At 48.0% G+C, this 71,023-nt stretch overlaps 1 protein-coding gene and 2 long non-coding RNA genes across 4 annotated transcripts; 1 reads left to right on the top strand and 2 right to left on the bottom strand.

The window, feature by feature from the left end:
* The first annotated feature begins 28,075 nt into the window (after window positions 1-28,075).
* On the top strand, window positions 28,076-29,976 carry OLIG2 (oligodendrocyte transcription factor 2). Its single transcript, XM_057410137.1, has 2 exons — window positions 28,076-28,158; window positions 28,461-29,976. The coding sequence occupies exon 2, from the start codon at window positions 28,498-28,500 to the stop codon at window positions 29,374-29,376; it is 879 nt and encodes a 292-aa protein (XP_057266120.1). The 5' UTR covers window positions 28,076-28,158; window positions 28,461-28,497; the 3' UTR covers window positions 29,377-29,976.
* An 11,654-nt stretch (window positions 29,977-41,630) lies between these two features.
* Window positions 41,631-60,527, bottom strand: LOC130599578 (uncharacterized). Of its 2 annotated transcripts, XR_008972264.1 has the most exons (4): window positions 60,078-60,527; window positions 56,842-56,932; window positions 42,408-42,540; window positions 41,631-41,909 (listed from the first exon to the last, which is right to left on the bottom strand). It is a non-coding gene; the product is annotated as an uncharacterized LOC130599578 (long non-coding RNA). The 2 variants fall into 2 exon arrangements; XR_008972265.1 differs by lacking the exons at window positions 41,631-41,909; window positions 42,408-42,540 and adding an exon at window positions 48,754-49,002.
* A 1,962-nt stretch (window positions 60,528-62,489) lies between these two features.
* Window positions 62,490-68,027, bottom strand: LOC130599580 (uncharacterized). The gene is made up of 3 exons (XR_008972267.1): window positions 67,529-68,027; window positions 67,261-67,407; window positions 62,490-66,247 (listed from the first exon to the last, which is right to left on the bottom strand). It is a non-coding gene; the product is annotated as an uncharacterized LOC130599580 (long non-coding RNA).
* Window positions 68,028-71,023: the final 2,996 nt, after the last annotated feature.

The following is a 71,023-nucleotide window of genomic DNA, read 5'->3' as shown; positions in this document are numbered from 1 at the left end:
GATGTGGTTGTATGAGCCCCTTTCATCCCGGGAGCTCTCAAAAGCCATTTGCAAATGTTTATAAGGGCAGGTTTTCAAAAGGGGTTCTGCATGTACCAGCCCTCCAAGTGGGTGAGCGAACCTGCACCGGGCACATCCAGCAGGAATGACCCCATCCTCTGGGACACTGGCTCCCACTCCTGTAAAGAAAGACATGCTTTCATTTGCCTTTTCACCCATCCTGGCGTCCTTGTGGCCTTATGCCACAGCACCATTTTGGCCGTGCTCCTGGGAAAGAGTTGCTTTCCATGTTTCCCCATTCTGTGAAAAACTGCATCCCAGACGGGGGGATTTTCAGCCACCTGCTGCAGTGCATCTCCCCTGCCATGCAGGCCAGTAAGCTCACAGTAAACAGGCTCTTGCAGTTTATGCTGGCTTCATATAAAACAGTGAGTTGGGGTCAAGGGCCTGGCCCCATTTCCGAGGGCACAGCAGCAGGGTTTGGGAGGGTAAGGATGTCGGGGCAGCCCCTCCTGCAGGCAGGAGATGTGACCTCCCTCCACGGCTCCTGCCCTCACCAAAAGCTGCCTTCACCCTGTGTAATATAGATGCAGAATTAAAAAAAAATAATAATTAAAAATATAAAAATACTTTTTAACAAGTAAAACAATCATCAATAAATAAATACATGACAACCAAGGCAACCACCACCTCTCTGGCAGGGCTCTCCTCCTTGGAGGAGAAGTGAATGGCCTTCATGTAACAGATGTTTCCCATGTCCCTGAAAGCTGTACTCGAAAGTGCTTAGTTACTATGGTGCTAGAGGTGGTATTACAATTTACACAGGCTAAAAACAGCGATCTGTGAAAGTGGGCGACTTCATTTGTCTTTGAAAGCCCCTGAGTAGCTCAGTATCTGAACGTTCCTCCTTTCAAGCAGAAATGCTTTTGCTGTGGAGATTTTGGGTTCATGCAATTTCACATTGTTTCACTTACATACTGTAAAATAAACTGGCTTACTCAATGTCCACTGTGAAAATTGACATGAAATCAAGATCAAGAGAAAAAAACAAGGATGACAGAAATGTCCCAGGAGAGCTAAATGACCAAATAGGGGAAAACAGTCATATTTAGAAGACCTTTACCGGAGAAAAATTATACAGAATTATTATAGAATGATAATAATTATCATTATATTTATTGTATAATTATAAGACATATATTACAATATATAGTTAAATAATCAGTGTCCAGGTACAAAACCCTCAAAACAGATATTTTGCATGGGGAGTATTTTTCTGGCATGTGAACTATTTACTGATGTGGAAATCTTTGGTGTTCTGCTGCAGGGGCCAAGCTGAACAGGCTTTGGCCTTGATGCACATCACTCACCTACCATCCTGTTGTTTATAAGATGGGAAGTGGAGAGAGCAAGTCAGATACCAAAGCACCCCCCTGCATCACCTCTTCTTCTGAGGAGGGAAAAAGGCCAATCTCAGATCTATTCTCTAAAGACAGACACAGAGATTGGATGTGACTTTTCAAAATGAGGACAAAGAGATGCAATAGTTTTTCCTGTTTGTCCTGTGATGGGATTTGGTGCTACCAGTATTTTAGGAACAGATGAAAAAAAGCAGCAAGGTTGGTTTGTTTATACTGTCACTCTGTACTACAGTGTACCACCATCTACATCCAATTTTACAGTCTACCTGCAGGGATTTTGTTATGCCAGCAAAGGTTCAGTGCTAAGATTTCTGGATATAACCCCCCACAAGTTTACTATGTTTCTTCTGTGTGGTTCAGTTGTTTGCTCTTCAGCTAACTGCAATTCAGCTAATTGCAACAGGTGAGTGCACCTTCGTAATGCCTTCCTGCATACGAAAAAAAAATTGTGTAATAAAATCATGTGAGTGCTGGTGGAAGCATAATCAGAAACACTACCACCAAGGTTTACATCAAAGTCCCCCATGGCATTTAGACACCAGTATTTATTTGAGAGTTGCCTGCTGCTGGCTTACAGGTTGTGTGTGAGGCTGGACTCAGAGAGTTCATGGGGGGGGGAGGCACAAATCCTACCATCTGTTTTTTCCAGGTTGGGTAGAGAGAGACTTGCAATCCTGCTATCAGTAAAGTCTGCTTTACCCCACACCTTGGCTTACAAGATATTTTAATACTCAATCTGTGACACGCAGCATCAAAGCTGTGCATAACCACAAGGCAGAGACAGAGGAAGTGATGGGAACCAGTGTTACTCCTCAGATCAGGGACTAGTCATGACATTTCTCCAAAGCAGATGCCTGACCCCTCTGCTGCTGGCATCACTGACTCTCTCAGATGGTGGTTGGGATTTCATCCTCCCAGATATCTCTGGCCACCCTAGAACCCGTGGCATCAACAAGGGTCAAGGGGCCAGGTGGCTGTATGTGCTGCTGGCACTGGAGATCAGCAGTTTTAAGCACTTGGGGCCAATTTTGGAAAACCACCCTCAAGGCGGCAGCACAAACAGTGGCTTGCAGTGCGCTGTGATGCCAAGTAAGGACTCAGCTTGTGACATACAGGTTTTAGGCTGTGCTGTTTGCTCTAAAACACCAGGTCAAATGTTTGAATTGTTATTTTATATTATTATAAAATTTAACCTGGCTCAGTGTTTTCTCTTTCTGCATACTTATTTTAACCTGGCTCAATGTTTCATCTTTCTGAATCACTAACCACAGCTGGCCATTTTTCTAGCTGTGCTAATTATCAGTTGTATTCTCCTTTCTAATCACCAAGGCCATGTCTGTTCAATTTCACCCACTCTGACTTCTGCAGCTACCTTGTGGAGTTGTGTGTGCCGGGCTGTGGAAAGTCCTAGGTATGCCTGGTGGAGATGCTCATGGGCTGGAGTTACTCAAGTGAGACACACTAGAGTAAAAGCAGGATATTAGCAAAATTTCTCTCTATTTAAGAGGGAATGATTACAACAGAAATTATGCAATTAGTTATGCATCTACATAAAATGCCATCTATCTGTTATATATGTCTACCACCATTTTTTATATAGTGTCCAAGTAAAGTAGAGAGCAAAATCCTGGCTGTGTGGGCATCTGTGGTAAAATTCCCACTGACTCGCATAAAAATATTTCTCCCCTTGTTTCCACTGGGAATCACACTGCCTATTCAAAGCATAGCTGGAGAAAACAACAGCATTTAGACCATCTGGGGACAGCAAATCAGGCCTGCTACCTAGCTGGGTGGTTCTTCTGAGTGTCTCGCAGAAGCAGAAGGAAAGAGGGGCCAGCAGCCTGAGTGGTGGCTGGGACCCTGCATGCAGAGGAGGAAAGTAGCCCTTATAAAGACATTTTCTGATTATTATTTTGGGAAACCTTCTGGTAATCCCCAGTCAATCTGCATGCTAATGGAGGTCATTTACCAAAGCAGAACACTGGGGAAAGCTTTGCATAATAAGGACATTAGTTTGATTTGATACTAAAACTTTTCAACTGTTCAATCTAAGCCAAAGCTGAATTTCTGGGGGGAAAAAAATGGTATTGAATGCAGAAGTGAATCTGGACACAGTTTAGGCAAACTCTTTTTGATCAATTAGACCTTTCTGTGATGTCATCTTTATTACTTATTCTAATGAGATGGGTGTTGTAAAAAGGATTGGGGAGTGAAATCCATTGATAATCTCCTTAGCACTGTGGATAATATACAAGGTTTCTCTCCCACATTGAGAGCTCTAAGCTGTTCTAATATACTTTAAGGCTTCTCAGTATCTCCCTATTCTTAAAGGAAGATGATTTTCCTTTTTATGACAGGGTGTAGATTTGTTCACTCTCTGAATAACTCGGTTAGAGATTTACAGCTGCACTTAGTCATTTTTATTCACTGCTGTACTTTTTGTGCACAAAAGCCATGGTTTAACCCCAGATAAATGCTATCTGCTGCGGGGTTTTTGAGTGTACTAAAGATGTAGGAGCTAGTGCAGCTGCAAACTTCCTTCTCAAGCCTCAGAGCTATATTAAACTAATTTAAGTACCTAGGCAAATATGCTGAATCTCTTCCTCAGAGGAGCATTTAGAAAGAGAATGGAAATTCTGGTGAAGTATTTGCACAGCACTTCCTCGGTTTAAAACAAGTCTTCAAGATTATAATCAGGTTGTGCTAGCTACCACTCAGGTCTCTCTCTTGCTTAAAAGATGCATAATGAAGTGATAAAAACATTAAAAGAAGCAAATTCATGACACTTGGATTGGGATGTCTTTATCCTTTGGGGTGACATCAGACCCTCCTGTGTGTCAACAGAAAAGAGAAACCTAGCAAGTTTTCCAAATACTAGAGAAAACATCAAGCAAAATAATAGACACTTCTATGAAATACTTTCCAAACTACTGAAGTAGTTAATTTGACTGTTTGGGTCGAGAAAGAGAAAAAGAGAAAAATAAAGAGAAAGAGAGAAAGAGAAAGAAAAAGAGAAAGAGAAAGAGAAAGAAAAAGAGAAAGAGAAAGAGAAAGAGAAAGAGAAAGAGAAAGAAAGGGAAAGAAAGAGAAAGAGAAAGAAAAAGAGAAAGAGAAAGAGAAAGAAAAAAACACTGGAAAGGGACTTTCATTCTCTTTTTCTTTTTCTTTTTTTTTTTTTTCTTCTTTCGCTTTTTCCTTTTTCCTTTTCCTTTTTCTTTTTCTTTTTCTTTTTCTTTTTTTTTCTTTTTTTTGTCTTCCTTTTTTATTTTTCCTCTCATTTATTTTAGCCTGGGGACAGTAGTGGGATTTTTGGGTGTGAATACCAGGTTTACCCCCAGTTATTATTTTGATAGTCCCCATTTCCCCCCACCCAAAAAGTTCACCCCGCGCCTCGCTTGCCATCTCCATTGAAAATGGAATACGTAGGTGGGGAAGGAGAAATATCCTATATCCTATCTCCACTCTATAAAGAGTACTTAAAAGATAAACCTGTCAAACCACATAGGGGAGAAAACACTGCAAATTACTTCGGAAAAGAGGATGAGATAGGATGTAATTAGAAGCATTTTTAGAAGCTGTTTGCACAACTTAAATCAGTGAGGAAAGCTACTGAGGGAGGGTACAGAGCTGGGAAAGTTCAGCAAGGTAAAAGCACTGGTCTTTCCAGATACTTGGTATTTTCTCCGAATTTCACTCCATTATTAGGTTTAGCCATGGATCAAGCCTAGGTAGCTGTGGTCCACCCCTTCAGTATGGAGATCTTTGGGGATTCCAAGGAGGCTCTTCTGCATGGAAACCACTCAACACATCAAGGTACCATCACAAATAGTGAAACAGTAATGAGCAAAGAATAGTCTGCAACAGAGCAGAGGGATTTTGTGAGAAAAGAGAGCAAAGGAAACTCAAATGTTATGTCTGACGGACAAACGTACTTTCAGTTGTTAAAGAGGGTAAATGAAGCCAAACCTACAAGAAGGCACTTGTCAGAAGGTGACACCAGTCAGATGGGGGAATTACATATCATTTCATCATGAGAGGTCTTTTAAAGTTGAATTAGGGAAACAAAAACCTCACATTTCCACGGTGGTGTCATTAAGCCATTCTTATTCACAACTAACCCAACACTATGCAAACCAGCCAGCTGGGGAGATATTGATCACATCCCCATAGTAGATGGCTGCTGACACAACTCAGCCGGGAAGGTGACTCTGCCTGCTCCCTCCCGGCGGGTACCCCCACAACCTGGAGACAGATGAGAAGACCGAGCTCTTCAGGCTCATCACTGAGAGGAAACTATCACAACATGACAGGACTCTTATCTTCTTCTAGACATCGCCTCGGTCCCCGCCTTGGGGAGCCGAGTCCTACACCTCTGGTGGAAGAGCGGGGACAGCCCGGCCCGACGGGGGTTCTCCCCCTGCCGCTGCTGCTCCGGCTCCCTCCGGAGAGCGCAGACGCCAAGCCAGGTGGGCTCTCCCGAGGGCCACCATCGCCGTCTCATTTGCATCCAGCACTTGGCAGGGAGGCCGGGCAGCGCACGGCGCACAGGGATGACATGATGTCCTGACCCTGTCTTACACAAATGTCAAGCTGTCCCAGTTTGTACCCCCTGCAGCTTGACGGGACTTGCTTTCCCCCCTCCAACGCGGAACACGACAGTACTCATGCCTGAAGATCCACCTGATAGAAATGCAGTTCCTCGGGCAGCCAGACCTGGCCATAACCAGGCTGATTGCTTTCCTATTCAGGTCCCTGGGGGGCAGCTTTCCTCTGCACTCTCTCTCCAGTCACTGGGGTTGATAGGAAGTGAATACCATGGAGATATCAGTCCTGGGGTAGACATAGCAATATTATCATGGAGTGCGCATCCTGATTCCAGCCCCATCACACGGCCTGGGTACTTGAGCAAGGGTGTGTGGCACTGGAGGGATCTCCAGTCCCACCATGAGCCCCCTTTCCCTTTGTTTTGTGTGGGGCCATGTGCTTCAGCTTCCTACTCAGTCACATAAGGAGTTTTTATACTGTAGCAGGGAGGTGCACACAAAATCACAGAACACCAGAACTGCACACAGTACTGCAAGTGGGGTCTTAGAGCAGAGTAGAGGGGCAGGATCACCTCCTTCGACCTGCTGGTCACGCTTCTTTTGATGCAGCCCAGGATACGGTTGGCTTTCTGGGCTGCGATCGCACACTGGCGGTTCACATTCAGTTTCTTGTCAAACAAAATGCTCCAACACATGGGCTAGCCCTATGTTTCATTCCTCAAATATCTTCAAAATCATGTCCCAGGAGTTTTCCATGATCAGGCTGGAGCCAAAGGCCACCTTTCTTATGACAAGGATGCTCACTGGTTCCAGCTATGGTCATCTCCAGCAGCACTGAGGCAGGGCATGTCTTTGCTGGTCCCCATTGCCACATCCAGCCCCACAGCAGAAGTCCCCGTGTCCACACACATGGACTGCCTCACTTCTGCCTGGCCATGCTTCCAGCCCCAGACAATGCTCCCGCAGTCACCCATCACTGTATGGACAACTCATGCAAGGGCAACAGAACTACTGATTATTAAGAGCTGTCAGATGCTGGCCAAGCTCACAGGCCCAGTCGGCAACCCAACTGTCACCATGGTGGACAGTAAGAAGAGGCAAGAGCTCTCAATCAGTTTAGGGGCTTAAAAGCAGTGACTCACCAACAGACAACCATTTATTTTCATTGCTGACCAATAATTATAGTACTGTCCACTGGATATAAATGCCACACTGTTTCATGACAGTGACTTTGCCTTGTCCTCTTTCCAAATGATTTCTATCAAATGAAGAAAATAAATCTGATTTATCCACTTTTTGCAGACTTTGCAAAGTGTGTGAGGCAGCCCCAGAAGTAAAATCTGCCTTGTGGAGAATGAGCCAAATCTTGGGATCTTCCCCAGCCAAAGTACCCAGGAAACCAACTTGGGAAACATGTGGCTTTTTATAAAGAGGCTATAGTCTGTGTCAAGAGTAAAAAATCTGACATTCTCTATACGTATGTAGTGGGAGTGATCTCCCATATCTGTAAAACAAGATGAGAGGAGCTGTGCCCATATGCCAGGCAAGGAGCCCCAGCCAGACTTTCACAGGTGCTCAAATACCCCTGCCCTCCAGCAAGGGCTTTGCCTTAGCAGGAGCATGGAGGATCTGGCTGATCCCAGCAATCTTTGGTAGGTGTTTTGGAGGTGCCTACATAGCAAGTTGTCAGTACTGCTCTTTAAGAAGTTGGCTGACACCTCTGCAAGGAGTCCCACTACATGTAGAATAAAATATTGAAGGGATAGGGCAAAAAAGTTTGGTAAGTCAGGCTTGATTTTCTCTCATTTTGTATTAAACATGCATTTTAGTTTCAGCATGTTTTATTTACTTGTTTTTCCATAAGACATTATAACTAATGTCAGTCCACCCGACAATGGGTAGCCATGTGCCAGGTCAGAGAGCCACAGCAAGTGGCCAGAGGGAGTGAGCATAAGAGCTGGTATGATCCCTGCAGCGCCTCCAACAGCAGCAGGTGGGAAGGACACTGCCTGGGATCATTCAGGGATCTCAGTCCAGGGATGCAACCCTGCTAAAATGTCGGAGCAGCCCTCCCAGGGAGGATGGGAGAGCAGATGGGGACGCTGTAGGCTTTGTGCTGCCAGGAGCTGCCTCTGTCCCTCTGACCCCACTACTTGCAGCCCCTGGGCCAATCCATGCCGGGCATTGCCGATAGCTTCCCAAGACCAACATACCAGTGGATCCCGGGAAGTGCTGTTTCTTTTGGGAATGACCAGATATGAAGGCTCCATTATATGAAAAACACTGATGTCCTGCATCTGCCAAACCCAACACATTTCCTCCACCTCTCCCCAGCACCCTTCCCCACTGTTAGGGATCCTTGTGGCTTTTTCAATAGTTGTTTTCTTTCTGCTTAAAACAGGGCTACTTCTCTGCAGGGAGAAAGGCCCTGTTTGTGGGGTGCAGCTGCATTTCAAAGGTACATTGTTGGTGAGTTATGAATTTGCATGCCTTTACTAATGTGTGGAAACAGGAGAATTCTTTTGCTTTTTAATCGAAATTGATGTTATTCCTCTGCCAGTGGTACCCAAGGGACTGTTTTGTTCCATTTCCTCTCCTTTCATGCAGCCCTATTTATGTTTAGATCTGGTTTGCTGCCACCAAGAATCATTGTCATTACCACCAGTGTCTAAGGGCTGGCCAAGTCCAGCAGCTGTGTGTTTAATGCCTACCATCGCTAAGGTTTATTTCCTTGACAACACGGTCTTGTTTGAAGCAACTTTCCTCCCCAAAGAAAGAAAGTCCCTTTCCAGTGTTTCTTTTCCTTTTTTTTTTTTTTTCTTTCTTTTTTTTTGATTTTTTCTTTGATTTTTTTTTAGCCTGGGGACAGTAGTGGAAGTTTTGGGTGTGAACACCAGGGCTACCCACAATTATTATTTTGCTGGTCCCCATTTCCCCCCACCCAGAAAGTTCTACCCTCTGCATTTAAAATGGAATACCTAGGTGGCCAACCGGGACCCACTGACCTCTATATCCTGTTCCTTTCTCCGCGCTTTGCTGCCTGTTTCCTCGATAAAAGGCGAGAGTGAGAGATAATTAACAAAAAACATGGCCCCCGGACAATGAAACAACTGGCCTTGGCCAGCCAGAAATTTATCCTGGTTTTCTAGGTGAACTTTCTCCCATCAATCTTTCCTTTAACCTCCGTGTTAGTGGAAGCAATAGGAACACCCCCTCCCCTCCCCCGAGCAAATGCTTTCTTTTGAGGGGGAACAAAACCCTGGATTGGAGAGGGCCGAGGTAAAATCTGGGTGGTATCGTGCCGCCGCACAATGCCCCCACTGTTCCTCGGGCCGGTCCTGGTGTTTTACAACAGGGGAGGGGAGAGGATGAATGGCCCGATGATGTGAAACAATCCTCCCGATTCAGGGCGACAAACCCATCTTCTGTTCCGCTCGGAGGGGAACTAAAAAAAAAGGGGAGAGCAGGCAGGGAAGGAATTAAACCCAAACCAATTCATCTGAGAAAAATCTCTCCAATCCTGGAAATACTTCTGGGAGATGCTGAGGCAAAGCCCGGGATATTATTCCTCCAGGTTTTGGTTATCGATGCCGTTCCAGGGGCTGGTGGAGGAGGGCCTGGGGACGTTTGGTCCAAGGCAGAAAGTACAATAGCCCCTAAGTGCCATCATCTCTCGAGCTGCCCCATGCTCGCTCCCTCGTGGGCTCTGAAAACCCCAGCAGTTGCAAGAAAAAATGATTGGCGGTGGGGTTGGGAACACATGGGACAATGCGGGTCCACTTCAGGTCCCCTCAAGAGGGTATTATGGTGAGGGAAAATATTTGTGCTCTGAAGATGACACTCTCCATTTTGTTAATGGCTCTCATCCGGCACTGATAATCACACCCACAGCACTCCTGTCAGTTGTCTGCTGGTTCCCAATTAATGGGGCATGCTCAGAGAAAGCATCCCTTTTTCTGCAACCGAGACAATTCCATTGTGTTCACCTACTTGAGAAGAGGGAAAGGTGAATATGAGGGCATTCAGCATTGTAAATTACCAATAAAACACAAACTGAAAGAGCACCCCTCCAATAAATTAGAAGTCTTTACTCCTATTGGGTCACATGTTGGAAAAGGCACATTAAGGCTTGAAGCAGGAGAAGTTTGCACAGAAACTAATGCAGCTTGGTCAGTTTTTAGCCTGGCCTTGGTATCACTTGCATAACACCCAAACTGTTTCCTTAAAAAAAATGTACCAAGTTTATGTTTCATGCACTGACAATATGGTGCAAGAGTCCCAATACGTGCATTAACACAGGCTCCTGACAACAGCAAAATGGTGATTACATGATGTATTAAATATTAAGAGCTGATAGAAATGTCTCTTTTAAAAGGTTCCTTGTTTTGCTATGAGAGACTGGTAACAAGCTCTGTAAGGAGTTCAGCACCTCCAGAGAAGGCATCAGACCACTGATTTTCACTCTTCCCCAAGGACAAAACAGAATAAAGTAAAACAAAATACAGCACTCTCTGCAGAGGCATATCATTATCTGGATTTAAAGTTGAACATCTTTGGTACAAAGCCCTCTTGACTAATACACACGCAGTATTAAATACAAGGATGTCCCCTTCCCAACAGCTGACCTCTTTATTTTTTGCCATTGCTCATATAAAGCCTATCATGTTTACCTTGCATTGGGCATTATAAAAACCATGAAAGTGTAACCCATGCCTTTTGTTTCATCTCAAATATAAGCTGCATGAGACAACGAGGGCAGTAGGTGAGCAGAGATCAGCCAGAATGGGGAGAGCTCTGTGAAGCCAAGCAAAGAAAAATTCAGTCTGCTCAAGATGAGGGAGTTACAGCCCCAGTCAGCAAGTCAGATCTGTAGCTGGGATAAATTAGATTACATTCTTCACACCTAAATAATTTAATTTCATTTATGTGCTTCCTGATGACATTCTCACTTCTGTGATACACTGGTTCATTGGTGCAGTTTTACAGGGAGTACAGAGTGTTTAATACACACAGAAGAGCCAAGGAAGAAATCTTGCATCAATGTATAAAGCTTAGAAAATTAAACTGCTTTTCAGTACTTCACTTGAAAAATTAAAGAAGCTATTTTAGATCACAGGGTATCATCTTCTGCTGGCAACTGACAAGTATCAGGTAAATACATCCCTGAATGCTTTTCTGAAAGGTGCTCGCATGTCATCACCGTTACATAAAATTCCTCTGGTGCCTTCACTGGACTCAGTCCAACTTCCAGCTCCAGAGCAGTAATGACAGCATCATTGCAATTACATATTTTGGCTGCAGTAGGCTCATAACAATTGTGTTTCATTAGAAATACCAAAAGTTCCCCCAGTGCACTAAGTGCTGGCATTTCTGGTACGGCCATCATGAATTCCTTTGGCTTCCCTTTCTGCTCCATGCTTGCCAACCCTAACAAATAAAAACAAAAAAAGAAGATGGACTGCTTTTCTAGTGATACTCCAAGCAGGAAAAAAAAATGTTCTCCCGGGTCCCCTGAAGCCATGGCTCTTCCCTGGAGGAAGCTCTGCTTCATTCCCATTTTAGCAGGACAGGCTGCACCACATTAATAGAACAGGTGATAGTACTGTAGACATATTAGAGCCTGCAGCTCGAGCTGTCGCTAGAGGAGACTAACTTTGTTGATTCAAAGGAGGACATACAACTCCCTGATTATTGGTCTACATTGTGTGCCCAACTGCAGCCTGTCTTTGCCCACTACGTGTAGCTGTTACAAGCACCCTTGCTAATCAGCTGTACTTCACTCACAGAGTTCCTTAAGGTCTTCTGCTAGTGAAAATAAAGTTTCCTCCCAGCTCCTGGACACACACACAAAGCCCACGGGAGGTTTTCTCAGGGAAAGCACCCTCCATGTGTCTCTACAGCACAACAGTGGACAAAAGTCCAGCCTTTCTTGCCTGCATCTGGGGAGCTGCCATGGGGCTAGTATCTTAAACTATTAGCCTGCAGGGAGAAGCCCGAAGAAGACAGCAAGGCTGTGGCAGCATTGCCTGGAGATGCAGAGTCCTGAGAGACAGTGTTCAGATGATTACACTGGCTGCTCACTTTAAACCCATGGCTACTTGGTATTTATGCCCTATGGCAAACATCTCACCAACTTGGGAGATGTTTGGCTCTTTGCCATCTTAACAGATGGGCCTGAGCAATTTCAGCTAAGAGACTATGTATGTCCATCAAATATGTTTGTTTAGGGAACCGTTGCCAGCCTGGAAACACAGGACTTATAATGTGGTGTCCAGAAAGATAACACTATCAGCTTTGGATCTCATCTCACCAGAGGTAAGCACAGACCTCAAGTCTTTCCTCTTTTATTCCCGCTGCCCCACGGAAGTGCATGCCATCACTGCACCCTGCAGCGACCCAGCCCAGGCTGTCATGGCCCCTCATCTAGAGGCGTGCAGCTATATTGCACATTGTCTGTGGGACAAGGCAAATAGCAATGTCCAAAAGCCTTCAGCCCTATCTATACTTCAACACATCTCTCCCTGCACAGCACCTGGAACCAACCACCACCCAGCTGGAGACCAAACCAAAGAATGTAAGCAGAGAACAGGGCAAGGACCTCATTCCCCCAGAAGAGGACAACAGGGCTGAGACACTGCCCACAGGAGAGGAGACAGAGGGGTAGGGGATATAAAAACCCTTGGATCACAGCTAAGGCACAAGCCTCTGACTTGCACATGGCATACTAATGTGGGCATCACCAGTGTGAAGGCAAGGCAGTGAGCTGTCCCATAGCAGCAGGACCTGGAGCTGCCAGGCATGGAACAGCAAGGTGAGCTCCACCTGACACTTGCAGATTTGCTCCTCAAGCTGCTGTAAACAAATATTACTACTTTCTTTAATTTTCCTTTCTTTTTTTTTTTTTGGTCAAGTTTCTCACAGTAGATGCAGATGTTTTAATAAGCACCTAGGTTTACAGCCTCAAATCACCACTACTGGCAAGAGGCCATGGAGCAGAATAGTCCCTCCTTCATGCACCTTCCAGGGACAAACATCAATACAAAGAGGGACATTTGCTATCTCTCAGGTGCCTGTAATGGCCATGTGAGTGATGCTCTGTGCTTCCATGGTCTGTCTTGCCTTGAACAATCTGCCCAGGCCATCCTCTGTGGAGGGGCTCTTGGTGCTTCAGACCTAGCTGGGTCTGAGGGACTGTGTGCCACCCCTGTGAGCCCAGGCTGTCTGCAGCCTCCTGCTAGTCTTGTCAATGCTCTTCAGCACCATAGTTTTGGCCATTCTGTGCTCTATCCTCAAACCCTCTGGATGGGATACCCCTGACTATGCAGGAGCATCCTGAATCCCACCTTGTGAAGAGATCTGGGGGATGCACATCAGCCAAGGAAATGGAACCTGCCTACATACTAGAAGAATGACAGTGGGGAAGGAAATGGGAAGAAGCATATGGATTTACAAGACTGCCAGTGTGCAGTATGCCATGGGCTAAGCAGAGCCGCACATCCCCTCCTCCTCTCTTGAGGCAAGAGCTACCAGGGTGGGAATTAGGAGACAGCTAGGCAAGCTCTCAGTGCAGGGACAGAAACTGGTGAGGAGCTATGTTCCCAGCCAAGCACTCACCCCACAGAGGTGCAGGACGCTACAGCCTGGCCTCCTGGTGTGAGCAACCCTGGCTGCCCAACAAAGAGCACATCCAAGGCTCAAATCCACTGGGATTTCCAGACAGAAGTAGAGGGCACTTCTGGGGATATCCAAATGTGTGGTGGCCTTAGACAGGCTTGTGACAGAATCCAAAGGCAACCACTGGGACATTCAGCTCAGGGGAGAGCCTGAGGTGCGGACAAGAGAGCATCGGTTAAACACAGGTGCTCCCAGATGTGACCAACTCACATGGCAGAGCAGCCCCTTCTCAATAAGAAGTATGTAAAAAATCCACATGGGATATGATAGGTGCTAAATTGTCAGTCACTTCTTTTACCTGAGAGATACAAGGCTGCAAAAAATGACATCAAAAGCTTGTCCCAATCTTCAGAAGTCATCTCATTCAGAGTGAATCCAGATGAAAAACACTGAAAAGTGAGAAATTCTCTTCCAGATTCATACTTAATAATTTTCCGACAGATCTGCAAAAGGGATCTGTTTCATCCTTTCAGTTGTGCATGTTTTCTCAGAACGCAAAGAGCCTTATTTGATACTAAAATAGTGCACACCGGATCTTTAAACTTCCCATGTGAGAATACTTGCCTGCATACCCTTCCCTACAAAAGGGATGGTTTTAACAAAGCTACTAACTTGTCATGGGATGGTTCTGTTGAGCTAAGGATTTTCTTTTGATTTTTTGGAAGCCTACTCCTGCCCAACATTGCACATGTGCAAACACGTAGAGACAAACATTTGCTTTTCCCTTCTCCCACGCACCAGCATCTTCTACCCATATGGGACAGATAATCCCTTTTCATATCGGCTCATCTTCTTCTTTCAACACAATTTCCTTGACATCCCAAATTACAACCAAATGGAGGAACGGAGGAATGAGCCTGAAATCAATTTCAGATCACTCAAAAGAAATAGATTTATAGCAAAGATAAATCAACAAAACCTTTGAGGGTAGATCCCTAAATTCTTCCTTCAGTCCTTGACATATTTAGTACCTGTTGATAGAGGCTAAGACAGCACACAGTCACTGAGGCGAGGGGCTGGAAGCAGGACAAGCATCCCTGGCAGGGTGGGAGTGGCCAGCTTTGGGTCAAGAGATTTGGATCCAAGTGCCTGCTGGGATAGATAAGACACTTAACCTCTGTGCCCTGACACAGCCCCACTTAGAAAGGGAGCGTAACATTGTCTGCCCCACGCAGACCAACTGGGACCAAGTGACGGTCATCCAGCCTCTCGCCTGTAGTGCACCGAAGTGGATGTAAATAATAGTACCCCGGTCATCCCAGTGGTGTTTTGACCCTGCAATTGACTGCAACCCAATACTGGGTTAGCAGTTATTGGTTGGAGAACCCAATATATGCCCTGTACCTTGGTTTAAAGCATAAGAAAGGCTACACAGCGTTTAAGCTGCAATTACATGGGATGTAACATGGTGTTACCCAAATGGTAAGAAACAGCACAAATGACAAATCAACTGCCTTAATCTCAAAGCCAAAGCAAGCCAGCAGTACACGGAAGCAAACCCAAGCCACTACAGATGCTAATGCTGCAGTGCGGATGGATACAGGAGCTGACCTTGGGAAGTCAAGAGGCTTTGAGATTAATGTGGGAAGTCAAGGTGAGAGGTTGCCCCGAGGTCAGGATCTGCCCCTCCAGCACGCCCACATGGGGGCCAGCACTGAGAGTCAGGGACTGTACTGATAATTTGGTTGTTAATTTGGATACACGCTCAAATGGGAACAAACCAGTTTGTTGGCAGAGAAGAGGGACCCTGATCCCCTCTGCAGAGTCTGATGGCAAATGCCTACTGAGGTCAGCAGGAGTAGGTGGTTTCCAGTTGCTAGAAAGGGGAACAGAGATTTTAAGCCTCAATTTTTTAATACATTTTCTTTCTTTCTAGAAACATTAAAAGCTTTTCTCTTCATTAATGCTGAAGTTTAGATATTTTGTGAAAGTGATACCTAAGGAAAAAAAATTCCCTTATTATGTGCTTACATCAAAGGTCCTGATTTTGATTAATTTACTGTGGAAAAATTAACAAATTACAGTCCTAAGTATGGGAGCATATTGCCAGTTTTGTTCCCCTCTCTTTCAAGAGATTGAATTTGGCTTTGAAATCAACAGGACTACTTCAGGAAGGAGGTACTCTTCAGCGCGGGGAAGGGCAATAAAGCCTGGCCTTTTGGTTTTAATTTAACTGCTTGGTATAATTTGTATCCCCGTTGCAACATGCTCCAAGGGTCCTTTAAAAGATATCGCAGGGTGCGTGCTAACAGATAAGCAGGTGAACGTTTTCGTTAGCTCCCAGGAAGATGCTAGGTTCCCACTTTAATCATGAGCATTATGCATGGGGCAGGGAAGATGGGCTGGTACTAGATATGAAAGGAAAACATTTTCTCTTTTTTGAAAGCAGAGCCCATGTTTTGGTGATCCCTGGGCATTTGTAGGCTGTGAGGGTTTTCTATTTTTTTTCTTTTGGAGTGGCATCTGCAGGAGGTTTAGGTCATCAGAGAAGTGTGCATGTTCATGCTGTCTATGAAATAGGTAACGTACTCTTTGGGAAACAGGGGTAGACCTGGCAGCTGTGAGCAGAGGCAGTAGATGCTGAGGAGAGGAACAGCCAAGTGTCCTCTACTGTGGCAGCCAGCAGCAAAGACATTGCCTTCATAAAACACCAGGGAAGGGAATGGGAAGTTAAATAAACTGACTTCTCAAGTAGGAAGCCCATAAATACAAACCCAGTGATGAGTACTGAAGACCACCTCAGGGGATGCGTAGGGAGCACCACCACCCTGACACATCAGTGGGATGTTGTTTCCTCCAGCAGTCAGGAGAGGACCTTCACCCAGTCTTCAGCCAGCAGATGATGGCTTGAATGTTCTGTTTCCTACAGGGACTGTGCTGTCACAACCATACGGTTCCATCACCTGCCCCAGCTCACTCAGGTACCATGTAGGGGACCCCAAGTCCCAGCAATGGGCTTCTCCTCTCCTTAGGGCTGTTAGCAGTCAAACACAGCAAGCATTCCAGGACTAGCCACATAGGTAAGAGGGTTTTTTTTGCCTTATGGTTCATCCTCCATGATGGCTTACAGTACTAGCTGGAACTGGGCATAAAACTATTTGTCATTTTACTGCTGAACAAACAGTTTGCAAAGAGCTGCCTCAGGGAAGGCGCAATGTATCGAGGTTGCTGGTGCTGTTGATTAGATTGAAGACTTGGAGCATGATCCTTCATCCCCACACTGGCAGCGGCATGGAGATTTAGCTCTCAATATTAATTTTCCAGTTCCTAAAAGTTTCAGGTTCACATCTGGCTGCAATCTATATTATGGAAGCCTAGTTCAGATCTCCACTCTGAATACCTCAGAGGCTGCTCCAGTTCTGATGCAAGGCAGAGGCTGCCAGCGATATGCAGGTATGCTGGGAAGTGCAGCGTGTGTGGTGGCACACAGAGACAGCTTTTCAGTCACATGTGTCCCTAACTGATGGGCAAGCCCAGCGGTGTCCTACCTCTGCACTGAATGATTTCATTAGGTCTCATTTTCCCCTTCAAAGCTCCAGGAAGTTTCAAAGCATCCAGCGCGTCAACACGAGTCTCAAGTCATCGCAACAATATCGCAGCTAATGAGATCAAAGAAGAACTTGTTATCTCATCCCTCCTGCCAAAAGCTGCAGGCAGCCAGTGGGACAGCTGACTGGGACATCCAGATTTCGACTGGTATCGGCTCCCTGTCTGATGAACATACTATGCAAGCCAGGAGAGAAGTGGTGCACAGGAGGGAAGGCAGATTCCTTGGAGCAGAATTTGGAAATTGAAAGTAGCATCTATTCAGCTCCTCCAAGCATTTTCAAAGGACTCGAAAGGCTCCAGTTGCCATTGTGCTGCTGGTAATTCTGTGTCACAACTAATTACTGCCTAATAGCCGTTGTGGGGACAAAGTCCACAGTTTAAAAGAGAAGTCTATTTCGTCTCGCATTCAGGCCTAATCTGACCCTGAATAGCAGAGATTACATGAGGTAATACAGCAGTTATTTCTACCTGCTGTAGTTCATAAGCTCTATCTCCAGCTGAGGCAAAAACCCCCTCCCCCTTTACAAAGATTATTTGTCATTAAAATGCTCAGTAGCTTTTTTTCTTCTTTTTTTTTTTTTTTTAAATCTGGATGTTGCCTACACTTTCAGAAAGGTTTTTGAAGGAAGATTAGCAGGATTAGGAAAGGTTCACATATGTTCAGCTTCACTATTGGTATTCAAGACATCACAACTCCACCACCACCCAGGAAGCCCAAGAAAACTGAGTGTAGAGAGACACAGAGGCAGAAAGAAAAAGGCCTCCTGGCCAGAGAAAGCGAAAACCACTCCAGCAAGTAAAACAGTTGAGTCAGACCCAGGGCTGCAGAGGCTGTCACACCACAGAAATCATTGCCTTTCACTCCAGCACAGCGCAGCTCTTACTCAGCACCTGATAACTGTGTGTGCCTGCAGTCCTGCTTGCAGGGCAGCCTTGCACCCCTGCTAACAGCCCAAGCAGATGCTGTGTGAGAGATTTGCAGCCAAAGAGCAGCATTTCCACAGGCAGATACGAGCCTTGAAATACTTCAGCTCTAGGTTCAAATGTCCACAACAAAGCCAGAGGGAAATGCATGCAACCCTCTCGAGAGGTGTCTGACCTCGATCTGGCAGCATCTGGTGGTCTGCACAGACCAGACGCTGAATGGCAAACAGGTGGAACCACCCATGTGTATCCACAAAGGATGGGCAAAGCGGTGTAGGTGCCAGGACACAGCTTCCTATAGCCCTACAGGTCACTCTCAGGGTCCTCAGCACTTTTTCTAGTGCCCTGAAGAACACAGAGCTGACATGAAAGTGCCTTGCTCTGTCCTGCCAGACACTTGCCAAGAAGTCATGAAACTAGAATATGTCCGTAAGGAAACCACTTGTTCCCTTGGAGGCATTTAACCTCAGCAAGGGCACAGGTCCCTTCATCAGGATGTGTCCTATTCCCAGGACAACACAACACATTGGTTGTTTCTCTTCAGAGTTATGATGGGAGGAAAGGGGGTTGGAAATACGGTGTGGGGAGAAGCCTTTGGGGCAACCAGCATAAACCATGTTCTCACTGGTAGACCTCAAAATTACATTCCCATACTTTTCATGTTTTGAGAATGAATATACTTTTCTCCTTGTTTTGGATTTTCCAAAAAACCTTCAAGCTAACCTTAGTGCTTTTCTCCTACCTTGACCATTCTTCCTCACCAACACCTTTGCCCCTCCTCCTTGCTCCTCAAGAAGCTCACTCACAAAACCGCATCACTTCACACCTTTCCTCCATTCCCCATCCCCAGAAACCCCCCTTGCCCACTCCCTTTTCTCTCCCAAGAGCTTACATTTCTGCCATCTCTCAGTAAATGCTCCTGGTCCTTCCCAAGCTTTTCTCTCAAAAGTTGCTTGACCTGAGCCTCCTTGTTGCCTTGTAGATCAGGCTCCTTTCCAAGCCCTCCCGGTTTCCCTACCCAAGTCCCTCCTTGCACCTCCATGCCAGGCTCCCCAGCAGCTAACACAAGATGTGGCCATGAACAGCAGAGCCTCAGCTGCTGTGGGGTTTCGGCTATGAAACCCTTCCAGTTCCTGCGGGAGCCTTACCCTCGGAGGCAGCTCTGGAGGATGTGTGTCTCTGGCAAAGCACACCAGGCATCCTCCACGGATTGACAGGGGGAGGCTTCATGTGGAACTGTTAAAGCAAACAATGTTATTTAAGGCATTTATATTTTCACTTGTGAACATTTTCTTCAAGCAGTTCCAAAGGAAAATGTGCTTTAAATCACAGCTCCTCGATGAAGCGAACCCCAGGCGCACGTGGGAGTGGGTTAGGGCCGCCACTCCAACCGGGCAAGCACAGCTCCCCACACGACTCTGCAAAGGGAGGAACAGTGCAAAGAACCCGAGGTAATAAATTCAGCATGTTACACAAAAGATCAAAACTCCTGTCAGCGTGTTACCGAAAGAGAGGAATCTTTCCTCATTTTTTTCCTTCAGCAAGTACATAAAACCCCAGCCAACTGAAGAACATCTTTTTGTAGCTCCACAGCTTGGGGAGGCACTGTCTATGAAGGATCTTTCAAATAGGAAAGGGAGGGGGGCAACTACAGCACAGGAACACCCATACCTGCACAGTGTGGCAAGCATCAAAATGGGGGGGCTGTTCTCATTAAGCAAAGAGCATAGCATGGGGTGAGAGGGCCACCAAGTACTGTGAAATGCTATCATACATGAGTCTGCAAAAGTACTTCCTCCAAGTTTCAAGTGGTCTGGCTGGTGCATCAGCTCCTGTGAACATAAATCCCTTCTGGATGGTTTGTGTTTTAGGAGAGGAGAGAGGAAGAGACCACAGGAACTTCAGATCCAAAGCATCAAAACTTGTACTTTCAGATAACCCTCATCTGGTTTTTGCATTTGAGACAATATTAAAAATCCTGGGTGATACGGCATTTGCACAGCATTTAGTTATGGATAATACCTATTTTTTTGAATTCTATCATGGTGCTATACAGGTTTTATCTTCTTCAGGCAGAGGAATGACAGCACTTGCTTGCAGAGGGTACCAATTCAGTTTTATTTGGAAAAGAATGTATACAGTGCCTCCCATAAAGTAAGTCTTTTTTCTGGAAAAGGAATCAAACTTCAATTCCACTATAGGTCTGATTAATTCCCATGGAGGTTCTCACTCCTTTGAGATCATCAAGAGTTTTGTCACAGCGAGAGTTCATCCATTCCTTCAAATCTTATTATTATTGCCCAGGTGAATGCTGAAAAATAGCACATGCAAAACTCAGGGCTGCTCTCCTACTTCAGCATCTCTCCCACACCTGGAAGGGCACATCTTAACAACGAGGGATGACCTGCCGTAATCCAAACAGTGGGAAACCCAATATGAGTGTGGTCTTACTTTGTGTTCCATTTTCCTTCTTGTTCTTAACAAGAAAAATACAAAAGGAAAAAGGGGGGGACCCAAACCACTGTGAATAACTGCTGCTCAAGTGTTTTACACAGGCAGTGGCAGGGGGCCAGGCCCTGCAGCCCATCTCTGCATCCATTCCCAGGATGCAGGGGGAAGAGCACAAGTGCATATTCATGAGTAGGAGGAGGCCTTGCCTGCACGATATCAAATGTGTTGGCTGAGTTGCATGAAAAAAAGCAGCTATTTTCTGTTTCTTCTGCTATTAGTAGCATCCCTTCCCCGCAGCAGCGGGTTAACAGAGGCGAGGCAAGCATCACCATTGGCCGTGTGTGTGTGCAGCCTTGCTCCCAGCCTCAGCAGTGCTCATTTCCCCAGGACTTCAAGGGATGTGCTGCATTTTTTATGGTCTTAAAACTCAGTGGCAAATCCCCGTCTTGCCTCAGCTGCACCCCTGAAGCCAGCCCATGGGAGCTGCAGTAGGGTAAATTCCTGGACTACCTTAGCACATCGCTGAAGGCTTCCTTCCTGTTGCCAAGGGATAGATGGCAGGAGTTGGCAGGAGGCCTCCTCAGATGGTGTCAGATCTTCAGCTCTGTGGTCAGCTGGTGAAGCTGGGACCCCCACTGTGAGCAGGTCCAGTGGGTATCACTCTGCAAAGGTAAAGAAGAGCCACATGAAAGGCAATGCACTGCCTTCCTGTGTTGTGTCCAGACAGCCAGGAGTAATCCCCCCTCCCAGCTAAATATCTCGGGTATGGAGGTTGTAAATATAACCAAATAGCTAGAAAGTAGCTATTGCCTGGCTGGCCCAGCAAAGTTGGGAAGAGTCGATGAGAGACATATGGTCCCAGTACTCCCTAAAAAAATATAATTGCTATCTTCAGGTGGCCGCACATCCTCTCCTTCTAATGAGTAAGATATTTAAAGTCCTGAACTGTTTATGTGACATTTCAATAAATAATGCGGAGATTTGACAACATTTCCATATTCCTCCTTTAATGTCTGAATGTCTCTGACTTAATCCCAGTTCCTTGGCATTTATTACTGTTTGTTACACTAACAAGTGAGATTATGAGAATTCTAATGAAGCCTTCCAGTGAAAAACTCTGTGATTAAAATGCCATAATAACAGTTGCATGCATTTATGTGCCTGATTATCATAATCTATTTAGCACAAGTAAACATACAAACAGAAGGAGAAAAGTGAGCCCACTGACACTTCAGCTAAAGGAGAATTGGAAATGAGGGAGGAACAATGTAAATATGTAAATGTCTTCGTGTATTCTTTTTATCTTTTTTTCTCATTCTTGCTTTTTTCCCCCCTGTTTGCTAATGAGACATCTATGGTTCGTCACATGTGGTCCCCCTTTGCTTGGCCGAGGTGCGATTTTTGGGCCATCTGCTGGGGCCACTGTCCTGGACAATGCCACCCAGAAAGCAAGGGAGACATTCGCTGCAACCTTTGACATCATGGGCAACAAGAGATGGTGTCGTACAGACTCAGGGCTTTGATATGTTCATTCCAAATGCTTAGTTCAGCTGTTACTCCATTAATGCAAGTCCCCGTATGACACAGGAAGACAACAGCCCCCCAAAACTCTCAACAAATTGAGGAGAAATCTCACCAAATTCCTAGTATAGACTTCTGCTACCAAGCCATTTTTTAGTCCTCTTTTTTTACCACATTAAAGAACTGATCAGCTGAGAACTTCTCCATCCCAAGGGTCAAGGGTCTCTGTCCAGTAACACTGGCCAGGGAGTGGTTCAGCATGAGCCCGACTGCTGTTGCCGCCGTATGAAACCCATTCTGAAGGGCACTGACACCTTCAGGTGGTGGATCATTTCCACGATGAGTACAGCAACAAAATTCTTGGGGCTCAGTCAGGCAGATACATTAACCTATTAGCATCAGGATTTTTCCAGCATTTTTCTTCTGAGAACAGGGCAGGGACAGGACAAAGGGATAAACTAAGGAAAAATTTGTTTCCAGTGAGTGTTTGCATGGGAACCAAAACATACCCACATTTTCATGTTCTGCTCATCACTAGAACTCTACCAGGACTCGCTCATTTCTCAATCAAAATAAAGACGTGGAAAGTAGAAAAGGCATGAGGGGTAGCCCTAACAAGGACACTTCATTTTTTTTTCAGAGGAGATACACCCACTTGTGCTGGAGCTTTCTTTGCCTTTTCAGCTATATGACACACTTCTCTTTCCCAAATTCAGGCCCTGCTGCAGGAACCATGGGATGAAGGCAGTTCAGACCAGCTCACTGGGTTGAGCATGTAGGTGATCTAATCCCATTGGTGTCCAGCTTGGCCAGTGCAGAGCAAAACCCCTCACTGGAGGAGAAGCCCAGTTCTGTCTCCTGTGAAACCCAAAACTGTGTGTGGCTGGGCAAATCACAGCATAGGTACATAATTCCAGCTCTGTTTCCTTGCCTCTGTCCATCTAAAAGCCAATCTTAGCAGTTGTATTGACTTCTTTTCGATGTTCCCACTGCTCCTTCCCCATTACATCAGCTCAGTTTGGGAAGATTTGCATATGAGGGACAGCACCAAGCCTGGGGAAAGTTAAACACGTCACTTTTCACCAGTATTGTAACAGAGCTGTACATTGACTAACCAACAGCAAAGGCTGGCAGATTTTCACCTCCCTTCTCTGGGTCCAAGCACAGCAGACCTCTGCTTGGTGAGGTGACATTTCTGCAGACTGGAAATGCTTTGCCAGACACATAGAAACAGTGTCACACAGGTATTTCTCTACACAGCCCCTGAAAAACAAACCTCAGCATGCAGCTGATCCTGAGAGGAGCTTGAACACTTTATGACATGGCAATCAATGGGTGCCTGCCCAAGATGCCCAGGACAGGAGATGCAAGCAGGGCAGTACATGGATCTACCAACACAGCACTTCCTCCGTGTTTCAGTCTCTCTCTCCTCATTTGCCCATAGGCGATGGTATTGTCAATGAGAAGTGAAATTGATGGTGACACACAGCAGCTGTTAAAATTAAATAGCAATCATAGAATCATAGAATGGTTTGGACTGGAAAGGACCTGAAAGATCATCTAGTTCCAATGCCCCTGCCATGGCCTGAAAGATCATCTAGTTCCAATGCCCCTGCCATGGACAGGGACACTTTCCACTAGACCAGCTTGCTCAAAGTCCCATTCAGCCTGGCCTTGGTATATAAGCTTTAGGAATTGTCTTTCATTAAGGCAATAAAATGATGGGATAGAGTTATCTGTTGCATCTTCAGTTTTTGCTCCAGCAACATCTTAAGTGAAATCCTATTATGTCTTGTAAAAAAAACCCCACAGCATCTTGCATTAAACACAACAAATGGTGGTCAGAAAACTTCTATGTCTTACACCTGCACTGAGGAATTAAAAGGAGTCTACATGAAGGTCAGAGAAAGTCAGTCCCCATTGCTTTCATGGGTGTGAGACTTGTGCAACTAAATGGCCGTGTTTGAGAGGAGGGATGAATGAGCCTGGAAGATGTAAGACACGAAATGTAGCCTGGGTTTTAAATAGTGATCTAATTATTTTTTCACAGATGACAGCAGGGTCATAAGTGACAAAAGTTTATTTATAAAGAGAGTTTTTTTCTGCTAGATGAGAATAGGAGATGGCCGATTTCCTGCATATTTTTAATCCTGCAAATATCACAAACATCAGCTCTGATATTGCTGAGACTTCCCCTGGGTGACTCCTGTGAAGCTTTCCCAGTCTGTGATTGAATGGGAAGACGTGCTGAGATTTTGGCAAAAGCCATGTGTCTCCAACATTTCAACCAAACAAGTGTTAACAAAAAACAATTATAACACTGGAAAAAGAACCCTAAGGGGATAGAAATGTCTGCCCTGCTCTATGAATTCGAGTCCCTATCTTGGAGATCACAGATATCAAATGCGTTAGTTGGGCAGGTGGACTTCACTTTTAAGTCCAAAACAATAGCACAAAAAAAAAAAAAAATTTAAAGCTCATTGAGATACAGCTGGGGGGGGGGGGGGGGAAGAAGAAAAGGGTCAAACCTGAACCTTCAAGAAGTTATTCCCTGCCCTGACCTCCCCTCATACCTTTAAGCAGTGGGCACAGAGCTTGCAGGTAACCCCCACATTCCCATGTCTTCAGTGTCAGGTGCTGAGTTTTCTGGTCCCAAGCTGTTAGCGAGGAGAGGTGGCAACTGTGACCCCTGCAAACTCCCTGAAGACCACACTCCACTCTCAACTGCGAAGTTTAAAAGGCTCTGAAGCTGCAAAGCCCAATTCGGATCCCATGGCCCTGCCAACAGATGGGAGGCAGACAGCACTGGGGATCAGGCTTTACAGTTTCTGAGGCATCATTGAAACTGTTTTCAGCTGCCAGTCCTCAAGAAGCCGTGGTCACACACAGGTTCTTCATCCTTCGGATGCCTTAGATTCCTTACAGCAGGGCAGGGGTAGTTTTGGCTTGGTTGTGTGGTATCCATAAGGAAAGGACCCTGGGCCATAGGCCTTGGGGGAATAGAGGCAATAACAATCCCAAGTAATAACCTAATGACATTCCGAGTGATTTTCAACATGAAAGCAACAGTCTGGTTTTCATTAAGTTATCACTTCATCATGTTCCCTGATTGCCTTCGTTCCTGTCTGAGCTGCCTGCAGTCCCGATTTTTTTTTTTTTTTTAAAAAAGGGTGAAACCCCCCATATTTATAGATAAGAAAATAGGCTCTGCTCCGCATTTTAGTATCGAAAGCAAGCTGAGGTGAAGAGCTTCTCTCGGAGCCCTCCCGGGCTGCTTTCCCGGGACACACCTACAATGAAAGGCGGTTTCCAATACTGAGCCTTGTTGAACCGAGGGGAGGACGTGTGACAATTTGACACCTCACGGCAAAGATCACCCCTTGCACCCCCTCCTCCTTCCGACGAGGACGGCAGAGAAGCACCGCCTCGCTACCACCGCGCCGCACGGCAGCAGCCCCGCGGGATGCAAGCGGGACAGAGTTCACATCCAGACAGACGGACGGTGATCATCCAAAGCATCACTTGCCCCGTTACGGACATAAAACCCAGTTTCTCCGAGGCAGTGGCTTCCTCCGGGGGGGGGGGGGGGGAGAAGGAAGAGAGCAAAGGAAAAAAAGGAAAAAGGGGGAAAGGAAGTAATTGGAAACAAGCAGAAGAAAGTAAAAGATAAAAGGGAGGAAAGGAAAAAAAAGGAAGGAAAACGAAAAGTAAAAACGAAAAAAGGAAAAGAAAAAAAAAGGAGAAAAGGGAAAAAAAAAGAAAAAAGAAAAAAGAAAAAAGAGGAAAAGAGGAAAAGAAAAAGGAAAAAGAAAAGGAAAAGGAGAAGGAAAAGGAAAAGGAAAAGGAAAAGGAAAAGGAAAAGGAAAAGGAAAAGGAAAAGGAAAAGGGAGGAGTCTGCTGCGCAGTTCTCCTTCCCCAGGACTCCTGAGGTGCTCCGGCAGCGCCCGGCTGCTGCTCATCCTCACGCAACCGGGGCAGTGGCCGGCGGTTGTCTCCCGGCAGGTACCCCCCCACCTCTGCTCCAGCCACAGGCCGCCCTCGCCAGCCTCTGCCCTGCCTCCCGCCGCCTCGGGGGCTGTTGCCTGGCCGAAACGGAGCCCCCAGGCCTTGGTGGGGAGCTGCCTGCCCGGTCCCATGCCCAGGATGATGAAGCTGGTGACAGCCCCTCCCACGGAGCTGAGCCGCCGCGGCGGCCCTGCGGGGTTGCCGCAAACTCGCCGGGGGTACAAGCCCCGCCATCGTTTGGGGTGCGGAGGGGAGACTTGTTCGACCTTTTAAGACGGAAAAGTCCCAGCCTTTTAAGAAGGAGAATTACCAAGCCCTAAGAGTTGGGACGAGCGATGCCGGCATTTTCCTGGTTTTCGCCCCAGCACCGCGGCCCCGGTGTGCCCCCCTCTCCTATCCCGCCGCCCCGCCTGGCCGGCCAGGGGCCTGTTCGTCTTCCCGGGGCAGGGCTGCCCGGGAAAGGTGCCGAGGCTTAATTAGCTGTGCTCGTTGTTGCCGTGTTTTATGCGGCTCCAACAATGCGCCGTATAGAGCCATCAGTTAAAAGGCAGAGGCAGGCTTCCTGCTGCCGCCTCACCGCTCCCCGACCATGAAATAAATGCAAAGTTTGCACAGACGTGTGTGCGTGTCCCCTCCCCGCCCCGCTGCTCCCCCACCTCAGGGGCTCAGCCCCAGCTCCCCCCGCAGTACCCCTCTCCATCCGCGGGAGGAGGAGAGGGTGTCCCTCAGCCTCCGCCGTCCGGGTTCCGCAGCTCCGCGGGCAGGTGCGGGCACCGACGGTAGCCCGGGGCAAGCTCCGAGTGGCCGGGCACAGGGGGCCGGTAGGGCTGCAGCAGGACACACGCCGGGCGGCGGGCTGCGAACAGCGGCAGCGGGCCCGGCTGTTGCTGGGACAGATTTTCCCTAATTGACCTGTTACGGATCATCCCCGCAACCGTTGGGAAACACATTTCCACGCTTCACTTCTTAACGTTTTAAATACATATTTAACGGATGGTTGAGGCTTGCCGGGCCAGCTGGGAAACACACGGGTGTAAAAATAATACAACAAAGGCAAAGGGACCGGGGAGAGGGGGGATGCAGGGGGGATTTACCCCGGTGGGAGGAAGCCCCGACCCTGTTGCACGGAGAAGCAGGGGCGAGAAAGATCGCCGGGAGAGGCGCTAAGGGAGGAGTGAGGCATTTCCGAAGGTCATTTGTTTGTTAATGTCCTTTCTGCTTGCTTTCTGTCCCCTATCCTGCTACGGACTCGCTGGGGGGGCACTTTGGAGGCAGGATTTGGTGGCCACTAGGGCTTCTTCTCCCGGTCGCTGCGGGGCCGGAGCCGGGGGTCCCCGCTGGGGCTGCCCTTCACCGCCCGGCGGTCTCCGCGGGGAAATGCGTTTGTGCGGAACGGAGTGGCCAAAATAGCTTTTCTCCTTCTCCCCCTTCGACTCCCTTTGCAGCGCTTAAGGGGAGGAAGGAATCGGGGGAGAGAATGACCAGGATGGGGGCAGAAGGAGGTACCCTCCAGGGGAAGCTCGCCGGCCGCCCGGAGAGCGTAGCAGGGCTGCGGCTGAGCACTCCCCGGCGGGAATGGACGGGGCACAGGGAAACACGGACGTGCTGGCGGGAGCCGGGCAGCTCTGCCGCTCGGAGGGTGCTGCGGCGGCTGGGCCAGGGGCTGTATGTCCCATGTCCGTCCCCGTTCCCGTCCCGCTCCCTCAACAGCTGTTCCCGGCGCTGTCATTGTTGCATTTTATTATGGATTTGACAAAAGTCCCCCCCCCCCGCCGCGCCCCCCCCCCCCCCCCCCCCCCGGGCTCCCCGCGCCGCGGCCGCCCGTCGCCCCCCCTCCCCGGCCGCCCGCCCCATCGAGCCGGACCGGCCCCGGTGACATCAGCCGTTCCCCACCGGTCGCCTCCCCCCCCTCCTCCGCCGCCGCCGATTGGCGCAGTCCCCCTCCCGCCCGGTGACATCGTTCCTCCCCGGCGCGGCTATAAAGCCGCCGCCGCCGCCGCCGCAAGGTGCGCGCTGCTGCCGTGCTCGCCCGTCACGGCGCGCCGCTCCCCACGGCCGCCCCGCGCACGGTAAGTGCCCCCCGCGCCCTCGCCCCCCCCGGCGCGGCACCCCCGAGCCGCCGGCCCGGCGGAGAGGCGCTGAGGGAGGGAGGGACGGGACGGGACCTGGAGGGAGGGGACGGGACGGGACGGGAGGAACCCCCCGAGAGCTGGAGGCGGGCGGGCAGCGAGACCTCACTGGTCTCACTCAGCCCCGCGGAGCAGCGGAGGAGCGGGATCACCGACGTGTCGGGCGGGAGGCGGCGAAGCCCCGGTAAGTTTCGGTGGGCTCTGATCTGGGGCCGCCTGCGGGCTCTCTCACCTTCCCGCAGGCAGCCCGGTGCGCGCCGCCGTCCCGCCCGGCGGGCCATGGACTCGGACGCCAGCCTGGTCTCCAGCCGCCCGTCCTCCCCGGAGCCCGATGACCTCTTCCTCACGGCCAGGAATAAAGGCAGCGGCGGGGGTTTCACGGGCGGCACCGTGTCCAGCTCCACGCAGAGCGACTCCCCGCCGGAGCTGAGCGCCGAGTTGCGCAGCGCCATGAGCGCTGCCGGGGTGGTGGTGGTGGACAAGCTGGGCTTCAAGTCCTCGTCTTCGTCCTCCTCCTCGTCCTCCTCGTCCTCCTCCAAGAAGGACAAGAAGCAGATGACGGAGCCGGAGCTGCAGCAGCTGCGGCTGAAGATCAACAGCCGGGAGCGCAAGCGGATGCACGACCTGAACATCGCCATGGACGGGCTGCGGGAGGTGATGCCCTATGCCCACGGCCCGTCGGTGCGCAAGCTCTCCAAGATCGCCACGCTCCTCCTGGCGCGCAACTACATCCTCATGCTCACCAACTCTCTGGAGGAGATGAAGCGCCTGGTCAGCGAGATTTACGGCGGGCACCACGCCGGCTTCCATCCCGCCGCCTGCCCCGGCGGCATGGGCGCCCACTCCGCCCCGCTGCCCGGCCACCCGGGCCACCCGGCCTCGCACCCCGTGCACCACCCCATCCTGCCCCCCGCCGCAGTCTCCAGCGCTTCCCTGCCGGGCTCCGGCCTCTCGGCCGTCAGCTCTATCCGGCCCCCCCACGGGCTCCTCAAGTCTCCCTCGGCCGCTGCTGCTGCCGCTCCGCTGGGCAGCGGCTTCCAGCACTGGGGGGGGATGCCCTGCCCCTGCAGCATGTGTCAGGTGTCGGCCCCGCCGCACCACCACGTCTCCGGCATGGGTACCGCCAGCCTCCCCAGATTAGCCACCGACACCAAATGAGCCCCTCGGCGGGGCCGCCCCGGGCCGCCCCAGCACTTCCAGGACCTACAAACACGGCCGCCCGTCCGTCCGTCAGCCCCCTCCGCTCCCGGGCCGCCGGGGGGGCGGCGGGAGGGGATGGAGCCGGCCCGGGGTCTGCCCTGCTCCCAAAACGCGGGGAACGCCAGCCCGACACGAGCAAACGGCCGCGCATCTTCCCTATTTTGATTTTACCTTGTTGTGGGTTACTCCGCTGGGAGGGGAAAACAGTCCTAGGCTCGTCACAAGTGGAGGAACCAAAACTGCAGAGGGGTTTCTACGCGTTTGTTTGTTCGTTTGTTTGTTCGTTCCCCCCTTCCCGGTTTCGTTTCTACAAGCGGAGCCTTTGGAGCCGTTCTTGGGTCGCAGCCTGGCCCGGAAAGCCCATCCCTTGCGCAACCGGCCGCCGTTCCGTGTCCGCCTGGCACCGGCGGGGAGCAGCAGGGATACAGGAGGAAGTGCGGCCGAGGAAGCCGGTTTATCCCTCCTCTTCCCTCTGCTCCACCGGGTTTCTTTCTGGTTCGGGCTATGTAAATATACCGTTCAACGGCAGCGGCGCGAGTCCGCTCTGCTTGAGCTTGCCGTCCGTGCGCTTGTCCTGTGTGAGCCTCCTGGGTGAGAAGGGGTCGGTCTGTGGTGATTTCGTTCGTTTCGGTTCTCGGGGGGTGTTGGGTTTCGGGGATGGTTTATTGTTATTTTTTTTTTTAAGTGTATAACATGGTTTCGTTTTGGGGTTGTTTTGGGGTTGTTTTTCGTTCCTGCCACCTTTAACAAAGTTTGAATAATGCTCTTTATGTGTAGGAACTTTCACACTTGTCCGTGTTGCAATACTGAGAACTTGGGCTTGTTTCTGAAATAACAACTTTTCTTATCGCTGCCCCTTGCAGAGATTTTATCATCTGTTTATTTTTGTAAAAAAAAAAAAAAAAAAAAAAAAGGAAAAAAGAAAAAAGGTTGCTAAATAATATTTATTTCTTGTTTGGTTGCAAAAAAAAAAAATGATTCACTGTCGAGATTTTAAATAATAATAATAAAAAACAAAAAGGCATTTTAAATAAAGGGCTTTATGCTTTTCCTTGCTGCTCCGAGGCGCCGGCATCGCCGGGGGTGCGGGGCAGCGGCGGGGACCTGCCGCGGAGCGGGGAGGGGATAGGGACGTCTGAGGTGCATCCTTGCCTCTTCCCGGAGTTTTTTGTTACTTTGATTCGCCGGATAACAGAAACCGTTTGGGGGGTTTCTTCCCCTCACTTGTTCCTCGCACAGTAAGGGCGGCAGGGAAAGAAACTACCGTTCCTGGTTTCGGAGTGTGAACATTTTTCTGGCTACCGAATCCAGCGCTTGGCAAGAGCTAAATATTAATTAGGGGAAAGGAAACGTTCAACTTGGCGGTGGGGCGTTTGCCCGCTGCAATGGCTTCTGCGCACTTGACCTTCAACCAAAATCCAACCAAACAAAAAACCACGAAAAGGAAAATTATTTGAGGGCAGTCTTCTATTTTCAATTGTTATTATTATTTTTCCTCCCGAAGCGGATACCATCTCTCGTCCGTGTGTACTTGAGTAGTTCTGTACTCAGGTGTTATTTGGGCAGAAAATACCTCTCCCTCTCTCAAACCCCAAGGAGAGGGCTTTCTTCACTCACTCAGAGTGCGGGGCTTACCCTTTGCCTGCAGAGACAAGGAGACCAACCCAAGTGAATCCCGCTTTTTGAGGACAAGCAGTTCGGCAGCTCCTCGGGGGGCCGGTGCAGGCAGTGAGGCTCCCCGATTGTGGGTCCCACCTTCCCGCCGCTGCCCGCCCCGGGGAGGGGGCATGGACAACACGCATCCAGCGTCCTTGCCCAAGCAAACCCTAACACCTCCCTCTCTCTCTCGATAAATGGCTAGACAGCGATTTAAAATAACTAATCGACTGCATACACATAAATACAACATAGCGCGAGCACACACACACACACGTATATATGATAACAAGCCAGGGAGGAGTTTTGGGCGCACAGACACCCGCGGGGAAAGGAGAGTGAGCCCCGTCCCATAGGACTTTTTATTTTACTGTGTAAAGAGAAGCGGTTCCCTGGCGGGCGGGGCCCCCCTCGGGTGTGAGGCGGTCCTGGTCCCATTCTGGCAGCCCCGGCGGGCTCCTGCCTCTCTCCTTGCTTCAGCGGCTCGCACCGCGCCAACCATTTCAGGGAAGGGAAACGGGGCTCGTAAAGGAGTGCCCCCCCATCCCAACATCCCCTCAGTGATGATAAATAGTCCTCCCACTCCCCTTCTCCAGAGAGTCCCAGCCCAGTCTCCCTCTGCCCCTGGAGAGAAGGAGCTCCCTTTCCAAGCGCTCTCCGTACGGATTTTGACAAACAAAACCCATTTAAAGGTGGGAGGGAAGAAGCCCCGGGGACCAACACCGACCATCCCGCGGATCATCCGAGTGCCTTTCTCATCAGGAGAAATGGCCCTGACGCCGGTAGCCAGGAGGGCGCCGGCTCTGCCCCTCGCTTTAAGGCCACCTTAGGGTGCTAACCCTGTGTCAATCTGTGGCTCTGAAGGTGATTCTGGCCGTACAAGACCCTCCGCTTCTGCCTTCTCCGCTGATGGAAGGGGATAAAGTGGTGCAAACCCGGGGCTGACAGCCAGGTGTCTGACAGTGGTCTGAGACAGTTTCCCCGACGGCCACCTCTCTGCCAGGCTCCGCTGTACGCCAAAGGCCTGGCCGGGCAGCAGAAAGGACAGAGGACGCCCCAGTCCCCGTCGGAGCGCGGAGGCAAAGGCTGCTCTTCCGCCCAGCCTGGGGGAGCTGAGCCCCGCAGCGTCGCGGCGATGACAGAGGCCTTCCGTCAAGCTAGTCCCGCTTGAGGAATAGCCCCCTTCTTCCCTGGTTTTGCTCCTGGAGTCCTGCTACCGGTATCCTACACAGCAGCCCTACCGTCGTGTGTCACATCTCCCCCACCTTTCCCATGTGTAGGGAGGCAGCAATAAGCAGAGCAGCTTTCCCAATTAGCGGAACTCCGGCGAGGGAGTGCTGCTGCGGAGGAAGGGCAGGAGCAGGTGAGAATAAGAGGGAGCATCATTAGGAGCTACTCTTTGTCCCTATTAAAGGCAATAATTAGCACCCTGACAGATGCAAAAGTCGGCAGTGGCCAGAAGCTGGTAAATCCTGCTCTGCTGCCTCCCTGACCGCGATCCCTTCCCCCCCCGAAGGCCGTTCGTTTCCCGTTCCTAACAGGTGGCTCCAGGGAGTCGCGATGGGCAGCAGCTCCCGAGGTGGGATGGGAGTGGTGTCGTGGAAATCCGGCTCTTCTGCTGGGGCATTTTGGCTCCGCCGGTGGCAAAGACAGCTAGGGCAGCTTGCCCCCTCCGCAGTCCCCTGCCTGTCCGCTGCTACTCCGCTTGTGGCCTCGGTGGAGGGAGCCCCCGGGTTGGTGTCAGCCCCTCGGCCGGGCCGGGCAGCCAGCTGTGATCCCCCGGCCCCCTTCCTACTGGGCTACCTGCAAATGAAATTAGCCGCCCCACCGCCTGCCTTGTTCCCCATATGCTCCCCTGCACGCAGGAGTGCCCCACAGGGCTCCCCTGGTTGCATCGCCGGCAGCAGAAGCCACGGCTCCGGACAGATAGAATTACGGTGACGCGAGGTAGCCCATATGCTCAGGGCACACCAGCGGTGTTGCCGCGGGTCACCTGAGCCTCGGGCCGGGCAGCATCACTCCCGCAGGCAGCCCAGCTTACTCCTGCGCCCCCACCCCCGAGCTGGAGTGGCCCCCTAGTTCTCAAGTGCCTACCCGTTAATCCCCGTTCCACCGAATTTAACTTTGTCTCCCTTGCAAACCGGACAGACCCCTTCCCTCACATCCCTCCTGCTTTTTTAGAAGGAGGTAGCCCCCCCCCCCCCCCGCATAAAGCGGCCCAGACGACTCCCTCCTATGGCCCCACTCACACCCCCACCCCAGCCCTTCCCCCTTCCCTAGCCTCCTCCCCACTTTCTCCTTCTCTTTCCCTCCTTCCCCACTTTCCCTTTCTCCCTTCCCTTTCCTGCCTCACCAACCTTCCCAAGTGCAGCACAGAAAGCAGGTAGAGGGTAGCCAGAGGTTGGTTACACATTTTTAGCAGAAACCTCAGTGCTTCAGGGAAGCCCAGGGGAAGGGAAAGGTTGGCCATATCAGGGTGCCCAGGCAGCTCCTCCACTCTCACCCCTATGATGTTCTCATCTCATTTCAACAGGGGATTTCTTCAGCCTCTGCCTAGCAAATTTTAAGTCAAGTAGCCCAAAATCTTCTGCAAAACCCTGGCCAAGGCATGCTGCTCCCTCCAGGGCCATGGCTCCTGTTCTGCAGGGAGGTACCAGGGCACCAGTTGTGCCTGCCACTGGTGTAGTTCCATGGGATGGGATCTGTCAGAGCCCTCTGCTTGAGGCTTGCAGGCCCCCTTCCCTTTCATTTGAAAGAATGTTTGGAGTAAGTACTCAAATCCCACTCAACAGTTTTCCAAATATGAGTCCTTCAAATAAAAATGTGGTACTTTTTTATCTACAAACCTCTCTGCGGTAATACAAGCTAGGGCCTTCTCAGAGCAGGAGCTGTTTGTGGGGTGAGGTACACAATCACAGGTTACATGCATCCAGTTTTAAGGTGGAGGGGAAAAAATCCTTTCTTTTTCTCCTTGAGAATCTTACCATACTGATATTCTGGGGCCAAACTCCCCTTGGACATCACTGCAACCTCCCCATGCCAAATCAGGGTGCTGAATGTGTCCTGTGATAACTGGGGTATCACTCCAGATACAAAAACTAGAGCTGTGGCACAGCCCCAGGATGCTATTTTCACAGCTGGAAAGGTGAAAGACTGAAGCCCCATGTACCCTGGCAGCCTGCAAACTGTCTGAGCCATGCTCCAGAGGATACCCCACAGGCCACCGGAGTGACAGGAGCCAAACAGCCTCTGATGAAACACCAAGCCAGCAGCTCTCACTTGGTGTTGCAAGATGGTGCTTGCAGCATAGCTCTCATTTCCCTGTGTCACGGTGGTGTTTCCATCTCTGTGTTAGATGGGGACCTCCATGCCTGTGACTCGATGTTACCCAGATCATTTCTGCGTGCTCGGGTGGTTTTGAATGTGCAGCTGAGGGCCAGATTTTCAGAAGAGTTACCAGCATCTTCGCAAATGCTCAGCACCCATACCCAACCTTGTGGTTCTGAAACCCTCACTGCCCACATAAGGGTTGAGATGGGAAGGGAGGTTTTCCTAAAAAACCTGGCTTCAGCCATGAGAGCTGGCCCTTTCCAGCCTTCCAGCCCAGATGGGTGCACATTAGAAATAAGCCTTGGGCACATTGCAATCTGCCAGCCCTCTGTGGATTACAACATCAGCAAAACTGAATTTCCCACCACAGGCATTTGTATTTAATACATTTAAATATTTCTGCTAAAAATTGTTAAAGGACACAGTAATTATAATGATGGCAACAAGGCCATGAGACCGTACCAGCTCCACCTCTGTGAAAGGGCGTTGGAGTAGTCGCTGGTTCAGCCTTTGAAAGTTCAAACAGGCTCTCATCTGACTGCCCTCACTCCTTGGATGGTGTTTCTGAAGGCAAGAGAGGTCTGGCATTGCTTTCAGTGGCCACACGGCTGGACCCAACAGTTCTGCAGTCCACCCCCTTGAGAATAAGAAAGCAAGAGGTGAATGCGCAGCCTGTTCACCACACACACGCCTGAATAGCTCCGGGGGTGCTCAAACCTCTCAGGAGTTACAGACAGCCCAGGGTCGAGATCCTCCAAAAGCACAGCACTTACCCCAGGGCTTTTACCCTAAAAGATGGATGTAAATGCAAAAGAGTGTTTCCCTTTTTCATTCATCCCCATTCTTAGGATTAGCTTTAGAAGTTTTGTTCTGCCATTTATCTTCACTTGTTGGAGATGTCTTGACAAACTCCTGAGAATTAATTTCCCATCAGCTTTTTGCCTCCTCTTCTTGAACTGGCAGGTCAGATCTCACCACATGCATTAGAAGAGGTTATCTGGATGGGCCACCCTGCTCCATTGTCCCTTCTTAAGCCTGTCCCTGTCCCAGCAGGAAACCAGTGTCATGCACATGGAGAGAGCACTGGGGGAATCAGACTCCTCTTCCAAGCAGCCTTCCACTCCCTGCCTGTCATCAATCATTGCATCCCGCTGCCAAAACCAATACAATTGGATCAGGCCCAATACATGGGGTGTTTCCTGCAAGTCAGAAGTGTGCCTTTTAGTTTAATATATTCCCAATGTTGATCCTATTAGCAGGAAAAATCAATCAATCACTGTCAGCAAACATCACCAGCCCGCAGATTGATCACAGTGTCAGGATTGTTGGAGGATTCTGCAGATGCAGAAGGCATTTGTTAAATGCTATTTTCAGAGAGACATATACATATATGTATGAATGACACACATTTATACACGTCTTTGTCTGCTTAAAAAACAGAAAACCACACAGTTCCTTTTTTGTGTGTGGTTGGTTGGTGATTTTTTCCTCCCAAAAGCAGTCCCAGTGCTACTCACTTTTGAAAGAAGAATTCTCCTGAGTAGGAAACTAGCAGGTGGGGGGGGGGGGGGGGGGGGGGGGGGGGGGGGGGGGGGGGGGGGGGGGGGGGGGGGGGGGGGGGACTTGTTTTGTTCCTCCTGAGGGACCACAGCTTGCTCCGGACTCCCTCAGGAGGAGGGTTTGGCTTGCTCTGCCTAAGGAAAAAGGAGGCTGGAGACATATGTACTTCAGGGGCGGGAAGGCTACAGACTGAAATATCCAAAGAAGAGAGCTGGCCACAGCAAAAGCCATCAGTGTGCTCTGTGGAAGGGATAACCCATCAAGGTGTAAATCCAGCCATCCCCCTCCGGTGCTCAGCCTTCATCTGGGGCTGTGCTGAATAGCCTACCAAGTTCCTCTCCCCACACCCTCTGCTCCTTTACCCCACTAGAAATAATGCAACTCTTTAATACTGCTCAAGAAACACAGAAAGAAGATTTACTCTTTGATGGGCAGCACGGAGAGCTGAGTGTACTCGGACTGCAGGAACCTTTTCCCCATTCCAAACCTGGGAAAGCTTGGTGATCCTAAGAGCCAGGCAGAAGCCAGTGTTTTCCCTTGCCAGCCCCACCTTCTCAGTGATAGTGGAGAGCAGGTTGAACTCCCAGCTCTCTGTGGTGCTGTGAGTGGCAGGGTGCATGCAGCACAAAAGGCACACAAAGAGGGGGGTGAGGGAGCCTTGCCCAGGGGTGAGTGTCCCAGAAGAGATAGGGAAATCTTTTTCCTAGTCAGAACTCCAGCCACAGTGCACAAAAAACATGTGGGGGAAATGAGCGGCGGTGAGAAAAACATATTGAAGGGCTCTTGAGTTGAGAGATGAGAGATGAGAGAGGGGAGACTGTGTAACTGTGGCCCCTTCCCCTGTGCTCTCTGGGGTACATTTCTGGGACTGGTTTTCCTATAGGGGCTGAGTCTCTGCCAGGCACCGGGCAGAAGTGCTGTGAGGAAGGATTTGCCTTCTTGGAACCCTCCCTGTCTGCTCCTCACTTCCCAGGATGGCCAGTTCAAACCATTTGAGGCTGAGTTTGCATGAGCCTTAAGCCAGAATCCCCTGAAAGCAAGTCCCTGTTTAAGTGAAGCCCTAAAGATGGCTCCGGGAGTGACCTGTCCCTTATAAAACATCCCAGGTTTACTGCACGGGAATGTGCTCCCTGTTAAACTGGTCTGTACAGTGGAAGGGCAGCCTGCCGTGACCTGGGGAAGGACAATGAAGTGGGCAGCTCCAACCTGCAGCTCAGCAGCACACCCTGGCAGCAGCAGCCTCCCAGCTCCCTCTTCATTTTCAGGGAGGTTTTAACCAGAGTTGATTTAAAGAAAGCAAGCACCCTCACAGGGATTGACTCTACTTCCTGGCTCTCAGTTATGTTGAAGGTAGAGATGGAAGCAAAGAGCTTTCCCCAGATTGCACAGCCCTCCCCACCTGCAGGCTTTGCCCATGCAAATGCTGCACAATTTAATTATTCTGACATAGAAGAAGTGCCAAAATGCCTTAACAGGAATGGAGATTTCTGGTGGGAAGAGGAATGGACAGCAATGCCCCAGGCAGCTTTTAGAGGAAGGATGCATCACCCATCTGAGATCCTCACAAGAAAAGCTGAACCCTGATCAGGACTTACCCCTGGGTTCTGCTCGAGCACCATCCTGTCATACAGACCTTGTAATCTGGCATCCCTGACCCAGAAGTAGGAGATAACCCCTGAACCCATCTGGCTTCAGGGTTACTATCTCTTGCCCACAAAACCACAAAAAGCTGGTGAAGAAGAGGGAAGATGAGAGAAAGGGAGACAAATCGATAGCATGCATGTCCTCGGAAGGGAGAAAAGAAGCCCCTCCTGAGGTGGGGCTCTGAAGAGCAGGATTTGCTTGAGACAACAAAATAAACACACGATTAAGATTCAATTTTTTCTTTCAGGTCTATGGAGGAAAAATGCTTGGTAGCTTCATTAACAAACCTGTCCCTAATCCTATCTATACAAACTGATCCTTCTGAAAAAAACCAAAATTATATTAGCAGAAATCCACCCGGTCTTACAGAGTCTGTTAGTAAATGAACTTTTAATGTATTGAAAACATATTCATTATAATGTATAAAGAGGCAATTTTCATTTTGTTTGTGTTCTTAATAGTGTGACAGCGTCTTGTTTGTGACTGCCCCTGGGTATAAACTATCATTGTGTAACTTAATTAGATATTCTACATGCTAGTGTGAGAGACATATGTCTATTCACTGTAACAAACATCAAGAGTCTGCCACATGCTTTCATGTTTCTGCTACGTTGAAATAAAGGCAGAGCAAGTGCAAGCTCTCCCAAGGACCTGTGGCCCCAAACAGCTTGAACACAACCCGCCGGCATTCACCGATTGGTTACAGTTTATTAACAGCCCATAAACTTCTCATCTGCTCCTGGGCACTCGTTAGGGTTGTCACCTGCAACTGCCAAGAGCAGCACAATCACTCTGCAGACGTGAATTGGGGTTTCTCAGATGCTCGCTCTCTTCTTCCTGGCTCTAGCGACACTTGCTTTATATGGGGCATGAAGTTGGTTGAAGTGACCCAAAATTAAAAAGACAAAGCCTACTGGTGGAGGCCTGGGAGAGCAGTAGCTGCAGAGAGGCTACAGCACTGCCTCACTCATCCTTTCAGCTCACAAACACACACTGGGACACCGATGTGCTCAGGTTTCCAAATCCCAGCCTGAGGACTGCTGGTGAGCTGGCATCGCCTCTTTCATGTGCTCAGCACCCAACTCTTCCCTGTTCTCCCTAAGTAGAAAAGCTAAAGATCAATTTTGGCAAAATTAAGGGATTTAAGAAGATGAGAGTGCCTGACAGAGAGTCAGATCAGTTAGACCAGGATCTCTGACCAGAGGCAGCAATGGAGGTTTAGAGACAGGGTATGAGGACAAAGCATGAGAGAATAGTATTTCACCCATATACTGTCTGAGCATTTGGACATCTGCACATACCATTAAATACTTCAGGAAAAATAGTCTTTGCTTTCTCTGTGTAGTCAACATAGCACAACCACACTGAAACACCCAGGCAGCACATCCAATTTGGCTACATGCCTGAAAAATCCAGCCCTACATTCCCTTTCAAATATCTCAGCAGCTTCATTTTCTGTGGCACCATATGTTGGGTGCTTCATCTGAAAGCAGATCATGCCAAGCCTTTCCAACCATGCCTTCACATGAGACCAGAACAAGACCTTAGCAGCTAGGGAAAGCTGGGGAGTGATATCAGCTCCCCCTCTATCGCGGTAGGTAATAATGCACAGGTACCTGGCTGGGGAAATTGGGTGGGATAATTGGTGGGAACTAATGACCTGCTTGCCTGCTGCAGAGACTCACAGTCCAGATACAGAAGCTTAGAGAAGGTAGAAACAAGACCAAAGTATGCACTTTTTTCTCTGCAATTTCTCATTGCTGCTGCGGTGCACCCTGCACCGGCTGCCCAGCGTCTGGCTGCCCTTTGCTCACATGGAGGGAGAGAGTCCCCCATGGCAGTTGGGTGTCTCTGCACATCCCACAGTAACAGCCAAGGTGCGTGAGCCATGGGCCAGCTAAGGGAGTGTTTCCAGCAGCAGCTTGTATTTTTGTCATCCCAGCACTGCCAGGCACTGAAAGAGGGAGAAGACCCTGCTAGCAGTGATTGTCCTGGAAATACCACATTTGACAAAGGCTTTCCAAGGCTGTTCAAATGAGTTTGTGGTAGGACTTCTAGTTTTATTATTATAATAATACTTCTGTATTATTTTTAAGAGGAGAAAAGCTACAGTGCTTGAATGTCTTTTTGTGAAGCATAAATCTACACACACAAAACATGACCTTTCCCAAGCAGGGAGTGCAGGAACCCCCAAAACCAGAGGAGCTATGTAAGGCACTGGGTGTGGACCCATATTTCACAGAAACCATGGATGTTTCTGCATGGGAACAAGCACCACTCCGGCGCCTGGAGGGCAGGTGGATTTTGTCACTGAGACTTCAATTCTAGTGTCCGTGCTTTTGCTTCTCATCAGTGGCATGCCCAGAAGGACAAGGGCAAGGAATGACCTGGTGTCCTCAGCCCAACTAAATGCTTGTCTCATTTCCTCCAGCATGAATTTTCAGCAGTGAGCTCAAAGCTGGGGTGCTGCTTGAGGTCATGGCAAAGGCTGGGTCCAGCCAAAGACCTGACTTCAAGGTTACTGGTGAAAATTATCCCTTACTTTCTTTGCCTACCTCTGTTGTCTGGGCACAATCTGACCATGTGAGGTGAAGAATCATAGAATCATAAAATGTTTTGGGCTGGAAAGGACCTTAAGATCACCTAGCTCCAATCCCTCAGCCATGGGCAGGGACACTTTCCACTAGACCAGGTTTCTCAAAGTCCTGCCCAGCCTGGCTTTGAACACTGCCAGGGATGGAGCATTCACAAGGTCCTAGGGCAACCTGTTCTAGTGCCTCACCACCCTCACAGTAAAGAATTTCTTCCTCATATCTAGCCTAAATCTCCCCTGTTTAAGTCTGAAGCCATTACCCCTCATCCTGTCACTGCAGTTCCTGATGAAGAGTCTCTCTCCAGCACCCTTGTAGGCCCCCTTCAGATACTGGAAGGTTGCTGTGAGAACTCCAGGCAGCCTTTTCTCAGAAGACGCTGTGTATCCCAGAGCACAGGTAGCTCTGGGAAGCTAAGCATGCAAGGAGCAAGTGAACATTTTGACACTGATACCTTTAATGCCATTTTAGTACTTTCAAATTGGGTGTAGATGAAAAAACTAGATTAGAAACAGTGTGAGCACGGGTGCCATGTGTGTCAGCATGCAAAGGCAGCAAAGTTAGAGACCTTTCATTTGTATTTTTTGTTCCCCACTCACATGTGCACACGCGTACATCCAGAACGCCCAATATTCCAGACACCTCTATTAAGAGGCCAAAACGTGCTTCTTCCAGGTTTGCTTTTTAAGGAAATAAAATTGTTCTGTTTATCTTCACAAAGCCTCATGCAAGGTGGGCTAGACTGTGAGCTAATCCCCACAGCCTCCCATCCTGGGACCATCCGGCCCACCCTTGGCTGAACATCCCCCCTCAGAGCAACAGGGAGGGGATTCATCTTTATGGGAACGGTCTCAGCTTGACATGAGCAAGGCCGCTAATTATGGGCTGTGCACTGCTCTGTATGCAGGGGGAGGTTTTGGCAGGGCACCCTGCCATGGTGTCCTGGCCATTGTTCACTGTGTGCATCAACCATCTGGAAAAAAGCAAGCTGCAAGAGCACCCTGCGCGCTTCAGCAAGCTCCCGCACACTGTCTGTGAGAGGGGATCCACCGGCAGCAGAGGACATGGCCATCGTACCACTCCACATGCAAGGGTCTTTCACAGTGTGCCACCAGGGAGCCCCTACAGCAGCTGTGTCTGCCCTGAGGGACTGCCATCCCAGCATTAGCATACAACATCTGTTGTGTTTGAGCCCTGGCACCGTACAGTGGAGGGTTCAGTGCTGTCCTGTGATACCATCAGCCCATGTGTGTGGCTCTCATGTCACCACACAGGCACAGGCAACACACAGGGAGAGCCTGGGGAGGGTGCCAATGCTACCACAAGGTCTGTGCCATGCCAGGGTTGTGCATGCCTCCTCTCCCTGAACCTATATGTTCTCTTTATACACCCACCCAAGGAATAAAATTACTTTAAAAGTTCAGAGTAAGTTTTATTTCAGTTTTTGAGATGATTATTTGAAGATGTTTGTGAGTGAGATCTGTTTTGCACAGCTTTACATGCAAAGAAATAAGTCAGGCTTGCTGGCTGTACTGATGTCTCCGCTTGCTTTCTTCAAAGGCTTCTTTGGCAGCATGTGCTTGGTGAAGGCAGGTTTGTCCAGGCCAGGATGGATAAGCAACTTTTCCGTAATAGCAGCATCTTTTGTAGCTAAATGTACCCTGGTCTTGCTGTGAGGACACTGCATCTCTACAAGCACTAACAGGTTGGCTAATGGAAAAAGCATGAGGGAAATTATAACAAGGAAACTATTACAGTGTTCTTTGCAGCAACCTGAGGCTGATCATTCCCACTATTTGGTGTGTTTACTTTTCCTGTTCTGCCAGTCTTCCTCACCAAACAGGAAATAATTTTATTGTCTGTTTTATGAGGCAAAGGCTGTGGTGTCTGCCTTGCTTCCCCACATTATTCCTCCAGTGGGATTCTCAACAGGGTTTCACTTCCCCATGCTACCAAATGACTGGGTATGTGACAGATGTATAGGGCATCATTCCACTCAGCATGCAAAACCTAAGCAACTTAGATAGCTAAATTCTACTTAACAGTGTCTCAAGGACCTGAAGTTCTTCATTAAGTTAATTTGCAAGCACTGTCTCTACTGGGAGCCTCACACATAATCAGAGATGCAATGTGCAGCACCAGTCTCTCATGTGAATTCCTTTCACTGCATCGACTTCCTGTTGTAGGCAGCCTTTAGGTCTCACACACCTGTCTTGCTGTCCACTGTGGCTGCCTAAGCCACCTACACCTTTGCCTCATGATGAAGCGATGCCTGTGCAGCACCACAGATCTGGACCCAAAGCCACGTGTTTAAGCATCACCCTCCAGCACTAGGGGAATCCTGAAAGGAAAAAAACATAGTCAAAGAGCTACTGCTGAAACGATTGCTTTGCCTAAAGTGACAGGAATCCCACATGGACAGCACTGCAGTGCAGGTTAGGAACACAAGCTACACAGCACAGAAAACAGGGTTTCAACTTCCCCCTTCCTCAGGCATTCACTCCACACCAGGCTGGAGCTGTGACAGTGGTGGTCAGTCCTTAAGCTCACTGGTGGCAAAGGTTTGTCTCATGGCTTCTCCCAAATTTAAGCAAACATGAACTTTGCTGAGACAATAAAAAGGCACATCTCTGTCCCAGGAGGAGGGCAGGAGTGGGAAGTGGGCTGGGAGCTGGAAAAGCAGTGGAATGACGGGATGTAGTGAAAGGACTCAGATGGTTATTAAATCATATTTTTCAAATTTACTATCTTGCTGTCAAAACCAAACAAACAATCAAAGAAATGGCTTTTATCCTAATTTAGGGGTAGCCAGGCACTTTACTCCTTACCATATGCAACTTATATTTCAGTTTAGCTGGTTCTTCTGTGCTTTGCTGAATCCTTAAGGCAGGTTGGGATTTTCAAAGGTGCCTAAGGGAGTCAAACAGCCAGTCTCTGCTTAATTACAGTGGGATCTGTGGCTAATTCTCTTCAGGTTACTCTGAAAACCCCGTCTTTACTACCTGTGTATGCAGTGGCCTTGTGCACTGGCTGTCAGGCTACGCAAAGCTGAAGAGAGGTGACATCTTAGATTTGCATCCTTTGGTCTCAGGACCGGATGCCAGACACCCCCCATTCCCTTTTGGCATCTGGGATCACACAGTTTCCTTTCTCTGTAAACAGGAGGATTTTGCTTCCTACATGTAGCAAGCGGACATAGAAATCAGCTGTGCTGCAAGGAGGTTGTGCCAGCCAAAAGCAGACCAGGTGAAGGGGGAACAGTACCCCTCTGTGCTCTCCATAAAGGGGGAGAGCAGCTTTGTCTCCCGTTGCCTCCTGTTTTCGCAGGTGCTCTAGGAACTTGGCTGCATGACGCCCGCCCACCACATATATTACCTTTTGGATGCCTATAATTAATCATTCATCCCTTTCTGGGCAGGGAGAATGGGAGTTCTGCCCGGTGTGGCCCCAGCCCTGGCTGCCGCCCCACCAGCCCATTCGGCTGGTTTGTTCCCTTTCAGCCCTGCTCTTCCTGCCGCTTTCTGCCCCCTCAATGGGGAAGGAGCAAAACCGGATGGCTGGCTTCAGCACAGGGAAATGACTTCAGAGCCACCTTTGTTTCCCGCCTTGTTTCTTTGCCCGCACTTGGCCGTGTGTCGCTATGAAAGGGCTCGTTTGAAGCTGTCTGGGACATCCAATAAGCAGTGCGGCTTCAGCCAGAAACACTCGCATCTTTTCGGGCCCAGGGAGAGGCTGAGCCAAGCTGCCAACTTTCTGCAGCACAACTGACCATGACATTGGGCATTGTGTTTGAAATTAGCCACAGGCTTCCAAGCAAATTGTCCTTTTGGATTGTATCGGTGTAAGCCCTCCATAGTGTTTGGCTTTGGCTGCTGACTCCAGAAAGCCTCCAAGAATATTTCTTGCTCTCGTGAGGAAAGCCAAGGCTTTCAAAGGGGTTTTATACATCAGCACATGTGATTCCACTGCTTGCTGGCATGACTTTATCTTGTGAAGGACTAGATACTATTTTGCATGCACCTTCTATCATGTAACACCCTTAAACTGGGCATTCAATTGCTTATTTCAAGTTGTTTGACAAAGAAAAAAAAAAAACCGTAACTTTTTTCCTCTCATTTATTTTCAGTGAGCTAAAACTGCGGGTAACTATGCATTTTTCATTAATGCGTTTTGGGTTAACAGAGTACAGCCAACTCCTACAAAGTGATATACTTGTACTTCTATTATTCTATTATTATTATGTAGTTTTTACTGAAGCATCCCAAGAAGCTACTGATGTCTGCAGCAAAATATACATGTTCACTCAACCGAATTATTTGCTACTGAGATTTGAATTTGTTTTTTGAGTGGCCACATTTTAACAGAAACATTAAGTGTGTTTCAATTAGAAATGACTTTCAATCCTTTCAATCCATCCTTTGCATAGTTACTATACTTAACTGCCTGTGTTTTGAAAACGGATTATTAGTATGAAAACAAAAGAAAAGCCAGAATTTGCCACAGCTACCACATACATCACCCTCTTTACTAACCCCACAGAGTGTGTTAGCTCAGGTACACGCTTGTCCTGGTGACATGCTTAATTCCCACCTCTTCCCCAACACAGCATAAAAGAAAGGCTTAAACTTATGTATTACATTAGGACTGTGTGTGTGTGCAATACCCACAGAGGTGCAGGTGCCACATCCCCCATGGTGGTCCCAGCAGGACCCACTGGGGAGGGAGCAGGGCAGCCAGGCTGTATCACAGCTTTATGAGCATCCAGAGAACACCAGGCAAGAGCTGACTTATAAATAGGAGGCAGCCGGTATCGCTTCCTCCCTGGGTGTTGTTCTCCCCTCTCCACGAAACACTAATTTGCCTGTTTCTTTCCTGTTTTTTCTCCTTCTGCCTTCTGTCTAGTAGGGTGGCCAATTCAGTCACCCACCACAAACGCCTTTTTTTTGCTGTAATCAAGAAGGTGACTTGAACACAATAAGAAAGGCCAGCTCTGGCCCAGGTTTGCCAAGTCTGTGCCGACAGAAGAGGCTGTGTGCCATGCCTATAAGCGTGCCAGGAGCTAGCCTGCAAGCGTGAGAGTTTGAGAGGAGACCCCTGCTTTCTTTTGGAGGGTTTTTCTTTCTTTCATTCATTCTTTCTTTTCCTCCTGGGGATCTGGGAAATGCAAAGAAGGGGGAGGGATGGTGGCGACCAGGATTGAACTCTTGCAACAATAACACAAACCTTCTGGATTTTAATGAATTTTTCTTCCAGTGATGAAAAATACCCTTCTAGGAGAAAATAAAAACAAAACCCTGTGATGGAACAGAAGTCTAAGCAGTAATTTTTCAGCTTTGAGCCTGGTGCAGTATATTAAGCAGTATATGTGCTCCTGTAATTCTCTCAGAGGAGGAGAAGGCAAAATCATGTGTGCATGCCCAGATTTTCTATCCCACAGCAAAGGGACTCCTCTCCCTGCCTGGGACCCTCAGGGTGCTCTCACCAGAGAAATGATTGTGAGCAGGGTGTGAAACAGAGACATGGGAAAAGAAGATGAAGAAAGCCTGATGAGCTTAGTCCTCACCCCCTCTCTGGCTTCACTTGCTACAAGGAGGAAAAGTATCTCATTTCACCACAGGTCCTGACACTTCCTCTGGCCAGGGACTCCTGAAGGGACAAGTTGGTTCCCTATTAGGTCCTCACCTATCCCAAAGCCCTTCTACTTCGGTCAAAGGAAAGTTTGCACACACAATGGACAGTTTGCTCAGAAAAAGAGCATCCTTGGGAACTGCAGTCACAGCATCTTCTTGAAGAGATTCTCCTTGTATTTTCTACTGTCTGCAGGATGCTTTGGAGTTTCTTTTTCCTCTGCAGTGAATTTCTGCACAGGTTTTGGTGGTGAGCCCCAGGGGAATGTAGGGTATGCTACTGCTCTCAAAACAAGCTCTGAACACTGGAAGCACAACTCCCTCTGCCTACTCACAGTGGGAGCAAAGTTTCTGTTCATGGATCTTGCCACTGCAACCAGCAATAAAAAAAACCACTGAGCGAAAAGAAAGTGCTTCTGAGGGAAGAATCTCCAATTTACCGTTTGGCAGAGCATGAGGGAGTTTTGGAAGTAGCAAAGGGATGCTGAAGAGTGCCCTGAGAGATACAGTCTCACCCACGTGTTTTTCATTAGAAGCTCTTTTCTCAGCCCCACCAGCAACACCTTTGCTTCTCCGAAAGACTTTCTATGTTATGAGCCCAAACCACTGCTGGACATGAAATGATCCCTCATTTGCTTAAACTGTCAGAAGCATAGAGAAGAGTCCTTCAAAACCCGCCTGCGTACTGAAAAACCTTGCCTGTAGCATGTCTGGACCTCATTTCACTTAGGCACTGTGTACTAGAGCAACTACGGGCTCTCACTGCCTGTACACATCTACCGTTGACCTGCCGGTACATTCGAACCCCTGTGCTACCTTTGCACTCTCCTTCCGCCTGCTTCCTCGCAACAGTGGGTTCTGCACAGGGACAAGAAGCAAGGGGAGACCTCAATACACCCTCTGCCTGGTGAGCCGCTCTCCCAAGGGGGCTCCTACCTGCCCTCCCCACGGCTCAATGGACCGAAACACGGTGGAAAGCAGAGGCCGGAGAGTAGGACAGGGGGATGGGAAGCCTGGCCAAAGCCCCGGGGGCGCAGAACGCAAGCCACCACCACTCGGCACCCCGCCGACCGCCCCGAACGCCGCGCCCGCCGCAGGCCACAGCCAATGGGCACCCCGCTCTTCGCCGCGCCCGCCCTCCCATTGGCCAGCGCGGAGCGGCAGCGCCGGGTTTAAAGGCCTGGCAGCGCCAAGCCCCGCGCTCCCTCTGCTGCCTGGCCCTAGCGCACCGGCTGGGCTCGCCGGGAAGAGCGGCCTTGGGGTGCTGGTGGTGCTCCGGCGGGCTGCCCCGGTGCTCCGAGCGTGCTTCAGCTTCCCCGTGGGGGTGTAACTCCGCAGCGCCTCGCCAGCAACGGGAATTGTGCAGTCACAGCAGAAAAAACCACCCCACTGCTACTCACACATCCCGTCCTATGTGAGCAGCTGGCTTGCGGGTCTGAACTCTGTAACATGTAATAATTATATAATAAACATTAATAATATTTAACTGCGAAAGGTGCAGTGCCTTATTTTAGTCAGTCCCCAGGCACCCTGTATCAGCTTTGCCCTCATCAGGCAGAGCATGTAGGTAACTTGTGGCTGTGAGGTGCTAGAGGAAGGTGGCAGGGGAGCACGGTGCCCTTCCGCGCCTGAATCTGTGAGGCTAAATAAAGCTTGTACCAGAGTCCTGGAGAGAAAGGATACATCCTCCAAGAACAGCTTGGAGACCAAATAAATCAGGATGTCGGTCCCACCCCCTCCCTGCTGGCGTGGCCAGCATTTGTGAAAAAGAACCAGTGACTTTGTCTGCTGCATGAATGAAGCTTCAAGGCTAGTCCAGGTGGTTATTGTACAACTTGGGTGGCGGCAGGATCCAAGATACAGGTTGGGCAGCTTGAACAACTTCAGGGAAGGGCTTGCCAAGCATTCACCACCTGCCTGGGCATGCTTGCCGGCACCATTGGTATGGGCAGGACATCACTGGGCACTCGGAAAGCTCCATGTGCTTTCAGAATTGTGCACACATTTACAGTACTTCTAGGAATAAAAGGTCTTTGGAACTGATCTTGCTGCAGTAGGAGTAAAAGACTCCAGGAACACAGTCTCTGAATGTGAAATGCAAAGCAGCTCTTTCTCGCAGTCATGCTGCTGCTCAGGTCATCTCAGCCGTTTCTGCCTCAACAGGCTCTATTTGTTACGGTTCTCATTTCTCCACTTTCACAATGGAATTACCAATGCTTTTTATTATGAAAATGTTTCAAACGTTTGACAAGAAGAGAGCAGCAAGATGAAATTGTTGCATACTTTGTACACAGGGACTTCAAAGTCCTTTTAAAATTAGCGCATTTTTTTCTGTATTCCTACAAGTGAGGCAGTGGGTAACAAGTACTTAAAGGAGACATATGAAATGGCTTGGGCCAGGGATTGCCATCAGTCTCCTCTTTCATTCTAAGAACAAACCCAAAGCAATTGCTAGGCAGCCTGGGAGATGTTCAAAACCTAAATTAGTCTTTAAACACAGGAAGGATAAATATGATTAATTTTAAATTTATTTGGGACTCTATCGCTACCAGTTTTGCTGCTGGATACAGTCTTCATTGTAAGCTTTCTGAGTCTGGTCGACCTAAAAGCACATGGAGCAACTTTCTGTGGCTGTTTTTGAAACAAACCTCTATATTGATTTTGTATGTGTCTCTCTCAAATCACCAGCACCCACACTGCTTCTTGTTGATATTTAACCTGAATAATTTCTTATGGAAATGGAAAAACAACTTGAAACTTAAGCCAGCCTTCCCCGGCTAGCTCTGATGCTCTGTCTGATCCAAAGTAAATGTAAGTCTAATTCTGTGGCACAGTTTAGAGAAAATGCCAATAAAGTTATATAACTTCCTGGATGGATGGGTAGATGGATGGACGGATGGATGGATAACTCAATAACATGTTATTGATTTATTAAACAGCATTCTATATTTGGGGGCTGTGGGAGTTCTGAAGGCTTCATTGCAATACAAATCACTTCTTAGACAAAACTAGCAAGTTTCTTTCCTGTTCCTTTAATTAGAGCTTTAATCTCATTCCCTGGCAGTTTCCCTTAGAGTGGCCCTTTCAAACCACCAGGACAAAATCCTCTGCTCTTGCAGAGTCAAATTCCTGCTTTAAGAGCAGAGCCTCCAGTCCTCATGTAGCCATTTCCTTGCCTGTGGCAAGGTTACAATGTGCAGCAGGACACCATCATTTTATAATGTAAGTAAAGTGAGTTTTGTCAAAGGCAGTGTGAGGCAACCTAGAAATGTAAATTAATTAATTAAAATGCCTCACAGAAGTCATGTAACTACTTGCAAAAGAGGCAGCTGAAACAGGAAATAAATAAAAAGCATCTGTGCAACATTTTAGGGACACTGATTTGGAGGGACTAATGAAAATCACTGGGAAGGTTCACTCTGAATAAATCATTCAACTCCAAGAATATGTGTACTCCTAATTACGGAAATACACTCTGTAGCTGGCTCTAAACTGCAGGAATCATAGGAGATTTAGGGAGACAATGCCAGAAATACAAGACACAACTTTTGGAGCTGCATCTACATTTTAAAAAAAGACCGTCTTCTGTTTGTGCTTGATGTAGACAAAAATTTATGGCCCTCTGGGTCACAGTGGCTTTGTCCTTTCTAGAAGTCCTGGCAAAGGGAAACATAAAAGCTTTCACTTGCCACAGAGAAAGAGAAGGTCTGAGGCAAACCTAAGCCCAGAAGAGAATGAATTTCACAGTTTCAGCTGGAACTCCAAGAGAGCTCTGCTGCCTACATGGAAAATGTACCTGCAGAGAGGAACTGTCCCTAACTCGTGAAGAGCAGGGTTGTCATTTGCAGACTTCGTGCTGAAGCAGGAAACAGTCTTTCTGTCAACCTAAGCTTGGGCCATTGTGAAAATACAGGACAAGACCTTGTGCTCAGCACAGTAGCTTCAGGTAAGCCAGTTCAGAATGCAGACAACAGATTAGATGTATTTGCAGAAGATGTGCTGCAGCCTTCCGGTATCAGCCACCCCCACCTGATGGCTTCCTAGCCTGAGGTGTCACACACTCTTGTGAACCAGTTGTAAGTATTGAAGCATCTGCCAGGTCAGGAAAATATCTTGTAGCTAGCTCACAATAAAAAGCCTGCACTGAATGAAGGTTAGGAAGGGTACATACAGGAGGTCAGGGAGGCTCCCCAACTCCAGCTGTGAATGCACATAGGGATTTTTCACAGGAGCAGCAAAATTTTCTGTTTGGTCCTATCTACCCATCATTATCACCTTCATTTTGCTCACATTCAGCAATAGTGTTTTCATTTCATCCATGAAGAAGCTCACTAATGTTAGAAGATGTCTCAACTGTGGCAAGGTGACCATGTATGGTGTGCAAGAGGCAGGGCTGCATGCACCTGAATATGGCTGGTACTTGCCTCTCTTGTGACTGACAAAGCCACATTCAGTGCTTGTGGATGCTTTTATATGGCCAGAGGCTAAATGAATCCTTATGGAACAGAGATCTGGATTTGTTTAGCCTGGAGAAGCAAAGCCTGAGGAGACACTAATAAGCAGCTTCCTGCTGCCTACCTGGATGCTACAGAAAAGATAGAACCAGATTCATCTGGGAGGCATGCAGCAAAACGACAAGGGGCAGTGAACCAAAATCATCCTGATATAACTTCAAATTCATCCCTGCTTAGAGCAAGAGGTCAGACCACAGACCTCTCTAGGTTCCTTTGCACCTCGTTTTTTTATGGTTCTGTGACTACAGGTGACAGTATGCAGCCATGTTCCTTAAACCCATGTTGGTTAGCAGTTAACTTCTGTTGTGGTGCATGATGGATTTCAGCTTTTCCATACCAGTGAGCTTTAAAAAAAAAAAAAGCAATTGCTATTAAACTTCTAATTTTCTCACTGTCCGCATGGCCTGAATCAGTACTTCAGAAACTTCGAATGACAACTTGTCGTGGTTTAAACCCAGTCAGGTAACTCGTTCGCTCACTTCCCCCCCTTTTCTTGCCCTCCCCCTGCTCTCAGAGGGACGGAGAGGAGAACTGAAAAGAATGCAACTCCCACGGGTTGAGATAAGAACAGTTTAGTAACTAAGGTATAACACAGATCACTACTGCTGCCACCAATGATAATAATGATAAAGGAAATGACAAGGGAAGAGAATACAACACCTCAGCACCAGCTGACCGATAACTCGCCCCCCAAGCCCGACCAAGCTCTGACCGATACCTCCTCCAACCCTGCAGTCTCCCAGCCCTTCCGGCTAACTCCCAGTTACCTCCTGGGCATGACGTGCTGTGGTATGGAATACCTCTTTGGTCAGTTTGGGTCAGGTGTCCTGTCTCTGCTTCCTCCTGGCTTCGCCTCCTCCCTGGCAGAGCATGAGGCTCACAAAGTCCTTGGCCAAACCAAAACATCTCTATCAGTTCTGTTCCCAGGCCGAAAGTCAAAACACTGCACTACACCAGCTACCAAGAGGGAGAAAAATGACTGCTACTGCTGAACCCACGACAGATCTATTTTAATGCAGTCAACACAATGGAAACTAATCGTAGTGAAGAAATGCCGTACACCACTGCAGCACTTTAAATATGAATAACTTGTGACAGTCACGCATCTAATAACATGCAGTTGCAGTCCCTGCTCAGCAGCTATGGAAGGTATTATAACATGACTAAAGGTGGAAATAAGTAAGACCCTGTTTATGTGCGGTTTTCACTATATCAGTCTATTTCTTCCGTGATGGAAAAGCCTATGGATCTGTTTAAATACAGGCTTTTGGTAAATGAAAGGAAACCCAAACAGCTGGTACTGGGGAGTCTGAGTGTCTCTTCCAAGCAGTTTCCCTGCAGGAATCTGTGCCAAGGTGTTTTTGGTAAAATAAGGAAAAAGTCTGAGGTTCCTTGGGCTTAATTCAGTAATTATGAGTTAGGGCCATCTTGGGAAGGAGAAAAAGAAAAGAAAACAGACCACCCCTCCCCCCCCAAAACCTAGCTTTCTGAATTGAATATACTTGGAAAAAAAAAAAATCTGCGTGGGCTTCCACGTTCAAGAAAATAAAGACATCTTCCAAACACTTGGTCTTTTTTCCAAAGAAATTTCCTGACTGACATATGTAAGATCAATGAAACAATACCACTTAATAATACAATTGATCCTGCTGCAGTAATGAAATTGTAAGTAGAAAGACAGCAGGCAGAAGACCTCAGATTTTCACTTGAAACAAAATATTCAGCCTTATTTAGCCTGGGTTGGGAGTTTTTTTCCTATGTCAGGTTTTTGAGTGGAAGAGTAGCCCCACTTGTCAATCAGCTAACTTGCAGTGCTAATAGATTCTGGTGTTTAGGGGGTCAGCGCAGAATTTAATTTAACAACTTACAATACGCCCACATGCCCAGAAAATGTGGACAGCTTGATAGGGTTCACTGAGCCAAAGAAGTAAGACCAAAACAGTGCATTAATGTATAGGGGAAGAATAGTTGCAATCAGTTCCCTTGTGAATTGGACAGAGAACTTGGAGATGAAGCAATTATCAGCCATCGGGGATTAATAGTAAAGTGTGAATGCCAAGCTGTATATGTTAGGGGCAGAATATGTTGCCTATAGAAAACAACAAAGAGCGTTTCTTACTATTAAGTGAGATTAAACGTAATGGCCTGATTTAATCACAAAGGCAGAATTAAATTCAGATGGCAACTTCAAAGTGGACACATGCACAGAGCCTACTGCATACATTTACATATAGCTGGCATAGCTTGGCTTGCATCACAATGGAAGAAAGTTTCTTTGGCCACTTAAACAATTTTCTATTCTCGGCTTTTTGTTAACATTCACTGTATTTAGCACTAAATTGCTTTTAGTTAATAAGATGGAGCTAAGAGTTATATTTATTCATGGAAGCTGTATTTTTTAATTCCTTCAAGTAAAAAAAAAATCCACAAAAAACCAACAAAGCAAAACAACAATAAAAAAAAACCAACCCACAGCAAAGGGTCAGCAAGAACAGAAAGGCTGTAATCAGATTGCAACAAAAAGCTGCTGTCCCAACCTACCCATTTTTGCCAGCACAGAGAGATGTCACATGCTGCCAGGCCCAAGTGTGACACCTGACATGGCATGCGCTTCCCTTCCTCCCTCCTCCCAGGGCTCCCATGCCATGATCACACTGTTCAGGCATGTCCCCTTTCTTTTACAAAGCCATGAGAGGCACCAATGAGGACATGCGGGGCCACCTTCCCCAGCCCCAGGTTTCCTTCTTCACCCAGAAACCTACTGCTGAAAGCTGCATGACCGTGCCTGACATTGCCAGAGCTCAACCTGCTTCACTTGTTAAAAAATTTTTTGCTGAACCCAGCTCGTCATCCAAAGCTGTTTCCAGGCACTTCCACCACCGGGCTGGCCAAGAGCAGCAGGCCCTGCTGGACCTAGTGTCTCTGGGATAACAGCCCTGTTTACCCAGAGTTGGTCTCAATTTGTCTGGGCTGGAGATCAAGAGAGAGGATACACAATGTTCAATGCTTGGACAAGACTCTTCATGTTGAACCCCCACTCATTTTTGACAGTTTTTCATGGCTTGCTTTCCCTGGTGTTCACCCCATGGGCATGTTAGGCACCCTCAGCCTAAATGCAAGTCCACTCTTCCGCTGAGAAACAAGTTGCCTGAATTTACCATGCAGGGTTACTGCAGTGGAGCCAAAGGACTATAAAATCCCATTCTAGCTTATTTCACAGTCATGAGGTGAAAGCACGCTCAGCCTTTGGTCTGAACATGAAACACAGCTATAAGCCTTCCTTCCAAAACTCCCCTGTGACCGGCTGGCAGAGCAGCAGTGTTGTGGCACTACGTCAGATGTGGCAGTTGGATTGTGTTGGCATAGAGCACCAACAGCACCCTCCGTAGAAATAAGGAGAAAAAAAAAAGATTAGGACCTATTGAGTCATGCTCAATGAGACTGAGATCACTGAGGTATCTAAACCATCAGTGAGATTATAACAGGAAACCTAAAATATCAGTGCTCTATGCCGAGCCAAAGCAGCTCACAGGGAGAGAAGCAGCAGATGGCAGAAGTGCTCATTCAAGCACCAGCTAACTTCACATGGGATGAATCTTCAAGAAAACACTTTGAAGTTTCAAAGATGCCCTCAGGCAGGTTTTGCCTTCAACACACGGCATACAAGGCTATCCTCACAGCACAGAGCCTAGAGTCCAGCTCCATCCCAAAAATGCTAAGAGAGACCAGCATGCTGTGCTCACTTGCTACCTAGGCCCACAAGCTCCCTTCCCCGAGGACATCAATTGAGAAAATAAAGGAGAAGATATCTTCCGTCAGCACACAGCAATATCAGTGACATTGGTGGCCAAAGACCCAATAATCATGGCCATGATCAGCTCCCCCAGAGTGACTCCTTTGGAGTCTTGTCCTCCATGTACTTCTGTCCCCTTGAGGGGCCTGTCTGAGCCCTGCTCCATGTCTTTGGCCACATCCTCAGGCTTAGGCCACCCAGATCCCTGCTCCTCAGTGTTCCCAACCACAGATCCTGGATGAAGTCCAGGGCAGTTGCTAAGCCAGAGCTGGCAGTGCAGCTGACAAAAAAACCTTCATACTCCAAAGACTGGCTGTAAAAGGAAAAGAGACAAAACAGGCCAGGAGGGAGAAGGTATTTCAGAAACACCTTATTTTCCCCCAGACAGCTGTGAGCAGTGGTGCACTGTTGGCACAACAGCATTAAGAAATGGTAACTGCTCCTAGGAGGCAGATGGCAGAAATACAACCATTCCCCTCACCTCTTACCATCCCACTGAGTACAACCCACCCAGCTCTAACCCCAAGAAGATGGTCATGTCAAGGAAGTACCTATTGCTGGTGAGGTCCAGGCCATGGCAGGAGAAGGCAAAGCCACACAAATGGCAGCTGCCCATCTCCCACACCGAGCAAGCAGAGGAGACCCTCTTCCATGCACCACTCCAGCCATTAGGTTAACAGAGAATATAGCACCCTCTGTGGCACGGGATGGCAAAATTTACCAAGATGCCACAGTTTGTTCAGGGGCTTTTTACAGGGTCTGTTTTGATATTCCTTCTGGGAATAGGAGGAAAGGCCACAGTGCCTTTAAAACATGTTATCTAGCAGGGAAGATCTAAAATCCCTGGCCCTTCTTCCATCGGCCTTCCACATAAAATCTGCCAAGGGCACATCTAAATAAGGGAGGCACAAAGTGAAGCAGTTAATTTTCTGCCCAGTCACCCACCACCCAGGGTGAGCAGCAGCCCTCCGCCTTCTGTCCTGGGGCCACTTTAATGCCACTGGGATGGGAACCTCTGCTTCAAAGGAGGTAAGACATTTCAGACCCTCCACTGCTTATGGAGAAACAGCTTTCACTCCTTGCTCCCTTAACGTTGGCAGGCTGATGGCTCTAATGACACAGCCCAAATCCTCTCACTTTGAAAAGAGGAAGACCAATTTCCCAGAACAAAAGCCTGAAGTACTAGTGTGACAGGTCACTAAACATGATCATCTCCTGCTCTGGGTAAGAGCTTTGAAGAGGGATCCTGCTAAGTAGGGACAGAATACACGACAAGGTCTTAACCTCCGCCTTCGCCTTCGGACACTGGGATCGGCACATAAAGCATCTCGAGTGCCAGAGGGGGGGATGCTGAGAGCGGGAGGTGTCAGCCAGGGGCTTCAGCATGTTTCTCAGGCAACTGCAGGGGGAATGTCACAGCTATAGCAACTGGCTCTCCAGTGGCCTGGAGGGGAAAGGGGCCAGCAGCAGCACAGCCATTGTAGCCTTAAGCGAAAGGTCAGGCCATTTCTTTTTTCACTGGTCAGCTGTAAATTTCCCATCAGCTATGATTTACGTGACTGTGCCTCTACCTGCCCTCTGGCTGGTGCCTTGGCAATGCACAGCTACACGCATTTGTGCTGTGCCCTCCCCTATGTCCTGTCTCAGCATCTCCAGCCCTTCACTTTTGCCTCAGGCCTTGGCTGAGTAGCTACAAGGTCTCCTTCCCACACAGCCTCTTCCCCTAGACAACCATGAAGGTTGGGTAGCCATCACACCTGCTTTTAACCATGCAAAAATTAAGTGCCTCGCCTGAACTAGGTGTCCTGTCTCTTTTTTGCACTTATGGGAGGTGCAGAAACACCCACCCTTGCTCAGGATGGATGAGGGGACACAGGAGCTCTGAAGAAGATGAGATAAAACCTGCCCTGTGTTTCCTTCCTGTCTCAGCTAATGGCGTTGCTTCACTCCACTTCCTGCCCCGAGAAGCATTCTCTTCTCTTTCATCCACCAAGACTGGGATGTGAGGATGGGTGGGATCTGAGAAAAAAGCATCCCAGCATCCCACCATCAAGTCACCAACATGATTTTGAGGCCTCCTTCTTCTGCTCATGCAGTTAGTTGCTGGGGTAATTTCAGTGGCTGGGAAAACAGGTCCATAAAACCTTACCCATCCCAAACTGGTACCTCACTCCTCCCCAGATAAACTGTGACTGCAAACAACCAGCTGGGTTTTGGGCTGAGCAGCCAAGCAGTGCTCAGTGCTTCACCACACAGCTGGCCTGTGCCAAGGCTGGCTTGGGAATCCCTCCTACACCCTCCCAGATTTCACATGGACCAGCCTGCAAGGGAGAACCAAAACTGAAGTGAGCCTGCATCCCCATCCCAGTTAACCTGATGTGCTCATTTAGGCCTGGTGCAGGTTTCTTTCTCCTTTGCTTCTCTCTCTAATACAGAGCAAATGCTGCTTTGCCACATCAGAAAGCTCCTCAGAGGACTGGTATCAGCATTGCTTCTGGGGAATGGAGGGCAGGTGGTAAATAGTCTGATATTTGTATTTTTCAGGAGCAGCAGCATCTCTAGGGCAAGCACATGGGTCTCCTAGAGGAGGAACACCACCTTCTCACCACAGTTTTACGAGGTGGAGCGAGCTGCTGTCATGGTTTCACGTGCTCAAAAAACATGCAAAAGCATAATGTTTATATCCCACAAGTAAATAAACTTCACACCTTTCACGGTAATAATGTGGGCTGTGTGCTGAGCCAGAGCACAGACCTGATCCTCCATCCATCCTCTTCTGTAGATGTACTGAGATTGCACCTGGAAGAAATCACAATCTTTGGTTAGTAAGACAGGCAGTCAGCAGCAAGGTTTTGCAGCATCCCGCTGTCTGTAACTGCCAAAAATAAGTTGTATGGGTTTCCTTTCTCTGTACCAAGAATAAATATTCTGCCAGCTCATTAACTATTGCCACTGGTTCAACGAGCTTTGGATTGGGTTCATAATCATGCAGACAGTAACAGCACTGAAACTCAGGATATTTAATTCTCCCCAGAGGTTCTGCTATATGATGGATGAGTTTTATTTATCACTGTCAAGCATGCAAGTATGCCTTTAAATTATACTGAGGACATGAATATGCAGCAGAGAGAAGGGTACTGGAATATGGAATGTATAGAGGTGATCAAAGAAAAACAACATCACTTAGAAGTTTAAAAGGGATATTCTAGCCTTCATTAAGAAATGGCTTTCAAATTATTTGAAAAACACTATGAATACTCATGAGACTAAAAAGATTTAGAGCACAATGTTCAAAGGACACTGTACAAGCTATTTGTGTAAATGATTTCTTCTAGTTCTTTGGCCGAGCATCTCTCATCTTGTATGTTTGGAAACTTGGGATTATGAATTCAATTGTTTTGAGAGGAGGAATTATTTAGAAAATACCAAATCCCTCTTACATGTTTCACTTCACCGTGAAGGACAGTCATAGCCAGCACAGGCTACGCACAGGTCTCAGCTTTACTGCTAATATCCAGAGCCTGAAATTTCAAGCAACAAGGGAGCAGGGGGGGGAAGAAAGCGGTGCCCTTTGGGAGGGGGCAGGTGAATGAAAGAGGCGGAGCAGGGCGTCTTCAGGCTGGTGACTTCTCAGCAGTGCTTCCTCTCCTCCTTTTTCATAAGCACTCCGGAACAAGCACCGTTTAAGCTAAAACTTACCCATTCCTTTGAGCCACTTAGTTTATTAAACCCCAGTCCTCCTGCTCCAAGGTCTAGATGTCTTTCTGAAACCAGCTGATCAGAAGGTTCCTCTGTCCCCCCACCACAGAGTCTCCTACCTGCTGGCAGCAAACCAAATCCTGCCCACAGGCTCCTGTGGAGGCACTCATAAACCTTGGCCTACCCAGCACTGTGCCTGCTCTTCCCATTCTGAGTACCCAGCACCTCCCCAGAACCAGTGCAGTCAGGACTTAATTTTTACTAAGGTGTCATTTGGGCTCTTCCAGCTGCTGCTTACTGTAATTATCTCATTTACCCAGAGAAATCCAGGCTATGTTAAAGGGAAGTAGTCAACTCAAGTGGAGATTTTCCCCCACAAGCAGCAGAAACAGCAGCAGTGAGGCTTCAGGCTCTGGCTCTCTGTACTGCTCTCAAATGCTTTACCTCTGCTTGCACTGGAGGACTAATGCTCAAAACCTCCTGCCACCAGCAGCCCAGCCTTGCCCTCCCATCTGCTCCCCTTTTTCTTTATGAAGGCAAATATAGTGTCAGATAAAAAGAAAAAACCCACAATAAAAAAAAAAATTAAAAAGAGAAAAGTGCATGCAGACACTAGTTTTAATGACTGCATCGTTAAGTGGCAGCCGATCTCCATTTCATGCATGTTCATTAATCCGCAGCCGCGCTCCCTTTCCCATATGGCTTTGTTTCTGTACATACAGTTGGAGGGAGGCGGGAGAGAGGGTGAGCAGGGGAAAAAGAGGGGGGAGTTGTCGAGATCTTGATGATTTCATATCGTCATAGGTTATTGCTGGTGCCTTGCCAAAGCCGTCAAGCCGAACCATCTGGGTTTGGGAAGGTTCTGCACTTCCCAGGGCTGGGCTCCATATGGGCGGCGCGGCGGGCGTCCCTGCTCTCTCCTGGCCCGCTGTGAATCACACTGATTGTTATTCAGGTGGGATGGCCCGGTCATGAACTGCACTAATCAAAAAACAAACTGCACCAAAACACTGAGGCTCACACACTGGCTCGGGCCTCCCCCTGACCTCTGTTAACCAGCCGCTTCCAATGGATGTAATGCAGGTTGTTCTTCTGGATTTTTGCACCTTCCACAGTTACCAGACATCTGTGTAAATCCCCACCCCCTCGTGTTGGGCATCAGGGTCAGTAATGTTCCACAATTCAACGTGGGAAGTCTCACTGAGGAAGTACCAGGCCATAAATTTCCTTCAACAAGAGCCACCTATCAAGCTAAGCCTTGTTAAGAAGCTTCCCAGATATTAATCACAATAAAGGCCGCCGCTCCTGTACCGTTGTGTCAAGAGAATGAAACAGTCGGAGCCTGCAGATAAAGGTTTCTCACTTCTTTACCCTTTAATATTGGAGCAGTTGTCATTTCACAGGCAATGCCTGCATGCTGGTGAGCAATCACCCCTTTGCTTTAAGCTTGTCACGCCATGAAAAGCTGCTCAACTCACGCTGGCAGACTCCACTGCTTTCCACAGGACAACAGCCTTATCTGCACCAGTGCACACTGTATAAAGTTCCCGCTGCACCTCGTGGCTGTGTAATCAGGTAAACCCAGCATGCAACTGCACCTCAAAGTCACTTTTATTTGCCAGGGTTGCAGTGCCCCCAGCACTGCAGTTGCAATGCCATCAGTTACTCCACACTTGTGTTTGCATGCGTGTGTGTTTGCATGCATGAATGTTTGTGTGTGTGTGCATCTGCCAATGTGAGGGAGTTCTGCAGGTCTTAGGATGCCACAGCTGAGGACAGCATTTGAGGTTTGTGCTGGTGCTGGTTCATATCCGGAGCAGGGCTTTGCCCCCATGTTTGCAGTCTCCCCCAGCAAAGCATGCCCCAGCATTTGCTATATTTGTTCCCATCTCAGAATTCAAAAGAGGATAAAACACCTTGTTTACAAGAGATCATACTGCTGTGGGAATGTAACTTCTGATGGCTGGTTTCCTTTATTCCTAAATGAGAGGGTATATCAGGACTGCTAGAGGCCAAAGAAAATACAGCAGAGCATTTAAGGGCTTGGGGATCCATTTTCCTTGGATAATTTTTATTATTTTAAAAATTATTGGTCTGGTTTGAGGACTAAAGGACTGCTCAGAAGTACACAGACTCCTGCCTGCCAGGTACAACTAAAGAAAAGAGGTGGCTGGGGTGGAAAAGAATAGGGCAATGCACAAGCAAAACAAGGTGTTTGTCTGAAAAGAAACAACCCAAGCCTTACTCTTTTCCAGACAAAGCCGTGGTCCTTCAAAGACCTACATGTGCACTGTACTTGTGCGGGTGAACAGCCAGCCCATTGATTTCAGAGGTGGTAGGTGCACTGTGCAAAGTCAGAGCAGCCCCCGACCTTCGCAGAATTGTAGCCTAAAATGAATTTATGCTCTTTTAATGGAGATAAAGGCAGAAGGGGAGAACATAAGTCAGGGAGACAGTTCTGCTCCATCATTCCCTCCTCAGTTAAGAGCAACTTTTTTCCCTCAGAAAAAAGCAGTGAAAGCTTAAGCCCTTGAAGCACTTGTAAGTAAGAGCTTCATCCCTTTCCTTAGACAGAGAGCAGCTGGCTGGAGTAAGGTGCAGCCTTGCCAGCCTATGAAGAGGATGCTACAGTGCTCACAGAGCAGACCTGGTTTCTGAAGGAAAAGAAAGAAATCATAGAATCAACTAGGTTGGAAAAGCCCTTTAAGATCATCGAGCCGAACCGAATGTTAGGTTGTCAGGACTGTCAAGCCCACCACTAAACCATTTCACTAAGGGCAAAGCAGTCTCCCCTCATGGCTGCCCTTCATGACTGCCCCTCACGATCTCCAGTCACAGCCACCCCTCATCTGCCCCCTCATAGTGGCCCCACACGATATAGCTGCTGCCCCTACCCCTCATGGACACGCCTCATCTCCCCTCAAGCTCTCTCCTCATGGCCAACCCTCACAGTCCATGGCTGCCCCTGCTCTCACCTCATGATCTACCCTCACAGCCACCCCACCTCTCCCCTCATGATTTTCCCCCATGGCTGCCCCTGCTCTTCCCTCGTGTCCTCCCCTCAACCCTCATGGCCGCCTCTCCTATCCCCTCACAATCTCCTTTCTCAACTGCCCCATACCTCCCCTCATGATCTTCCCTTTCTGGCATTTTTGCTTGGGAATGGGAGGTTTTTCAGATCCATGCATGCAACATGCACCCATTGGGTTCGTGATGCAGGTGCAGGGAAATTCAGGAGCCTCCAGAGCTCCAGAATTTCAGAGCTACCCTCTGTCTGTGGTGGGAACATGAGTGATTTGCTCTGCTAAATCCACACCTGTCCCTGACAATAAAAAGGGGCTCCCCTTTTCATGCAGCTTGGAAAACTGCTTGATCCCCTGGGCTGACTCTAATGGGAAGAGGCACACACGTGCCCCTCTGCCAAGCCAGAGGTGCTTCCCAGGGCACCTCTGTGTCTACGGGACACGGGTCACACCGGCTCCCATCGTGTCTGGGGTGGTGGGTGAAGCAGTATGTCACGATAGCCCTGGCTATGCCTGACAGCGCTGCAAAGCGAGGGTCTCCCTTCATTAGCCCGTTGAGGAATGCAGGCTGATGCCACATCCCCTTTTTACCCCCACAGCTCTGTTTTTGTGGGGTTGGCAGAAACTGACACTTTTTCTTTTGCTTAATTAAGTTGTTCAGAAGAAGGCTGGTCAAACAGTTGCGTCTACGTGGGGAGTCTTGAAGAGAAGAGAAAGCGGTGGGCGTTGCCAACATAAAAAGGGGGATTCTGTTATTGTTTGGGTGTAGACGGGTCATTTTTTCAAAGTTACTGCTGCCTGAGTGACCACAACCCTGCAAGCAGCAGCAATGAAAGGACATTAAAGCTGCTAAATGCAGCTACCTTAGGCTCCAAAGTGTAAGGGGAAAAAAGAAAGAAAAAAAAAAGGCCAAAAAAAAAAAAAAGGAACCAGAAAGCAGAAGCAGTTATTTTCTTTCTCCAGAGAAAACGTGAACTGATTTCCATACGGTGCAGTGAGAATTGCAGCGGGTCCCTCTGAGCGTCCTGTTGCAGGGGAAAAGATGAAAAAGCTGGTGCCAGGAAAGCTCTGATAGGCACCCTACTAACTGTCCATCCACATCCCCGCGTTAACAGCTCATTTGGTATTCATCCCCAGCAGAGGAAAAAGCCCTAGCAACAATTACCAACCTCTTTAAGTCCACCTGGCTTTCAGCAGAAGCCCGCCTGTGTTTCCAAGAACCATTAGTATCCCAAATCTGAGGGGTGGTTCTTGTATTTTGGCAGTCCAAAGGCAGGCCTTTGACCCTCAAAGCTCAGCATTACACATGGCTGTGGTGTCTAAACGCTGCCTCATGCTCTGAAATATTTACTGACATTTTACCACACGGTTTCAAATCCAGCAGGACCTCGCTTCTCCTAATGCAAGCGACTGAGCAAAGTGCAGATCTTACCTCCACTGGCACAGCTCTCTTCAGGCAGCCTCAAAAACCCTGACTTAGCCATCACTGTGGTGTGAAGTTAGCCTTATGGTGCACAACATGTTGTTTAGCCACAGTTTGCCACTTGGCCAGTACCCATGGGTTATGACTTTATAGCCATGCGATTGCACCTGATAGAGTCAGATACACATGGTAGGCCCAGCACTGGCATCAGGCTAGGGATTTTTAATTGAGACCATGGATCAGAGGAGGATGCCTGCTGCCCCAGTAGCAGTCAGAGCTGTTTCGGGTTGTGGTGCAGTCTCAGCAGTGAGCTCTCTGGGAGCTGGAGGGCCATATCTCTATGCAGTCCACAGACCCACCACTCAGACACCACAGCCTCGAGTGTTTAGCTGTATAAAACTGAGGCTGTTACGCAGGACTTGTAAGGGTCCACACCTTCCTTTGACTAAAAGTTAGTGAGGAATATATGTCTTTGATCCACAAGCCTGTTTGCAAAACCCAGTGATTTTCCCTTCCAGGGTCTGGATTCAGGCTGAAGGTCCCAAATTTCCCTGAATTTGCAGGCCTTCTCTAAAGAGCACTCCAAAATGCCTCTCTCCATCTCCTTCCCACTGCAGACTTAAGCAACCAAAACACCCAGTGTCCTCCATCCCCACCCCACCAGACCTCCAGATCCCACTCTAGGATCTGCTCCATGGGGGGCACGCAGGAGACCCACAGCTGCTCCTGATGACTGCAGCAACCAGCATTTCTCTTTGACAACCAGTACACAGCTGGCAACTTTGCTTTATTCTAGGTGTCTCTCCTTCCTTCCTTTCTTCCTTCCTTCCTTCCTCCCTCCCTCCCTCCCTCCCTCACCGGCTGGAGTCGGTCACAGGTTTTCATGCGGTGCATGCACAGCCCCTCGCAGCCGTGCACTCCAGCTGCTGGCAAGAAAGCCTTTTTGTTCGGCTGAGACTCCACCGACATGATGTCTTTACTCCCAGGAAAACAGAAGGCCTTCCTTGACATGGGCAACCCCAAAAGGGTTGGGATGCTGAAGGGAAGGTCCTAAAAGACAGAAAGGAGGATTCACAAGGGCTGGATGGAAGCCATCGCACCATTCCTGGCACTGGCCCTTCCACATGGGGCTCTGCCGCCTGGCAGGACAAAGAGCGCGGTTTTCACCAGCCCCACGTTCTGCTGACGAACGCATAATAAACTGACAGAGGGAGACGAAGCAGCATTTCAAAGCCCCACGTGCGGAGGAGGTAGAGCATAGAAGGAGTGGGGATGGACACTTTCTGCAGGTGTTCGGCCAGTGTCCCCCCATTTGCATACATTTGCATACTGTCAAATAGTTGCCTGACAGAGTCTCTGAGAAGGTCTGGACTGAACCCAAACCTGTCAGGGACTTTCTCCTTGCCAGTCAAGGTTGGCTTTGGTTGCAATTAGAGAGAGGAAAGAAATACTTCTGACATTGCCATACAGGAAACTATGGATGGGGTGAGTTTAAACAGAAAATGTATGTTTTCTTCAGGAAAAAAACCCTCTGAATTACTCTGCCAGGCCTGGGGGAGAAAAATGGGGAGAAAAATGAATTTTACCTCTTTGGTCTGGAGGAAAACACCTTTTTCCCTCTTCACTTGCTGGCCAGTGCTCTGTGTGTTACCAGCTCGTGGGAGAGCCACAGCCAAGGGAGAGCTTTCAGGGGTACAAAACAATAAATTACCAGTGATGGACTTGGCAATGATCTACCTGCCCAGGCACCACACCTGTACAGGGACCTACAAGCAAGAAACCAAGGCATGATGCTCCTGAACCCCACAGCCATGGGTGCAGTCGTGGTGGAAGATGTTTGCCAGTGAGGGGGCAGAGGATGGAGGGGACACGAGTGCCTAGCAACATTAGACAATGGCAAGGCATGAAAATACCTCACGGATATTTACTAGGAGAAAAAAAACAGAAGAGACAATGAGGATATGTTTTGGAAGCCCACACCCCTTTTACTTGTTGTTTTACATATTCTTCCCTCAGCCGTGAAAATTTCATACTTCATCTTTACCCGGCAGTGGACACTAGAGTTTCACGAGCAGGGGACAATAGGTTCTGTTTATTCACCCACAATAAAGAGCCTGTTTAACTCTGGACTGCAAGTGGCTGAGCCATCTGGCCCATATCTTCACAGTAAAACATTGTCCATGACACAAAAAATGATTACATCCACAGGACAAACTAATGTGACCTCTAAATAAAGCCTTCCTCTGAAGCTATGATATCATACTGCAGAGGGGACACCGGCACAATTGAATCTGGTCACCCAGAGCACAAGTGAGATAGGACTATTTAAATCCAATTTTACAGGAGACTTTTTGTCCTCTGTGGCAAACCACCCAGATCCGACGACAGCATTGAAACATCTTTTTTTATGCACTCTTAAGGCAACAGAGCGGTTCTGTCTGGCCTTGGCAGTCCTCTTCAGCTTGCCCCGGGCCCAGGAAGCACCCGTCCATTTTCAGAGCCAGCACCTGCAAGCTTTTCTTCCAACAGCATTTTACTGATGGAGCACCACCTGCACTGGCCCCCTTCTCCTTTTCCCCCCCTCCGATAGTGGGGAAACAAGCATCTCTTTCTGCTCAGTGCCAGTTGGAAAAGTCCAAGTCTGCCACAGCCTCACAAACAGTTTCTGAGCTTGAACAAGGCGCCCTCAGCCCTGCTGTACCTGAATAGCAGCTTCATGGGGCAAAACAAGGACCCGGGCAAAGGGCCCATCTCAATAGCAGGAATGTTGCTCTCTCAAAGAAGGCAGTTTATCTTTGCCGGTATGGTGCTCTTACCACTGTATCTCTTAGAGAAATGTTTGTAAAAGGGGATGATAGATCTAATTAAAGAAGTAATCCTTTTAAAGGGACAACGCTACTGATGTGTGGATATTTACAGACTGTGGGAATGCTTCGCAGTAACCCCAATGATTAATACGAGCAGAACACCTGTTTTGTGAAGCTGTATGTCTGTTTGGCTGGAAGGCACTCTGACAGGCAGGCAGCCTGAAGGGTATCGCTGCAGTGCTGCGTGATCGCAGGCATGCACGTCCCTTCCACTTACACAAGTGCTGGCTGCTGTTCCTTTTGCTGGGGCACTGCTGGCACTGGGGCAGGATCAGATCCATGGGCTTACAGGCACCAAAAGCAAAAGGTGGTCGGAGAGGATAGAAATGGAGAGGAGGCCTTTGCCAGTAAATTATTTCCCTGTGATAATTTTGATAAATTTGGGGTTTCCAGAAAGGAAAGCAAACCTTGTGCTAGACACATTAACAGAGATAACACCTGCCTGGGAAAGCACACTCTCCTCGCACAGGTCAAGCAGGCTTTGCAGCTAATTCATAGCATCAGAACGGCAACTATAATGAACTGAAAATAAAATCATGAGTAGGCTATCTTGCCCAGTTTTATCTTGGCTCTTTGGGACTGAAATCAGGACAGATTCAAACCTCTCTTTTCAAATTAGCAGAAATTCTTTTACCGTCCCCTCCAGCATAAAGTGCCTTTTTTATTAGCATGCTTAGCTTGAACACCTGAATACCCAAACTCTATCTTTTCATATGAAAATACAGTTTGCAGGCCCAATAGATAAAAAATAAAAAAATAAAAAAAAAATTGGTCACCAACATAGAGTCTTAAATAGCAAAGGCTCTTAATCCGCTGTGGAATTATAAACCTCGCACCCAAAGGATTAAACTTCTCCAACACAGATCATTAAATGGTGCCGCATTTTTGGCATGGCACTTCTGTTACCCACATAGGTTTCCAGACCCAGGCCTCTTAGCCACACAACACCTGGCATTAAAAATCCTGCAAGTTTCCTTGAAGCCCTGAAAAGTACCCTGAAAAATGCTGCAGAAGCTTTGGTCCTGGGGCTCAGTGCCAGTGCCACTGATCTGGGACCAGCAGGGAGCTTTCACTGATGCTTTCTTGTGTTGGGTCCATTGACCTACACAGGCAAGAACACAGTTCCCACTAAAAAGCAAATGTTCAAATTCATCCCAAACACAGCAATTATATACATATATATATGTACAGACACATGCATTCACAAAACTCCAACATTATCAGGTTGAAAGAAGATTATTCAAGTCCAAATGTTGGCTTCTCAGCAGAAAAATGCATTTGAATTTAAAAGACCATTTGCTGAAGGTATAATTATCAGTAGGATATAGCAAGCTTTTTTTTTTTAAAGCAAGAGGTATATTGTTTTGCCAGAAAAAAGGCACGCTTTTGTTTTGCTGGCTCTTTACTTTCTTCTTCTTTTTCCTGTATTGAAGCAGAGATTTAAATACCTTGTTCCACCATCTCAAAGATTTATCTAGTAGGAAAACTCCCTGGAGAAAGTACATAGCTCCCCAAAGACAGTGATTTTTTTGTTTCTTTCAAACTTCTTTCATTTTAGCTCTTCCCTTTCTCTCTTTCTCTCATTTTAATCCCTTTGAACTGTAACACTGGATTTATTCGAGCCCTGCTTCTCCTCCCCTGTATGTTAGCAGTTATCTGCAGTAACTCCCACTACCTTGATAGAGTAATAGTGAGATAACTGGAAGGGGAAATCAGCCATGACTTTGCACTGACGTTCAATTACATTTTTACACAGTGAAGTAGAATAAGAAACAAAATAAATAAAAAAGGGAGAAATGCCTTCTCCTTCACAGTCCTTCCTGCCACAAGCTTGCAGATACGGAGTGGGGGCAAAGCAGGCAGCAGTTCTCCTGCGCAGGGCAGGGAAAGATGTGCACTGGGGTTTAGCTAGCTATTAGCACACTAACTGTGTACAAACAAATAAAGCAGAGAAAGGGGAAGGGTAAATTTTGCTTTTCCTGTAAAATAATGAGCAGTTGGGATGGAGCTACCTCTCTTGCAAATTGAACTCCACCCATACTGTATTACAAATGAAATCACTGGGATTCATCACACCGGGCTTCAGGTGTACAATGGTTAGGTGCCCCAACCCACTGCAGCTCCCTTGACCACCAAAGAGAGAAGATGCTTCTCACTTCACAACAGGTTTCCCAGGGAGGTGGTGGGAGGAAACTGGGGAAGAGGACTCCCTTGTGAAGATGCCTAATGCTCTCCCATGGTGTCACTGCTCCCCATACCTGTCTGTAAAGCAACCAAACAGGAGGCTGGTGGACCCACTGCATGGCTCCAGGCACTGGCCCCAGCCCACAGTGGAACTGGAGATTCATCTACTAGGAGACATATTAGGTCACCCCTGACTTACTTCCTTCCAGGAAGTTGCTTTTGTTGCCTTCGACTCTAACAAAGTGCTCCTTGTCAGCACAGCAGAAACTTAAGCAAAATCATTAGAGAGCTGTGTAGGCAGTTCTCCAATGGAAAGGGGCTGGACCTGCCCATGCAGGTTGCTGGAGGAGTGGGCAGGGCTAATGTAAAGGCTCTCTAGCAGGGTTCCAGAAAACTCAACCTATGAAGACAATGCAGGAAACAGAAAAATACTGCATGCTGTAGGTATTCTAGGGTCACTACTTAAATATTTCTTGTATCTTGTACATAAACTACTGTTTGTTTTTTTTTCCCACAGGGCAAGGAAATGGACAGTTTGACCCTCCAGTCTCCCATGTTTCCTGCTGGTAAGGGATGGGGGTGAAAACAAAGATAATATTGAGAACTACAGCATTTTAGTCTGCTCATTTGCAAGGTTTCTTTGCTAAATATAACAACATCACAACACTGAAAGAGGGTGACTGAACCCGGCCAAAAACTTCCTATTGGAAAACTGCATCTGCAGCAGCAAGAACCCAGTCCCCATCATTGGTCTTTCCTGGCTTTTGGAGGAGCTGAAATCTGGACCACATCTTTTTGCTTGGGCACATATGTAAATGGCCCAGATGTTGCAAAAATGTCCTTTCAACCATGTTTTTTTTTTTTGAAGGGGATAAACTGGTCAGGATTAGATTACATTGAACGTAGGCACAGACTTTCAATTTGGTCTTGTTCAACAATTTAGGAAATTCAGGTGAATTTAAAAAGGCTAAAGGAAACTTTTTAATGAGATCTAGTTATGTGACTTATGGTCAAGCCTTGCAAAAACCACTGCTACTTTGAAAACTTCTGTTAGATTTTCCATTAGGCGGTCTGGATCATCTAGATCTTGACTGGTTCTCATCTCTTAGGCACCGTGACCTGACCTAATGGGACGGTTTGTGACAGGAGGGATTTTAAAGTATCTGGTAGACAACAGGAGTCATTGTGCTTATGATAAAGCACCTGCACTTGGCGTGGGCTTCCAGGTGTGCTGATTTTGTAATTGTTTTTTTAAGAGGCAAAAGCTGAAAACTAGATTGCTGTAAGAAGGTAGAAAAGGAGAGGGAGACAAGGATTGTGCAGCTTATGTTAGAGAGCAAAACTAAGTGCTGTCAATTACAATGTGCCAGAACCGGCAATTGCTCTAAGGCTGCAGGACACAGATAAAATCTTTCTGTGCCACACAAGAGAAAGAATGACTGGAGTAGATTAAGTACTACAGAAGCACAGGTAAGGTAATGCTGCTTTAGGGTTTTCTGTCACTTACATACAACCTAGCATGGACCGGCAGTTAGGAAATGCACAAGGTAGACAGCCTAATGAAAAAGGAGAGAGGAAAAAAACCCAAACAAACAAACTTGAAAGAAATAAACTTGAAAGATCTTGGCTGCAGCTTCCCACCTGCATGTATTCACCTTGGGTACCTCTTTCTGCATCTTTTATTTGCTCCAAGTCTTCTTTACTTATGGCAGTTGGACTGTGCAAACGTGGATCAATGTGGCTGAATCACAGAACTTGCAGGGATGGCCTCTGATTCATCAGCCTGCACCACTGCACTCACTGATAGTCTGGAGTACCCATCAGATGCTTACTGTTACTGAAGCGTTATAGTAAAACCATTAACATCTTTCCTGGGAGCTACAGCAGCAAGCATTTACATCAGTTTCAGAAAGCTTTTTGCTGAGCCGTACTCTGCCCTGTGAAATATAACCTATTCAGCTTTCTTGGGGGAAAAAAGGAGACAAATTTCTGGTTTGCTTGTAGACTTTGGATATGAGAGATCCCAACGGATGTCTAGAAAGTTGCTTACAGGTGCATGTTTTGCAGCATCAGGGGTCAGCATTGTGAGGCTGCTCCTAAAGAGCAAGAACTGTTGGTTTAAGCATTCTCAGTAATACTGTGTTAGTCAGGCATAGTGGTGATTTCTCCAAGCTTTTTGTGGTATGTTTCTTTGAGGGATATTCCCCTTTACACTGCCACCAAACTATTTATTTCCATTTTAGTCAAACCCTCCCTGTCCTTAATCCCACTACAGTCTCAAAATATAATAGGCAAATATGTAAAGCTTCTGTTTCTTTAGCTAAAAGAGCATGCATTTTATTTACAGAGCTTTCTATTTCTTTTAACATGTCACCGTAATTCTATATAACACCTTCTTAGCTAATTTCCCTGCAATAATTTCTGGTGGTTTCAGCTACCTCCACCAGAAAAATCCTCCAACTTAAACCGATCCAAACCTAAAACAGCACTACTTGCCTCTAGATATGTCCATTTAATATATCCAATACAAGCAGCCAACTGCTGTTCTCAAAAGACTATCTGACAGATTCTATTCACTTTCAAAGTAGCTCTCCATGGTTTGAATAATTATCTTTCATTTCCCCCTTTCTGACACTTTTCAATGATTTGTTGACATCTGAAGAGATATGTGCAATCTCACAAGAGGCAGCTGGACTTTCTACCCAAAAGATACAAATACAAAAAGGATTCCCATACAGAATTTGAAATAACTATGTTCTTTGCAAATGGAAGACTAAATCTGCATTTTAATGGGACATGTTTTTAAAAAGCGGAATTCATGAATAACCCTATGAGTTTTAACTTTTTCACTGCCAGTGACAAATCAGAACTACCCCTGGGAAGAAATCCTAGCTTCCTTTTGTCCAGTTTGCTTTCCCAGCACTTGCTGCCATAGTGGCTGGAGCTTTCCTGCAAAATGCCTTCCTTGCCCTCCTGGCACAAAGCTGAAGATGAAGCTCTCATGCCTAGCATGCGAGTCCTTTATCAGCTACCCAGGTTTGGAAAACAAGCGTAGCCCCCCTGCTGTCTGTGTGCAGCCAAAATCACATGAAGCCCACAAATAGGTAATACATCTAGGCAGCTATCCAACCTCCAGCACAGAGCAGTCTCCAAACTCAACAGAATTTATGCTTACACCAGCTGTGTGAATCCTTGTTTACAGGTGGAAAACAAAGGCAAAAAGAGCACAGAATTCAATGCTTCACCCAGGATCACAAAAAAAGCCAAAATGTGATGCCTGTTTGTGAACATCAGTCCGTTACTAGATGCTTTCCCCATTACTTTGCCTGCGTAACTATTTTGTTTTACCTGCACTGAGACATGTTAAATTGTCCCTGTCAGGAAAGGGCTTTATCCCCTCATCCCACCTAAACAGTGTGTGGAAAAAATAGCATTAAGCAACAATGTATTTTGTTCTTATGTTATAAAATATTGTGTTTATTCTCTTTGACTCCCAATAGGTTAATTCCTCAGGGTACAAAAGAGGACACACAAAACCTTTTTCTCCATATGGCCTCTCTCTCTTGCTGATGATGGCATCAAATGGGTCTCTCAGACATGTAGGAGCAATGGCCTGGGCAAGGTTGGCTGGAGCATAGGTCACTGCTGGAGGGCCAAGCACAGCTGATGCACTTTGTTCCATGGAAGTCCCCCT

The sequence above is a fragment of the Pezoporus wallicus genome, unplaced genomic scaffold (genome assembly GCF_028554395.1).
Source record: "Pezoporus wallicus isolate ANWC-B61680 ecotype Strahan unplaced genomic scaffold, APGP_CSIRO_Pwel_v1 contig_7011, whole genome shotgun sequence".
In the NCBI taxonomy this organism is placed as follows: Eukaryota; Metazoa; Chordata; class Aves; order Psittaciformes; family Psittacidae; genus Pezoporus; species Pezoporus wallicus.
This window is presented reverse-complemented; position numbering and strand designations above follow the sequence as displayed.

Coding starts and splice junctions, on each gene's coding strand:
- OLIG2 (XM_057410137.1), top strand. CDS start 28,498: ATGGACTCGGACGCCAGCCTGGTCTCCAGCCGCCCGTCCTCCCCGGAG.